Below are 71152 nucleotides of genomic sequence, written 5' to 3'. Positions count from 1 at the left end.
ATACAATGTTGAATGTCACGTCCGACTGGAAAAAATAACAGGCAAGGAAAAGAAGAACACACTTGTTGAGCTTTGTGTGCCTGTTTTGCTGTCAAACCACCGGCTGTTGCTCTGAACAGAACATAAGGAGGTTATAACTTGGGAGCTGCCAGGGTGGGAGAAGCAGTTACCTATCCAAAGACCCCATTTCCATGCAGGTTACGGCCTTCCCATATGGATTTTAGGGCCAGTCAACCCACATCGAAACCTTTGTAAAGAAACCCTGGAGAGCAAAAGCAGGAGGCTGGCACACTCCGTGAACACACCACCTTCTAGAAGCTCCTTCCATGGTGAAATACCCCCACACTAACCCCAAAGGCACTGGGTAGCCGGCTTCCTGTGATGAGTTGCTCCGCTTGTGCATGGGTTAGAATCCCCGGGGGAGCTTGTTAAACACGTCAGCCCGGGCCCCACCCCGAGTCTGTGGCATCTGAACCTCCTGGGGTGGGGCTATTTTTAACGAGCTCCCAGGTGGTGGCTGGGAGCAGGACCGATTGGAAACAGTGAGCTGCCCCAGCCGTCTGTGGGGAGCTCTGTCTGCTCAGCTTGCTCAACCCAGCTGGCCCCGACGCTCCGCAGGAAGAGTATTAACTGCGTGATGAGCCAGAACTAGAGAGAACCTGGCCACGGTACCAGGGGAACAGGTGGCACAGAACCACCCCTGACGCAGCCAAGGCCTTGGGTACAGGCTGCTTTCTTGGCAAGAGAGAAACATGCAGCCAGGATGGTCGCATCCAAAACATACCCACGGGAGTGAAACATGAGGGTTAAACAGGGCACAGCTCCCACAACCCGCCACTGGCAGGCTGTGCTGTTAGACCCAGGTTTCGCTCATGTAAACAGAGCTTGAACTTGGGAACAACCGCTCGCCCCCTGACCACGCCTTCCACCGGGCCTGAGGTCAACCAGTTGTCTGGGCAACATTCCCTCACTTGTCAATAACAGGAGAATAATAGTGTGTTTTGAGGGCTGTTGAGCCCACAAAAAACACAAGATTTTTTCACAGCAAGGAGGGCCTCTTTGAACTCTAAATTGCCTCCTAATTGTTGGGTTTTTCTCCACCCCCCACAGGGCATTCTGGCCCCTTGTCTGTCCCAGAGGTTAAGAACTGTGACAGAAGTGACTGATTTTGAATCACTGTCTGGGGAACAGTGAGTGCAGCCCCCAGAAAAGCAGGATGAAGCCCAGATCATTTGCAATGAATAAGCTACCACGGAGCCTCATCTTCTCTGCTACAAAGTGTCCAGGAAAGGCAATGTCGTCACGGCTGAGGAGCGGCTCAGAAATGCAAACAGACACATGTTGGACGCCTGCCGAAGGAATAGCTGCCGTGTCTGAGCTGCGTCCCATAACCCCGAGTGCACCCTGAACCTGCCCGCAGCCCTGAACCCACATGTGGATTCTGGTCTCTGTCTGCATCGTCCCCGGGAGAGTCTCATGACAGAGCCTGCCCCGGGGAAGACAGCAGGGGACCGGGCCCTCCCACCGACTCCCAGGCAGGCTCCCTTTCTTGGTGATGTTGCCCTGGCCTTTTCTCCTACCCCCTTTGTCTCGGTGCCCTCAGTCCTTGGTGCTTCGTGACCGGCTCCGTCTAACCCTCGGCTCTGGGTGTCCTGTTGGCCTGGTATTCTGCGCCACCCCCAACTCCACGCCTCTTCATAGGCTGCCCACGCCTTCCTGCCGGCTCCCTCTCTCCGTCTGGGTGAACTCTACACCTGTTCTGTCCTTCTTCCTCCCAGGACAAAAAAAAAAAAAAATGAAGGGAAACAGGCACTGTTTTCATTCCCCCAAGACACCCACCTCTCCCAGATGAGAGGAATTAGTCCTGCATCCCCAAAAGCCACTTGCAGTTGCGTCCGAGACCTTGTGTTCCTTGTGTTCCTTGTCCAAGTCTGCCAGCAACACGCCCCGTCAGCAGGTCACAGGACACAAAAGATCCCTATTCTCTCCAAACCCCTGTACGACGCACGATTTCCACTCTTCGTTCTAAGGAACCCGAGAGAAATAAAAACCCAAGGTCCCTACATAAACATGCCCACACATGTTCACGGAAACACTATTCCCCGTGGCCAGAAGGGGATGCAGACAAAAAAGGGTTTCAGAAAACGGAGCCTCACAGGGTGATGAGCTCACACATCCCTAACCAGGCAGCTCCTAGTGGGGCGTCCCACCCCAGGTCTGTATCTTGTGTAGTGAAAGTCTGGATTCACCTTAAAGAGGCCTTGCTCATTTGCACGCACGCAGGTCAACACCCCTTTGGAACACCAGAACCCCCCTCAAAGGCATCGCTGAGCTCACAGTCTTAATTCTCCTGCAGTCCAGTCCCCACCTGTCTTTCTCCCACCGGCGTGGAATCTTCCTCACCTTGCTGTCCCTCCTTAATCTCCGACCCAGAATGTACACTGTCCTGCCGGGAAGCATGTTTCTCCATCTGCTGACCCTCCGTTGGGCTCTCATTTTAGGGGCCCCAGCACATAGGTCTGTCTTGTTATACTGTGTGTGAGCGTGTTGGTGGCCAGGGACAAGGAATCGTTCACAGAGGTGACACCACGTGGCTTTTAAGTGGGGCTGTCTGATCTGATCTGCCTGGCCCTCTTTGCTCCTCCTCACCACACAGCAGGAGCCTGTCCCAAATACCTGCTACCCTAGGGCTGGCCCCCAGCTTCCCGACATCAAGAACAGACGTGAGTGCCCCCCGAAACTTGGAACGCAGCCCCGCAACTCAAGTGGGCCCAGCTCACACTGGAGTCGACGATTTGCTGATATTTTGTATATTGTCCTCATTTTCAGAGCAATTAGTTTATACTGGGGATAATTTTTTCCCCTCCTAAGGACACTTGGCAGTGTCTGGGGACATTTTCATTGTCCCAGCGATGGGGGCAGGCTGTCCCTGGCACCAGACACGCTGACCGTCACCCAGCAGTGCAGAGGACGCCCCACCCCGGACAGCCATCAGCCACAGAGTCCATGGCACTGAGGTTAGGAGACAGTGACTTCACAGACGGGCCCGTGAGTGTCACTTGTGCGCAAACGAGCCGTCGGCAAGGCCTTCGGCTGCTCACTTCTCTGGCCTAAGTGCTTGCATTTTAAGATCTTCGTGCCCAGAGATAAAACCTTTGTGTTGTATCTCTATCCCTTGCGGGAGAACAAAGACACATCGGAATCTTCCAATGCCTTTTGAACGGAGCTTCCAAAAATGCTCCACGTTTTCATCCCTAGGCGAGTACAATTTGGACTTCTGCTTGATTCTGTGGGAAACATTTAGTTCCACTCAAAAGCCCAATGTAATGTTAAGACACACAGTTGGTTTTGTAAGTATGTTTTTATAATAACATGGCTAAGTGTGTCTCAAGTAAATCCTGTGAGTGGATTTGTTTATGAAAAAAAATAAATGCCCATATTTAAGAAATGATTAAAAGAACACTATAGTCCCAGTAGTCTCGGGAAAATTGAGAGGGTGTAGACTCAACCCAGGGTTGAAATTATAATGTGTTTCTGTTCCATCTTTTTAAATTAAGGAAAAAGCATTCATTTTAGGTGCTAATTCTACACAGCTACGGATAGGAAGGCTTGTTCCCTCTCTCCCTGTTCACGCAAGTCAGACTCACTACAAATTGTTTTCCCATTTAAAAGTACTTTGTCCCAGTGGCGAGCTTAATATCCATTAGTCATTGCAGAGCTTGTAAACCTCATCCTGCTCCCTTTCCAAAACCACTGCTAAACAAAGTATCAAATGCATGTCACTGGCAACATTGTTCCATCCATGGCATTTGGAACTGTTTCCTTCCACGAGCTCTGGGTCCCTGGCTGGCAAGGAGCTGCAGGTCAAGACAAGGCAGATGAGGCAGGTGCGTGGCCCTCCATTCCCGTCTCTGTCCGGGAGTGTGTCCAAGCTAAGCAAAGCCATTAGGGACGCTAAGGGCTGTGGAGGTAAAGCATGCCAGGGCCTGGGACCTCGACGCACCATCCCGGGGTCTCGGCATTTAACACAGTGTACATTCCCTTCTCTCTCCCTACCGGCGACATTGCTGGGTCCCCCCCCCAACACACACACACAAATATGGATACTTCCATGCAGGCTATCAGAGGAGTCAGCTCAAACTATCTCTAACGTTACACCGTCAGACGGGAGCCTCTTCCTCAGTGAGCATTCTCTTGCGTCAACCCTAATTTTCAGCTGCGCAGGCAGGACTTATGGGAGGCAATCGCCAGGTAGCCACGAAGAGTTTTGGCTGTCTGCCTCAGATTCCTGGCTATACCATTTTCTCTACAAATATCTCAGTTTCCCTGAATGCAGTCTTTCACGGAGGGTAACCAGGCAAACCGGCGCGTCTCCCAGCGCAGGCGGGGCTGAGATCTCCAGGACACACCTTCACGACAAATGGCTTACCTGGGTGGGTCAAAGGACAGATGCCTGCGCACCTGATAGCTTTGTAGGATTTTTCTACAGATTAAATGGAGACAAATCCATAGCAGCAGTGTTTTCTTTACGTGGAAGTTAGAGACAAACTTAAGAGACAGTTTGGGGTCTCTCCATTTCTGTACCAACGAGCGTGTAGTATATACCTGTCTCTACTAGCTATGTCTGTATCTGCTCATCTATTTATTTATCTACCATCTGTTATCTGTGTGCCCGTCATTGGTCTATCTCTCTTTGTTTGCACCACCAATTAACACAATGATGTATATAAGTTTAATGTAGGTGTTGAATGTAGGGCACAGGCGGCAAACACAAGGCCCACGGGCCGAATCTGGCCCTCCACCTGGTTTTATCCGGCCCGGCACCTTGTTTCTACCCGGCGGCAGCGCCGAGCTCCTTGCCCCTAGTTAAGGAGTAGTTACATGTGTACAGTCCTGAATTACATTCAGCCCCTTGAAGGCAACTGCGAGCCTGATGTAGCCCCCGGTGAATGTGAGTTTGACACCCCTGATGTAGGTCATACACGCTGCTGAGCCAGTGCGTCTCAAACAGGGACGTTGCTTTGCACAGGTGGCCATGCCTGGGGACATTGGGGTTGTCACACCTGGGGGGGGGTGGGGGCGGGGTAATGGGTGGAGCTCCTGGCGTGTGGGGAACAGAGCCCAGGAATGTTCCTCAGCACCCTGCTGCCCACAGAACGCCCCACGGGGAAGGATTAGCTGGTTCCAGGAGCTGAGCGTGATGAGGTCGAAAAGCCCTGAGCTCAAAGTCAGTGCTGAAAGGGCCAGCAAGATGCATCCCATTCTCAGCCCAGGGAAGGGACGCTACGATGAGTTAAGCCGAACCACTCAAATGCTGGGGAGGGTCCCCTGGGTGCCCACCTGCCTCAGGCTCTGCTGGTCAGTCACCGGTCAGTGCTTTTGTGTCCAAGCCATCCTTGCTCCTGTGCACCCCATGCCACACCATCTTCCTGCCGCTGAGGAGGACCCCAGGCCCTACCGATTGTACCTGCAAAGGAGACCCCCGAACAATCTTCTAGCAAAGTTTCCGATAAATAAACGACGTATGGTTTTTTCAGTGGTTTTTTTTTTCATGCATAAACACAGCTCTCCAGAACCCCCTACATCCCCAAGTGAGCATTGCGTATACCATGCGATTTAACGAAACATGCAGATGGTTTTTCACTGGAAGCTGAAGCAGGGAGTGTGAGAGGTGGGGCTGGGTGTCCGCAACGGACAAGCCAGGAGGGTGAAATTTTGAGTTCATCACACGAAGGGTGTTGTCGGTTTGCTTGAAGGTGACAATGGACTGGGTGCCTTTCAGCGTCAGGCGACCTCAGAGGAAGTAGGTCTTGGCTTTCCCTGCCCCGAAACAAAAAGGCGCGTGGAAGGTGGCACAGGTGAGCGCAATTTTTGTGAACGTCCTCACCTGTTACAACCACGTGCTCCCGATGAACACTTCTCCAGGAAGACCTGAAGTTCAATTCCTTCCTGTGGAATGCAAGGTCGACTCACTGTGGCCCACACGGCTTCATTTGCTGGGGCCAATATAAGAAGCTACCCCAGATGGGGCAGCTTAAACCTGAGACACTTCTTCCTCCCCGTCCTGCAGGCTGGAGGCTGAGACGCAGGGGCGGGCAGGGCTGGCTCCCCCTGAGGCCTCCCTCCTGGGCGTGCGGACGGCCGTCCTCCCCCTGTGTCCTCACACGGGCGTCCCTCTGGGTGTGTCTGCATCCCCATCTCCTCTTCTTATAAGGACCCCGGTCCTGTGGGATCAGGGCCACCCTAGGGACTCCCTTTTACCTTCATCCCCTCTTTAAACACCCATCTCCAAATCCAGCCCATTTCTCTGCTTTTCCGTCTTCTTCCCAAAGCTGCAGAGCCTCCTCCTGAGTAATGTTTTACACGCAAGGACACCTTCCACGGCGCAGCAGAATCTCGGCACTCCGTAGGGTCTTTGTCTGGGGGATTGATTGTAGCCACAACGACCGGCTGTTCCGTTACCGTATCCAAACACATCCGCGCGGGGGAAACCCTCCCCACGCTGAGGACGGGGTTTCTCTGGGGTTGCCGATGGACTCCTGGACCAATTTCCTTCATCTCAGATGGCGAACCTACTTAACAACGTGGGTTGAACAAGAATTGCATTCAAAGAAGTTCTTTGCTTCCCCCCCTATTGGCCAAGCAACTTCATTCTTTGCCCACGTTGCTGGGACCTGCCCTCAAAATAGAAATCTTTGCTCTTATGTTTTATTTTCTCACCCAAACCAGAAGTCTCCCTACCTAGCAGCAAATGGCTCCAGAATTCCCTTCCTACAGGTGTGAGTAAATCTGCCGTCTCTCAGCGTCCGCTGGACAAGCACTGTTCGCTTGTAAACAAAGGCAGAAAGGCCTGGAAAAAACTCCAGGTGGCCCTGAACCCCTGGGCCCAGCCCCGGCCCCACAGCCAGGAGAACCCACCTCTTACAAACTCGGTGCTGTCTCCCGAGAGCAGAGCTGGGCATTGTCTTTCAAATCGGCCAAGTGTGTTCTGCACCAGCCCGGTTCACCTTTCTCTGAATTGCTGTTTGCTTTGCTTTCTGTATCTCCAGGCATCTTGCGATGAGGACGGTTCTTATAAATTCAAAACTAAATCAACAGTCATTAGTGGTACGAGTTCTGCACAGGCCATAATTTCCAGTTCCACGTGGGTTGGCTTAATGACACCCGAGAGGCCTTCAAACATGAGTGTGGGGAGATCTCGAACTCCATCTAATAAGACCTATGTAGTTTTCTACAGTCGTTAGGGTTTCTTTGGGGGTTTTGTTTGTTTTTTGGTTTTCTTGTGGGGGTGGGGGGGGCTTTTTTGGGGGGGCCTCGATCAGCTTCATAAATACAGACTGCCTTGTAGGAAAAGTATACATAAGTGCTCGTGGTATGTGTGTGTTCACATGTATTTTGAACTTTTCCTTTTTTATACGCTCACCTGAGGCTATGTTTATTGATTTTACAGAGAAAGGAAAGGGGGAGAGAGAGAAAGAGAGAGAGAGAGAGACAGAGAGAGAGAGAGATCATTTGCCTCTTGTCCGCACCCTGACCGAGGATGAAACCTGTAACCTTTAGGTCTACAGAACAGCCGACTGAGCTACCCACCCAACATGAACTTGTCTTCCTTCTCTTTTTTTTTTTTTTTTTTTTACTGGAATGTTCTGCAGCCTCTGTTGAGCGTACTAACAGAGTTATCTCTACACATCAGAAGGATTCCTGACCCAGCCGTCAGGAATGAATACCTTTTGAATGTGTTTCTTAATGAGAATGGCATTCCTTCGATTTTGCTGGGCCTCCAAGAGCTCCCGGCCCTCGGCAGCTCTTCACAGGTGCCCGGGTTGCTTGCACACAACATAAGACCTTCAGGATCGTGGCGGGTAACAAAATTACTTTATTAAAAAAAAAAAAACCAAAAAAAAACTTTTACAAAATGACACCTCCCGTGAAGGAACTCAAATCGAGTCGAAGAGGGTTTCATCTTCCCATTTAATTCCCCACCCGCCCGTCACTCCCTTTAGAGCCGAGTCCTGGTTTTTAGGATTCACTCAGCCTTTTCGGTGAAAATTGTGTACAGATCACGGAATCGTTCCTGTTTCTCTAGGCCACCAATACATCCTCTATTATAAGCCATTTCTTATCAAGGCTACCTTGGTAGTTTCCCGCAAATGTACACATAAGGAGAAGGCTGGTTTTTTACGGTTCTCAATGAGCACACAGTCGTCGGTGGCAAAGGCACCCATCAGCGTGTTTTATTTTCCACAATAGATTATTTCTTGCAGCATTTTTACATTTACAGAAAAATTAACTTACAGAGGTTTCCCGTGCTCGGCTTCTCCCGTCACACCCAGGGCTTCTCTCGGACCCCAGGTAGTTGTGAGCCCTGGACGCCGCTGTGGGTTCCTGAAGCTGATCCTCTCAACCTGGCAGGGAGCTCATTGTGTTACCACGGAGCAGACTGGCCATGTTTCTGCTCCCCATTTGACAACGGCCCTGCATGTTGCTCAGAGTTACAGTTGCCAAAGAAAATACTAGACACCCGTGGAACTTGAATTTCAGGCAAAGCACAAATATTTCTTTTAATACAGGCATGTCCCAGAATGTCAGGTCAACCAGGAATGACTTTTTTTTTTTTCATGTAACTATGTCACAAATACGGAGTGGGACATATTTATAGTAAAAGCACTATTCATGGTTAGCTAAAATTCCAATCTAACTGGGCATTTAATATAAGAACATCCAAAAGATTACATGGGTCATGTGTGTCTTAAATTTATCTGAAATTCAAACTCAACTGCACGTTTCGCATAAATATGTCCCAAAGATTAATGAGATATTCACGTACTAAAATTCAAACTGAGCCTACTTGAGTTTGGGGCATGGTTATAAGAATTATTATTTATTGGAAATTCAAATTCAGCTTGCTATTTAGCATAAATATATCCCAAATGTTGAATGGGGAGTATGATTTATACTAAAACAGTTATTTAGTTTTATTATTTAACTTTTAAAAATTATTAGCTTTTTGCCCTGACTGGTGTGGCTCAGTGGATTGAGCGTGGGCTGTGAAGCAAAGGGTCGCTGGTTTGATTCCCAGTCAGGGCACGTGCCTGGGTTGCGGGCCAGGTCCCCAGTACAGGGCACTCGAGAGGCGACCACACATTGATGTTTCTCTCCCTCTCTTTCTTTTCTCTTCCCCTCTGTCTAAACATAAATAAATAAAATCTTTTAAAAAATTAATAAAATAAAATCGTTAACTTTTGAATGGCCGAGGACATTCTATATTATTAGGGTGAGATGCAAAGACATTTATATAAATCTCTAAAACAGTGATGTATTCTTTATGCCAAATTCAAAGGTGACTGGCATGCTATTGTTTTTCTTTGCTCAATCTGACAGCCCTGTGTAGAATTCAAGGCCCAACCACATTCTCGATGGCCCTTCCCGAGACACGGGACACTCACCCCTTCCCTCCTTGAAGCTGTTCAAATCCCTCCTCCTCTAGAAGACAATGTATAGACGTGCATACCGCCCTATATCTGTATAATCGTAAGTGTGCACACCCATCTATTTCGAGATATAGGGTAGTCGTATATACTTGCAGATAATTATATATACGGTGACTACAGATAATTCCATTCTATACTCTCTCCCACTTGCGGTCTCCGACTTTGCCAGCTCTTGTTTTCCGCCAGGTCGTTGCCTCCCTGTAACCCACTCTCCGTGCAGGCTGCCCATCGCTGTCCGCAGGTATCCAAGTCCCAGGCCCGGGGGGTCTGCTTACCTCTGCTTCACCCACATGCCCACATTGGGGATCCCTGGCACTGGGGAGGGACTGCACCAGCATCCCCTTGGGTGGACACCTGTCCCATGTGGGCCTTGGCTGCAAGGGAGCGCTTCAGCAAACACCTGTGTGCACCTGGCCGGCTACCCTGGAAGCCATCGCTGAGGAGGCCCGACCCATTCAAACTCGGCCTTGCAGGGTGCAGCAGGCTGGCTGCCGGACAGCTAAGCACCCTGGGTGTGGTGGGCCTGCGCGTCGTGCTGGGGGAGCAGCCATCCAGGGTCGGCTAACCTGCATCTCCTCCGAGCGTGGGTCTCAAGGGGGCCGGCACGGGGTGCCCAGGCCCATCACTTCCCCTGAGGACTCGCAGGCCGTGGCGCTCAGTCCTGCAGCGATACCACCACCAGGAGCTTCTAGGCCAAGGTCAGAGTTAAAGTGAGACAAGGCAGGGGCGGTGTGGTGGCGGGGGGAGGCGCAGAGAGCAAACCAAGTCCCGCACGCGCGTGGTGTGAAGGGCGGGAGGCGCAAAGGTAATTGCCACGTGCGCCGCGGCCTTGGAAATGAGCAAAGGTCGTTTTCAGTTATGCAGAGTTCAAATGGCTACGTTGGTGTGTGCTCACATGGACGTGGACACGCGTGTCGGTAGCTCTGAGTACACGTGCCTGTGCGTTTGTACATTCTGGGTGCGAATACATACACACTCGTGTACATGTCGGTATTTCCTTGTCTCCTCTACACATGTGTGCCTATACCTGCATCGTACTGTGTCGTGATGCTGTACTGTACTGTCATACACATCTTTCCATGCGTGTGCATGGACATACATGTCCGCATAAAATTGGGTATCACCGTTCTATGCGGTGTAAGCACGAACATTCCTTTCCTTATGGACTCTTGGAAAAGCGTCTGGATCCCAAAACTATAGATATTTTGTATGTAAATTGTATAATAAAAATGGTGTATTTTATGTGTATATTATATACGTGATATATTTTATATGCAAATCATATACAGTCTATTTAAATTATGTGTTATATGGCACATATAAATTATATGTGAACTTTATAAATACATAAAATACATAATTTATATTACACGTAAATTATATGACCTCTGTATAAATTATAGGTGATATAAATTATAACCTCTATGTAAAGTATATATTATAAATGGTATATATTACAACGTATACTCTATACGTGCAGTTATTATTGTATTTTAAAAGCCTATACTTACATTTAATACCCTGTGGCTTCGTTTTCACATGTCCATGTTAACACATGGCGAACTCCTCTGGCATGAAGGGTGACAAAGGCATGCTGCTTGTTAAAAACACGGGCATCCCTGTGTGGCTGTCATGTGTGGGGCGAGCCATGTGCTCCACACCCTGTTCACAGACTCCGGGGTAACTCCACAGGTCACTGCGTTTCTCCGAAACTATATTTTAATTCCTGCCTTTACCCGAGAAAAGCTAGCTCTCGCCCCCCGCAGAGCCTCATTTCTCAGAAGTTCACCCCGCCGTCTCTCACGTTGGTTTTTCAGACCAAGGCGGCGGCCCCGTGTCAGGAAGCCGGGGACCTCAGTGCCTCACCTGTGCAGGGGGAAGGGCAGTGGCCGACGTTCCTGTGCAAGGTCAAAACCATGTTCCTACTTCCTTGTGTCCTTCAGGACTTCCGCGTGTCCTCCGTGTGGGTCTCGGGCAGATAAAGGGGCCGGTGAGTGAGGAAGACACTGCTGTGCTGATAAGGCTGCATCCCGGTAGCTGGGGACCAGCTGCAGAACCACAGTTCCTGAGTGGTAACCCCTCGCTTGACGAAATCTGTCCCCCGATCTCTGCGTGCATCTATCTCCTGTGAAATCACGTATCGTGTGCTCTAAAGGCTGTTGCCTCATTTCAAAAAAGCCTGCAAGTGCACAACATCAGAAAACAAGGATAAACAGTCTTTTAAGGCAAACACAGCCTGTCCCCCCGCAGTCCTACCTTTGGGAGGGGTCGTCTTTTGCTGTGAGGAAGACAGGAGGGTGTAGACTTAGAATGGAGTGGTGGTGTTAACCATCTGTTTAGTCTTTAGGAAGCGTCTGAAGATTGATTGCCCCACATGAACCCATCAGAATAAACACACGTATTCCCTTGTTTTGGGGTGTTCAAAATATGTCTACTGTTTCTCAGTAATAAAAACGGCCTTGAATCACGAGAATATGACCGTGCTAAGGCCACTCTCACGGAATACCACACACAGACAGGCTCAAACAACAGACACTTCTTCCTCCCCGTCCTGCAGGCTGGAGGCTGAGACCCAGGGCTGGGCAGGGCTGGCTCCCCCTGAAGCCTCTCTCCTGGGCGTGGGGACGGCCGTCTTCCCCCTGTGTCCTCACACGGGCGTCCCTCTGGGTGTGTCTGCGTCCCCATCTTCTCTTCTTATAAGGACCCCAGTGCTATGGGATCAGGGCCGCCCTAGGGACCTCATGTCACCTAAATCACTCCTATAAAGACCCGTCTGCAAATGCAGCCCCATCCTGAGGTCGTGGGGGTAGGACATCAACATAGAGACGTGGCAGAAGACGCAACTCAGCCCATAGTCGTGGGCAACTGCAATCACCAAGCTTTGCACGGACTCCCAAAATTAACTCTGAAACACCAGTGTGCAGACACAGAATGACTGGGCCACCGTGTACAAGCGTGAGCATGTCCAACGCCAGGGCGGCTTCCCCCTCAGGGACAGGACAACCTAAGGTGTGTACGAACTGTCTCGTCCGCACGGAACGTCTGGTCTTTGTCAAGTTGGGTGGGTGTTGAAGCACAGCCGCCACATTGCTTCTTGGTTCCCCGGCTTTGATTAGTGGGTACTCTCAACGTTTTTGCTCCTTATGGGAAGGACCCGTACCATGCCTTTTTCTTTTTTTTTTTTTAGTTAATTGTCCTTTAACGCCCTTTGACCAGATAGCAGTCTGGTTTCTGTGCATTCCTGGTGCATCAGATGTGGCTGCTGTAACTGTGTGTGTATTTTGTTTATGCTTCCATGTCACACGTACTTATTTTTTTAAAGACTTTATTTATTTATTTTTAGAGAGGGGAAAGGAGGGAGAGAAACATCCATGTGTGGTTGCCTCCCATGCGCCTCCTCCTGAGGACCTGCCCTGAAACTCAGGCATGTGCCCTGGACTGGGAATCGAACCAGCGACCCTTTGGTTCTCAGGCTGGTGCTCGATCCACTGAGGCTCACCAGCCAGGGCTTGTTACATGTCTCAGGTACTCAGGTGTATTTATCTTCTTACCTGGGTGGTTCTGTCAACCTCAGAACATTCTTCTATGACCTTGCAGGGGCTTGAGAACTCACTATTTTGTTTTGTTCTTATTTGATTACGTTTGGGTATTTTCCCCCTTAAAATTTAAAACTCCGGGAATTCATTTCAGTTTTTGTGTCTCACGATGTGTTTGTGGTATTCTTTAACATGTAAATATGCATTTATCCTGAAATAGATAATGGCTAATAGTACTTTATTATTTATTATGTCTGGAGACATATATGACTTCATATGATATAGTTTTTCTCTTAACTCATCTCTCCCTTATTAAAGTGCTTAGTTACAGGTCATCACTATTATTCCTCGGGTACCAGTTGATCTTGGGAATTCAAGTTCAGAAATGCCCTTAAAAGCCACCAGGACCTGGCAGGGATCTTATATACAAACCCCTCCAACACCTGAAAAGTTAAAACTCTCCACTCGGGTGAGGCAGGAACTCAGGATATCTGAATTCCAGACAGGCGTAGCCCACACGCTATTCCCACTCTCCACGCTTCTCTCTGTGGTTTTCTTCAAATAGTCACTCAAGAAACACGTCAGAGTAGACAGGCAGGTGTAGAAGCGTTATTTTCAGAAATCAGTGCTGCGTACTCGAATAAGAGCCTCTCCATGGGACACCTCAAAAGTCCTTCAGTTGCCTCATATTTTAAAGTATTTTTATTGATTATGCTATTACAGTTGTCCTATGTCCCTCCCCCTTTATTCCCCTCTGCTCTGCAGTCCCCCTCCCACCTGCATTATCCCCCTGGTTTCATGTCCATGGGTCGTACATATAAGTTCTTTGGCTTCTCCATTTCCTGTACTATTCTTACCCTCCCCCTGTCTATTTTCCACCTACCATTTATGCTACTTATTCTCTGTACCTTTCCTCCCTCTCTCCCCACCCATCTCCCCACTAATAACCCTCCATGTGATCTCCATTTCTGTGGTTCTGTTCCTGTTCTAGTTGTTTGCTTAGTTCATTTTGTTTTGGTTTTGTTTTTTTGGTTTTTTTAGGTTTGGTTGTTGATGTGAGTTTGTTGTCATTTTTACTTTTCATAGTTTTGATCTTCTTCAATATCTTAGATAAGTCCCTTTAACATTTCATATAATAAGGGCTTGGTGATGATGAACTCCTTTAACTTGACCTTATCTGGGAAGCACTTTATCTGCCCTTCCATTCTAAATGATAGCTTTGCTGGATACAGTAATCTTGGATGGAGGTCCTTGCCTTTCATGACTTGGAATACTTCTTGCCACCCCCTTCTTGCCTGCAAGGTTTCTTTGGAGAAATCAGCTGACAGTCTTATGGGAACTCTTTTGTAGGTAACTGTCTCCTTTTCTCTTACTGCTTTTAATATTCTTTCCTTATCTTTAATCTTGGGTAATGTAATTATGATGTGCCTTGGTGTGTTCCCCCTTGGGGCCAGCTTCTTTGGGACTCTCTGAGCTTCCTGGACTTCCTGGAAGTCTATTTCCTTTGCCAGATTGGGGAAGTTCTCCTTCATTATTTGTTCAAATAAGTTTTCAATTTCTTACTCTTCCTCTTCTCCTTCATGCACCCCTATGATTCGGATGTTGGAACGTTTAAAGTTGTTCCAGAGGTTCCTAAGCCTCCCCTCATTTTTTTTGAATTCTTATTTCTTCATTCTCTTCTGGTTGAAAGTTTATTTCTTCCTTCTGCTCCAAACTGTTGATGTGAGTCCAAGTTTCTGTCCCGTCACTGTTGGTTCCCTGTACATTTTCCTTTATTTTACTTTTCATAACCTTCACTTTTTCCTCCATTTTATAAGCATACTCAACCAATTCTGGGAGCATCCTGAGTACCAGTGTTTTGAACTGTGCATCTGATAGGTTGGCTATCTCTCCATCCCTTAGTTGTACTTTTTCTGGAGTTTTGATCTGTTCTTTCATTTGGGCCTTTTTTTTTTTTTTTTTTTGTATTGGCGCACCTGTCACATAGTAAGGGGGCAGAGCCTTAGGTGTTCGCCAGGGCAGGGCAACCCACTCACTGCCCCATGGTGCTATTTGTGGGGGAGGGGTCCGAGAGGGAACAGTCGCTTGCTCAGCTCTCGTTGGCTTTCAGTCACTTCCCCCCGCTACACACAAGCAAATTTGGCCCTTTTGGTGCTGATTCCCAGGTGAGTAGGTTTGTGTACGTTCTAGGACCCTGTGGGTCTCTCCAATGAACTCACCTGTGAAGCTGGGAGTTTCTCCCACCACCTCAATCCCCACAGGTTTTTACAGTGAGAGGTTTTGAGGCCGTATTTCCCTGTGCTGGAACCCTGGGTTGCATGATATGCCTTGTTCCCGGTAGTTCCTCCTGGTTTACTCATTTGCAAATGTGGGATCCCTCACTCTGCCACCGGCCTCCTTGCCCGCCCGAGTCCTCCGGCCACCCCCTTGCTGTGAGTCCTCTCCATCCCAGCTGGCCATCTCCACCCCTCCTACTGGTCTGTATGAACATTTCTTTAACTCCTTGGTTGTCGGATCTCCATACAGTTCAATTTTCTGTCCGTTCTGGTTGCTTTTTAACTTTGTTGCCCTTCTTTTGGTTGTGCAAGGAGGCACAGTGTGTCTACCTACGCCTCCCTCTTGGCCAGAAGTGAGACCTGCCTCAGATTTTTAAACTTCAATTTCTAGAGCGAGTGGTGTAGGGTTTGGGGTTATGTGCAAAGTTGGTGATGGATGAACGTTTCCCAGAACCTGAAGTTAGTTAACCATGGAGGTCTGTATATGAGTCAATTAATTGTTCTAAGCCCACTTGGAATTCATAGCCTCCTAGCCAGAGGTGTGGTGTCTCTACCAAACAGGGCACTGCTGTCCCCCAGAAGGCCTTTTCGGCTCCCCAGCAGGGCACTGGTAGACATAGGTTGGGTCTGGACACTCTTCTGTACCTGAACTTCTAATGTAACTGGAGAAGTGAGCCCGGAGCTGCTGGAACAGGGCGTTCCATTTCCAGGAAAGATCTGTACCGAGTTGGGTGCCAATCACAGACAGGGTGGTGAGGGTCCAGGGGGCGGGGCCTGGCACCGGTCAAGGATGACCGGTTCTTCTTAAGTGTCATGTAAAGGAACATGCGTCATCGGCGCTGAGCAGAGGCAACAGAAGTTGGACACCACACTAGGCTACCAGGAATTCCTGACAGATGAAACCAACGTGCGTCTGGGGTCGTGTAGTGACGGGGGAGAAACGAGAAGCAGATGCGGGCAAAGCGCCTGCCAGTGCGAGCTTCCACGCACTTGACTCTGTCCTTGCGAGAAAGATGTTCATGAGCATGAGTGACAACACCCCGGGCCCCAGAAGTGCCTTTCTCACAGCTCATCCAAGGACAGCGGGAGCAATGCCCTGGGCCCGGGAAAGGCCTTAGCAGGGACCCCGTGCACAGCAGGCTTTCTGGGAGTTGTGGGAAATCTGCCTGCTGACGTCTCGGGCCGCAGTCCTGGACCCAGACACATCACCCCGTTTCCCGCCTGCTTGCTAAGGCCGAATCCTAAGTGGGCTCATCTTTACTCAACAACGTTGGACCCCAAATCTCCTTGCCCCGCCAGGCCCACGTGCCAAGGGGCTTGTACATCGCATGGAAGGCCTCCTTCCAGACGTCCTGGGGTGGCCTCTTCCGAAGTGTCACACAAGGCAGTGTGGTACCTCCTCCTGTCTCTTCACCTGGGTGCATAGCAGGCCACACACATGTAGTTAAAGCACAGTTCATACGGGTGCATTTTAAAATTTATCATTGTAATGCCTGTGAAGGCAGCTGAGCACTCTTCAAAATACATACATTTGAATATATAATAAAATATATTAGAGTGTATGTAACATATTAGACTCTATATTAAAAACATTTAGAATATGTGACATATGCAACGTCTAATATGTGGAAATTGTCCGGTCTGTGAACCCAGCTGAACATTTCTTTTAAAACATACGTTTTAGAACATATATAGAAAAGTATATTATATTATAAAATATACTAGAATGGATTACCCTGACAACATAATATATATAACATCTATTATTATGTATATAAGTTGTAACATGTGAAGGGAGCTTAACAACTCTTTTATAATATATAAGAACATATGATGAGATAGGATACATAGTATAAAATAGACTATATATTAGAGAACATTTCAAATGTAATACAATCTGTGGAAACTTTAAACTCTGTGAAGGCAGCTGAGAACTCCTTTTATTCTAGTACCTGTGTTAGAAGTAACAGAACATACAACGAAATACATTAGCAGAGATGTCATGGGAAGTGTTAAGAGTACATACTTCGGAACAGATGAAGTCTGAACTCTCTGAAGGTAACCCTACGCCTCTTTGTGGTTTTAACTCAGTATACATGCACACCTCCATGCGTGGATTTGTACACGTGTGGCCACATGCATTCGTACATGCCCACGAATGTGTGTGTGCGTGTGTATACACAAATCATCAGCCCGAAGGAAGCGCCCTCCTGGGCTGTTTTTACTGCTCTTGATAACACCCGAGGGCCGTGAGTCGCTCTTGGGGTTCTCGAGCTCTCCACTCCCAAGGCACGAACGGCGCTGGGACACCTGGCTCGCCCCGGCTTTCTGGTCTTTCCAGGGCCACGGCTGTGGGTTCTGAGGAATGCAGGCCATGTTTGCAGATGAAAACTGCTGGGTACAGCCAGGCGTTTGCGAAACCTGCCCGGGACGTTTTGGGGGAGTGGAGGAAGGTAGGTGGACAGACTCCCGGGGTGGGAGGGGAAGGGGTCACAGCCACTCTGCACCCCAGGATTTGATCCCGCAGTTTCTGGCCGGGCGCAAGTAGGAGGGCAAGGCATGTCCTCAACTCAGCGCAGAATCCGGGCCTTGGGCACTGACGCACAGCAGTCCCCAGCCCCGCAGTCCCAAGATGGAATCCACGTGGAGAGGGCGCAGTGCTCCGCGGGGAGACGCGCCCTCGCCCCGTGTGCCCAGACCCGATGTCCCCGAGCCCCTCGGGCGGGCAGGGCCTGTTGGCCCAGGCGCGGGGTCGCCCCCTTGCAGTCACCAGGCTAGGCGCGCGGGTACGTGCGGCCCACTCTTGGCGCGCATTTTTCGAATTCCAGCTGCAGATTTGGCAACTGGGGAGGAGACAGCAGGCGTCACGCCCAAGGGAAAATGCCACCCACAGAGCGCCCATGGAGGGGCGGGGCGAGGCTGGCTGCTGCGGGCCAGAAAACCACACCCAGAGCCGGTTCCGGCTTCCTGTTGCCCCCTCCCCGCGGGCCACCGGGCTGGAGCGGGTCCCTGTGAAACCCTCCCCTCGGGCGGGACACTCCCCCCAACTGAATCGCTGGGACCCCTCAAACAGGGTGGCAGGCACGGTGCCCCAGTTCTGCTCACAGTGGCTTCCGCGGACCGGCACCTGGGACAGCCCGGGGCCTGCTTAGCCCCGTGGCTTTCAGGCCTCGCTGGGCCAGCGGAAGCCAGCGTGCGTTTGAACCAGATTCCCCGGGGGAATCGTGGCCGTTGAAAACGCAGGCCCTCCATGGACATTATAATTCCCGATGCACACTCGTCATTTCGTAGTGTATCTAAATCTCTAAATACGGCCTGCGACACACGCACGAGGGAGGAATGGCCTGCTTGTCCAAGTGTTCCTGGTGCGTCTGGGATTGTGGCCCATCCAGTCGCACGCGCCACCTCTCATTGTTCTGTCTCTGAAATCTGTTATTATTAGGCGTATTATTTTAACGGTTCTTTTGAAATGGTTATGCGTGGCAAGGAAGCTGTACAGAAACGGGATCGGGGCACCCCGCGCCCGCGACACAGTCAGCCTCCCGCCGCGCTCCAGTCCCACAGCAACGACAGGAAGCTGACCCGGCACCTCCGTGGGGGCTTGGGGGGCACCGCGCAGCCCACCAAGCCTCCCATCCGCCTTGAAGTCCTCGTTGGGTTTTATTTTTTAACTTCGCTTTGCATCACACTCTCCGCGGCCCCAACCGGTCCCACCTCCAACTTTCCCGGCTGCGGCCCAGCGATCTCTGTGGCCAACCTCGCGCATCCCCCAGGGGAGCTCGGCAGGCACCCCACCCTGGGGTGGCCCGGGGTGCAGAGGGGCGTGGGCACCTCCCCAAAACTGCGCGCCCCGGTGTGGTTCGACCAGCCCCCCCGCCACCCCGCCCCGCCTCGCCTCGCGGTTCCAGGGCGGGGACTGGGCGGGGGCGGAGCGAGTCGGGGACAGCGAGAGACCCCGCCCCGCAGGCGGGTCCCGGAGGGCGGGGAGAGCGCGCGGCCCCGCCCTGGCCGCTTCCGCCGGGCTACCTATTATACGCACTCAGCTCCTCCGGCATCAGTAGAGCCGCACTCGGGACACGAGGAATGACCAGGGATCCCGGCTCCTGCAGCCGGGACCCTGCTTCGACCCCGCGCAGCCGAGCCGAGTCCAACTCCGGGTCCAACTCCGAAGCCGCGCCGCCTGCCCGGCTGCCCGGCCCGCGGTGCCCGCCCGCTGAAGCCGCCGGCTACTCCCACCAGCTGCTGTTGCTCCTGCTGCAGTGAACGCCGCGCCGCGCCATTGTCCCCGCCGCCCCGCCAGCCAAGCCCGGCCGCGGATCGGGAGGCGAGGAGCGCGCATGGGTGGGCGCTGCTGATGCCACCGTAGTCGGTGCGCTTTACTCCGAGGCTGCGTCCCAGGAAGTCCGGCTCCCCTCTTCCCCGCGTCCGGCTACTCGTCCCAGACTGGAGCGCGACCCCATGGAGGCGCCCGGGCTGGCCAAAGCGGCTGCGGTAGACCCCGACCCTCCCAAGAGCACGGGAGAGACCCCCGATGAGGCGCCCGCTCAGGTGCCGGGCTCTGACACCCCCGCGTCCGAGTCGCCTACGTACCGCCTGCAAGACTTCGACACGCTGGCCACCGTGGGTGAGTGCGAGACGTGGGGACCTGGCCCGCAGGGGCGCTCGGCGCCGCCCGGGACGCGGGCGTCAGACAAAGCTCCCGGTGTGTCGTCCCCCGGCTGCCTCCTGTGGAGCTCTCCGCCTGGTCCCGCCTGCTCCGGCGCCCTCGCTCCCACAGACGCCCGGAGAGTTGGAGTGAGTCCCCCCGGCCCCCGAGTACCTCCCTTAGCTTCCAGCGCCCCACCTGGCGCCTCCAAAGGCACCTTATTTATACCTGCCACGGTTAAACCACTCCGGTGCCTGGGCTCCCCGACGTCACAGAAGTTCCTGGAGCTGACCTCACATTGGGGACCTCAGGTGCCCTCCCAGGCAGGGACCCCCAGGGGAAGAGGCGGCCACTGGGGAGGTGGGCAAGCGCTCCTCCGCCGCATGGCAGGAGGCAGCGTCGAAGGTGGGCCTTGGAACGAACTGCTTTGGGCACAGGTGTTCCGCGGCGCTATGGGGTGGGGACTTTGGGGATGGATTAGTCGTTTCCTGGAACCGCCGTGGCTTTTCGTCTTGTGCATCCCGAACTTGCCATCCTTTCTCCAGACGTAGATTTCCTTCTCTCCTGTCTGGCAACCTAACTTTCGCGTTTCCTGGGCGCCTGGATCCCGAAACGCGCCGGCGTGTGGGTCCGGCGGGACTGGGGGGGAAAGATGCCCGACCCTGCGAGGTACTAAGTTCGAGCCGTGCGCACGACTCGCGGGTGGCTGCTTAGCAACAGCGCCAAGGTGTTGCACCGACCTGTTGTGGCTGGATGTGGTTGGGGGGGCATGCTGAGAGTGGCCCGTGAGGCAGAGGGGTTTAAGAACTTTCTTCCCCCTCTCTCCACCCCAACTTTGGAAAAGAGGAGCGGAATAAAGTGAACTCAAGGTCATGAGGTCCAGAGCCAGAAGGACAACGAAACCACCAGTGGAGAGAGGACTTCTCTTTTCCACGTGTAGCTGCGTGTGAGGAAGGCATCCGCAGGCATCCCCATGTAGGGTGGAGGGCGTGGGAGGGGCCCCCTCTCTTTCAATATCTATTCATCTACCTGTGGGGAAGGTGTGCAGCAAAGGTGACTGTGCCTTTAGGGACATTTAGCGATGTCTGGGGACATTTTGGGTGGTTACAACTGGGGAGGCGGTGCTCCTGCCGTCTGGTGGGTGGAGACCAGGGAGGCTGCTCAACACCTTCCCCCACAGGGCCCAGGACGCCCACCTCTGAGCGTCTTCCAGCCCCAAAGTCGGGCTGTGAGGCTGAGGGAGAGAGGCTCTGAGTTCAGCGTGAGACACTCTCGTCTTTCTCTTTCCGCGCCTTTCCTTCTGCATCCATCTGAGTATCCACCTACCTGTGTACCTGGGTACCTGTCTGTGATCTGTGCATCCGCCCGCCCGCCCGTCAGTCCATCCATCCATCCATTATCCATCTAATGATACCGGTCGTTGATCTATGTACCCCTCCTCCTTTGTCCACTTTTCCTCCTTCTCTCTCTTTTCCTCTATTTCTCTCTCCTTTTCCCTTCTTCCTCCTTTTCTTCTTCTTCCCATTCTTCTTTCTCTCTCGCTCTCGTTCTGCTGCGCTGATGACAAACATGCCTGTGTTTATTAGCACATGTCCACAAAGCGTCGGGAACCCAGCCTCGGGGAGTCACACGGGAGGTAGAAAGCAGGTAGAACAATGGAAAGTTGATGGCGGACCCGCCGCCCCTTGGCACCTGCTCCCACCATTGTGTTCCTTTCGGGCGTGCTTGGGTCTGTTGGGACAGCCACCGGGGCTGCAGGCCAGGGCACCGAGTCGGTGCCGGGCAGGCGGGTGGGCTGCAGACGTGACCTCGTCTGGTGCGCCGTGGGTGCTGCCAAGTGGGCATAGGTGCCCAGTGAGTCATGTCCTTAAAAACAGAAGGTCACCACCTCTGGGGACCGACCAGCTGGCCGGGGCTGCGAAGGGGGCTGTTTCGTTCTTTCCTCTTGGCTGGTCTGAATGAAGACGATGCTGGGGACGGGGACCCCCATGTATGTGCGTGGCCCTCTTCACAACCCCTGCCAGTCTCTGCCACCTGGGACCTAAACTCCTTTCTTGGATATTGGTGAGAGATTAATCTCAGCATGATGGATTCAAGAGATTAAGAATAAGCTTTAAAAAAAAATCACAAGAGTTCCCCAAAGCATCAGAATTGGGTGTCTCTGACTCACCCTGTAGGGTGACCTCAGCTCATTGCAGATGGTGTAGTGGGCTCCCTTCCTGCCGTTAGAAGGCTGTCAGGGTGTGCGTGCTCTGCAACCAAAGTCCAGCTCGGGACACTGCTCCTGGGTCCCCTGCCTAAGCGTGTCCCTGCCCCACACAGGCGCCCACAGGGACTCAGTTTTCTGAGGGTGTTTGTGTGCAGTTTTCCTGCTGACCAAGGCGATTCTCTGTCATGTGCATCCAAGCCACAACCCCCCGCACACACACAGACACGCACCAGAACCCCAACCCTCTGTTACCCTTTCTTCAGCATCGCCATTCCCTCCCCTCGCCCCTTGGAAGCTTCTAGGACAAGCCACGGTGGAAAGGCAGGGTTCAGCTCAGGCTGCTTTCTGAAGGGTGTTTGGAGTCTGTGCCCCGCGCTGGTGTCCCCGTTTCTTTGGTCTGGTCTCTCCCCGTGGGCGTGACAGGTTCTTGTTGTCACCCACATACTCTTGTGCTTTTCACCCCTTTGTTTGGAACATCAGCTCGGCATGGTCCCCATGCACGAAACACAGCTGAGGTGACGTTGGCGTTTTAGTGCACGTGGCTTTGAGGACAGCGGGACCCTCTGGGAGCTACCACGGGCCTGGGAGCCAGCTGGGAATAGACAGCTGGGTTGGCAAGAGTGGCCCCCATGCGCGGGGACTGAATTAGAACAGCACGACGTCACGAGCCGTCCCATGTCCTCGTTCTGTGCGTCAGGTTGTGGGGAATCCTCGGCATTGCGGATGGACCAGTGGCCCGCGCATTCCCAATTGCTTGGAAGAATGTGTGGTGTGTGTTGGTGAACAGTCTCGTGGGGCGACGTTCTCTTAAAGCCCAGGGGAATCTGTGTGGTACAGCTCAGCTGAACACAGATGGGCAAATTTGGAGATGAGGCCGCCCCACTGCTCAGTGGGGAAGAAAGGGTTTGTCCCCATATTCCAGGATGCTGGTTCATGGGGCCAAGCTGGGTTCCCCCACCTCCTTGTTTATGAACATGGGTGCTGATTAAACACGTATATATTTATAGTGACATAATTATAACCTCCAAGGGGATTCCAAAAGCCGTACGTAGAGTCCAGCCCCTCCCCCCATGCTGACGTCTTTCGTAGCCGTAGCCCGATATGGAAACCAGGATGGCTGCGTGGGTGACATCCTTTCAGAGACAGGAGACCCTGCTCACTGCTCACAGCTTCTACGGAGTCTCCTCGGTGTTTGCATGTGTGGGTGCCTGTGTATTTCTAGACAGGGCAACCACTGAGACCCCCCCCAAATCAAGGCACACAACTCATTCCCTCTTCACCAACCACGCCCTAATGCCTGATGCTTTCATTTCTTTGCTTACACCATCACCAGACGACAAACCCGTATTTCATTAAAATCTCGGAGACTTTCCTTCGTGAATCAGTCGTTATACGCCGTTCTCTCCCAAGCATCGACAAGCCTTTTCCAGCATACTGACATCACTTTCTCCTCTGATCTCAGTTTCCTTGAACTGGCCCTACTGTCTCTCATTTCAACCCAAGTTGTCCTGTACCTGAGCACCCCTGAGCACCCCTGAGCACCCCTGAGCACCCCTCCAGACTGAGTGCAGTCGGCTCCAGTGAGATGTTGCTGTGCACAGGAATGGGCACTCGTGATGGTGGAGTCGCCATAGCAGTCGGAAGTGTTGTTTGTTGCTCAGCAACACGAGAGCATCCCCTTCACCCTTTAATGCTCTCCATCCTGGGAGGGCTCTGTTGAGCATCCTATCCCTCGGACATGGATGACGGTGCCAACCTCAGACCACCCCAGGAAAGTTAGCAATCAGATAAACTATGAGGGAAGGACATTGCCAAGTACAGAAGTCGGGCAGGTAGTTGTTCCTCAATTTTTTACAAAGACTTTATTTATTTTAGAGATAAGGGAAGGGAGGGAGAGAGGAGAGAAACATCCACATGTGGCTGCCTCTCGTGCGCCCCCTAGTGGGGACCTGGCCCACAACCCAGGCGTGTGCTTTGATTGGAGGGACTTGGCCATTGGCCTGGGGATGTCTGGCAGCCCCAGGAGCTGGAAGAGGCAGGAAGGCCCCTCCCTGGAGCCTGTGGAGGGACACCTGGACCTCAGACAGACACCTGGCCTCTAGGATGGGGGTGCAGTGAAAGCAGGAACTCACGTGTTTCTTCCGAGGAGGCGTCTGTGATTCCCTGCGTGAGGCAGGAGGTCAGAGCTAGGTGGAGAGAGCTGAGAACTTGGTTTTCCCTTGTCCCTTCCACCCCGCACAGAGAACTGTGCCCTGCACGTGGTGTGCCGCTCACCGCATTCCCAACCGTAAACCTAGGGGACAGCCCGCGTCCCACATGGTCGGGCCAGAGGCTGCCATGTTGAATCAGCCCCGACTGTGGCATTTGTGTCCATTTGTTCTTCTCTCACTAAATACCCGAAACCGGGTGGCTTAGAAACCACAGGGGTTTACATTTTACAGTTCTGGAGGCTGGAACTGTGACAGCTTGGTGCCGACGTGGTTAAGACCTGGCAGGTTCTCTCTTCTGGGCTGCTGATGGCTGCTTCCTGGTGTGTCCTGGCATGGCCGAGAGCAGATAGGGGAACCATGTCTTCTTGTGACTCTTGGAAAGACATTCGTCCCATCATGGGGATGCCACCTTCGTGATCTCATTGAATCCTAATTCCCTCCCGAAGATCCACCTGCGAATGCCATCCCATTGGGCGTTAAGGCTTCACCACACCGATTTCCAGAGATGCTAACATTCAAGCCGTAACATTAGATTCGTCCATCAGATGCTGCTTTGCCTTTCTTCTCTGGAAATCGTCCTTTGGGGGTGAAGGTGCCTGCTCCAGCATTAGTTTGACTTGGTCACATACTGGAAGGCCCAGGGAGGACCCCCCTCCTCCCTGTGTCTGGGGACTGCCCTCTGTGACCCAGCTCGGGTCCCCCCTCTGGTCAGGGCCATGACACCACACTCGGTGGTCTCAGACCTGCATCCTGGGTGAGTCCCTCCACAGCTGAGGGCCACCAGAGAGACCACCTCTGTCACAGGGAGAAAAGGGCAGAGGTACCACGTGATACACACAGTCCGAAGCTTCACTTCCACCTTCCCCTCCCTGAGGTCACAGGGCGCTTCTAAACGCAGGGACAGATGAGTTCAGAGTTCTCCGTTGGCTACTGTGAGTCTCGTTGGGAGCCCCTTCCTGGGGCTTTCTCTGTATTTCCCCCACAATGTTTTCCAGACAGCCAAACGCCGCCACGGCGGGGCCCTCTCAACAACGTCCCTCTTCCCCTGATTTCCTCGGAATTCTCCGCAGGCTGTTTCCTGCGGAGAAGAATAGTAGGATATAGGTCCACTTTTTTCTGAGATTGTCCACAGTGTGTGGGGCAGAGAAAACCGGCGTGCCTTGGTTTTTTGCAAGGATTCGCGAGGGGTCGGGGACTGTACACAGCCCTGCGGTCGTCCCGTCCTGTCCCTCGTCACCCTCTCCCAACGTGGCTGCAGTGAGAGGTGCAGAGCAGGCTGCAAAAGAGGCTGAGTGCTGACTGTTTGGGTAGCAAGCGTCCTGCTCTTCTCCATCGTGGCTGACGCTCACAGTGCTGAGCTGCTGCGGATGGCGAAGCTAATGCATCATCCACTGTGGTGTTGAGCGTGGCGGGGGAGTCGTGAAGGACAGCTTCCCAAAACACCATCACGCCTTCATTTATTCGCTTATGCGCAGGGGGGCTGGCATCGCCCTGTGTGTGTGGCACCTTCCCACGTCACACCAAAGACACCTGCGTCTTCTTCATTCCTTCCCTCTGGCTCAGGAACACGTCACGCATTGGACGGACCCTGGTTTGGTCTCTGTAGAGGTTCCGGTAATTTCTTTAGAGGGACAAGGTTGGAAGGCTGGGTGGCTTCAACAACAGACACTTCTTCCTCCCCGTCCTGCAGGCTGGAGGCTGAGACCCAGGGGCGGGCAGGGCTGGCTCCCCCTGAGGCCTCTCTTCTGGGCGTGCGGATGGCCGTCTTCCCCCCGTGTCCTCACACAGGCGTCCCTCTGGGTGTGTCTGCGTCCCCATCTCCTCTTATAAGGACCCCGGTCTTATGGGATCAGAGCCCCCCTGGGGACCTCAGTTTAGCTTAATCACCTGTAGAAAGACACAGCTATGTGAAACGTCCGATGCACCTAGCACTGCTTCTGTGCCTCAGAGTCCCCATAACGCCGTAGTTTTGCATCTCACCAGGTAGGTTTGGCTCATCAGCTTTGAGGGCAGGAGGCAGCATCCTTTTAAGACGACAGGTGGAAGGCTGTGCTCCTGGTTTGAAGGCGTCCGTCTGCTTGGTCTTGGCCTCAGCTCTGTATGACCATCCACCACACTTTTTTCCTGTTTTCCCGGTCATCTGTGACTGCCACATCAAGGTGTTGTGACTGCTAGGTAGATGGCGGTCGTCCACTCTAAAGGCTCTTTGTTCGTTCAGATGACAGCTTTAGCACCCTGCGCGGGAGGCGGGCACTGTTTCTTCCGCGCAAAGTGGGAGAACCTGTCGTTCACTGCTATTGCCCCTTCCCGGGGATGCTGCATGCAGGTCCTGGTTCTGAAATGACGGATGTCACCATCACCACCATCATCCTCACCATTACTTTCTCGACATAGCTCAGGCCCACCTCATTTGCAGGGATGGGTGGGGGTCTTATTTGCACGGATTTGGACCTTACTCTGTTCAGCAGACCTGCCGTGAGTGTGCCAGGACCTTTACCCGTCCCCTGCATGGGCCGCCTCCTTGTTCCAACTCCTGGGTTAGGACAGGGTAAGACCCAGAGGACGCCCGCTGCACGGTCATTTTTCCTTGGTCCCCTCCTGTCATCTGTCTCATGAGCTTTCACCCCGTTTTTGCCTCCTGCCCTAACAAATTGCCCAAAACTGAACACCTTAAAACTACATGCATGTACTGTTTCACAGTTTTGCAGATTCTGAGTGTGAAAATGAGTCTTAGGGGGTGAACATCAAGGTATCGGCAGGAGTGGTTCCTTCTGGAGTCCCTAGGAGGAGGCCTGTTTCCTCGTGTTTCCCAGCTTCTAGAAGCTTCCATATGCTCTGGCTTATGAGACCTTCTTTCACCTCCTAGGCAAGCCATGTGGAGGGACTCCCGTAAATGGCGAAACCACAGGAAGAATGAGAAGCTCTCCCCTGTGTCCCCAAGAGCAGAAAGGCTAGTGTTGATTAACAGTGGATGTGGCTGTAAATGTTCACGTGTGTGTGCGAGGGAGCGTGTGCCCGGGAAGGAATGAATGGAGCTGTTGGGGCTCTCACATCTGTGTGTTCTCCTGCCTGGCTGGAGCTGTGTCCAAGGACTAATTGGCACCTCTCTGCGTCCCTCCCTCGGGCTCAGCCAGCAGAACCAGTTCTCACATCCTGAGGGAGCCCAGGCACAGGATGATTGGAAGATGAGATGGCCCAGCCTTACCTTCTAGGAGGGCGTCCTGGCCGGGAGTCCCACAAAGAAAGCTGGCTTCCACCTGGAGCAGCAAAGCACAGCGGGGGGTGGATTGTGCTTTCCAACAGCCAGGGGTGGGTTGTGCTTTCCAACAGCCGGGGAGTGGGTTGTCTCCAACAGTGTGGAGCATGTTGATGAATTAACTGATAGCATAGGTACTTTAAAAATAATAATAATAATAATAAACGTGGCAAGCACCTTTTTCTCTGAGCTGCTTTGTGGAAAGATAATAAAACCAGCACTATGAATGCTTCTCAGAAGCTCCTAGTTCAGGGGTGCTTTTCCCCTCCATTATACGGTGGGATCTCCATTTCCACGCCGGGTTGGATGGAGAGGGTGCCACGCCTTTGCTTCACCATTAAGGCACTTAGGTGGAAGTCCAGTGGGGGTCTGGCTTATGTTTGAATAGGAGACAGCGTGATAAATAGCCATGAATTTGAACCAGTCCAGCCATTCTTCCATTAAAGCGCTGCGTGTCCTTAAGTTGGGATGGATGGGATCCATCCGCAGTGGGATGGGAGTGGTTGAGCGCGGAGGTGTGCGAGCCAGAGCACAGCTTCTGTCCTCCTCCGGCGCGCCCGGGCCCCCACGTGCCTGTGGTGTCAGCGCACAATGAGGAGACTCTCCCGTGGGAGGCCACTCCCACTTCGGTGAGTCAGCCAGGTGTTCCCCAAGCCGAGGAGTCTCCCACAGGGCGCCTCAGACGGGTTTTCCACGCTTTGATCTCCCACCAGGGGCTCCTGTGGCCTCTGCCAGACCTGCTCGGGTGTCCCCACCCCCTTACACCCAAAGGACTGCCAGGGCTAAAGTCTGGGTGCCCGGGGGGCCCACCCACGGGTTACTCCCACATTCCAGAACATGATCCCCCTTTCACACACTGTGTTTCCTGCTGGGGTTGCCGACCCTGTTTAACCCACTCGGAAATTATACCGGTTGTTCTACCAGCTGCCAGAAAAAGGAAATGAGGAAATGAGAATGGACAGTTCTTACAGGTAACTGCAGCCGGTTCTACGGTACCTCGACAAGGTCTCAGGTGCGTTCTATTGATTCTCTGGAGCTTGTTCGTCGGGACGCATTTTTGATGAACTTCTGATGAGTCACCAAAGAGATATGTAGGGCAATCTTCGGGGTTTTGTTCTGCTTTTTTTTTAACCATCCCCTGAAAACATTGTTTTATTGCTTTCAGAGAGAGAGGAAGGGACAGGAAGAAACACTGATGTGAGAAAGAAGCATCGGTTGGTTGCTTCCCACTTGTATCTGGACCAGATTATAAGCACCCGGCCTGGGCATTGAACCCCCAACCTCGGTATGTGCCCTCACTGGGAATCGAACTCACAACCCTGTGGCTAAGGGATGACCGTCCAACCACCTGAGCCATACTGGCCAGGCTTGCCGAGGATCCTTTTAAAAGACTTGACCCACTCTGGCTGTGTCTTCATTTGGTTAGAGTGTCTTCCTGATAGGCCAAGGTTGTGGGTTCAATCCCTGGCCAGAGCACATAACAAGAATTAACCAATGAATGCCTGAATAAATGGGACACCAAATCCATGTTTCATTCTCTCCCCTCCACCCCATCTCCTTTCCTCTTTCTCCATAAAATCAATGAATGAAAAAGTCAAGAAAACATGAGTCCCCTGAGTCCTTGAATGTCAACAGTCATTGTGAGATGGGATTTCACTTTTGAAAACTTTCCTTCACGTCAGCCTTAGCAGCTCAGCATTTTATTTTGATAACAGATTCTTTGGGGCCCATTGTATGGATCTCTTCAAAGATCCGGCATCTAGTTTCTTTGATTATTTTTTTTTTCCTCTATTGGTTTCCTATTTTCAATTTCATTGATTTCTGCTCATTTTTCTTATGTCTCTTCTCCTGCCTGCTGTAGATTTGTTCACCTAAAACTAAAGGGCCTTTCTAAGGGAGAGGCGATTTATTTGAGATCAATAAGACCAGCTACTGGGGAAGTGCTGACTCAGGCAGGAGCCCACGTAGGGTCCCGATGAGGGGACAAAGGGGAGGCACTAACGAGAAGGGGGAGGGGACAGGGACACCCACAGCAGGGAGGCGTGGCTGTGGGCGCAGATGACAAGATGTCGTGATGCTGATTCTCAACAGCATGTTTCATTCTCAGTCTTGTGCTCATCCGTCCACTCGTCACCCCATCTGCCATCCTGTCACCTTTGCAGACAGCTCTGTGGGCCACATGGTGGCTTTGGCTCAGTTCAAAGGTCATTTTGCTCTGCCATAAAGTGGCTCCATTTATATTATCGTGTACAGGTTTATGCCAGTCTTGTTTGTGTAGTTTTCTTAAGTATTTTTATCTTGATTAAGATCCTGGGCAGCTGCTTGGAGTGTGTCAGGGAGCCACAGAAGAGATGAAGTGATAACCCAGGAAATGGTCCAAGAAAACACCACCTTTTTCTGTATTCAGTGTGTGTTCAGGGTGGCCCAGTGGCGGACCCTGTTCTCCAAGCGTCTGCTGTGTTCTCTCGTCTGTGTCCGCTTGACGGTCTTCACGGACTCATGCTTTTTGGTGGGTTTCATTTCTCTCTCCCAAAAGTGGTGCTGTAGCTGGGACTCCCTCCCCCCACGTAATCAACATGCCAGCTTCCTCCCCACCAAACAAGCCCCAGTAATTACGAAGCCCCAAGGAATCAACGCGGCAGCCACCTGCTCCAGATGTGTGTCCCACACTGAGTTGCGTTCGGGGTGCTGGCCTTCCTTTCAAAGAAACAGATAACGCTGCAATCAAAGCCCGTTGTGTGGACTGTGCTGTAGGCCTTGGGTTCAGAATTCCCATCCCAATGTGCGGTGCGGCTGGCGAAGCCATGGTGGGGTGGTTGGGTGGGTGGCTGGTTGTGCCTCCCAGTCCCTTTACCTCCTGTGTTACGGAGCGGAGTCCCCTTATTCTGTAATAACGAAACGCACTTGGATGGGAGTGTACCTCAGTCCGGGGCACAGGGACTTTTATTTTATTTTATTTATTTTGGTTTTTTTTTTTTAATTTTTAAATCCTCATCCAAAGATGTCTTTATTTTTTTATCTTTTGAAGATTTTATTTATTTATTTTTACAGAGAGGGGAAGGGAGGGGGAAAGAGGACAGAAACATTAATGTGCGGTTGCCTCTTGTGCGCCCCCTACTGGAGACCTGGCCCGAAACCCAAGCATGTGCCCTGACTGGGAATGGAACCAGCGACCTTTTGCTTCCCAGTCTGGTGCTCAGTCCAGTGAGCCACACCAGCCAGGGCCTGAAGATGTGTTTATTGATTTGAGGCAGATAGGAAGGGAAGAGAGAGAGGAGAGAAGCGTTGATCTGTTGGTTCCCATACCCACGCCGCCCTGGGATGTAACCTGCAGCCTTCTCAGGTATGGGATGGCGCTCGAACCAGCTGAGCCACCTGGCCCAGTCTGCAGGGATCTTTACAAGGTTACTGCCTGACACCCTCAAATCCTTCCAGACCCTCCTGCCGGAAGACGCAGAAGCCCCTTAGCTGGGTAGCAAGGGATGGACGATGTGAATTGCATATCCATCCCCAAGGACAGGGGAAAAAGCAATGGAGGAAAATTGTTGAGGAAAAGCACCGTTTTTAGTCACATTCTCAAATGGCACCTTTGATCGTAGAGGAAAAGTTGTGATTTGAAAAGCAACGATTCGAAAGACGTCCGGTGGAAGGGGGTTATAACTCTGGCTGTGATGTCAGGCTATGTCACTTCTTCAAGATGCTCGGCGTGTCCGCACGTAGTGTCCCGGGCTGTTCCGTGGTAGCTAAATATATACTAAACGAGAATGAAAAGGGCAGATTGAAAAAGAAAAGAAAACCCTAAGTAAAACCAGTGTCTTCTTTACTGAGCATAAACTGAAAATACCTCTTTGTCATGTTTGCTGACTCAAAAGAGGGGAAGAAAATGCACGCGTTTGTTGCATACTGGGTGGCCGGAACCAGCCGGTCGCTGAGGCCAACGGGGTTCTCCCAGAGGCGTGCTGGGATCCCCGGGATCCCCTGAGGATGTGACCAGGGCTCCGCGGGGTCACGGCTATTTCCGTCACACTAGGAGAAAGTTGTTTCTCTTTCCCTCGCTCCTCCAGAGGCTTCCTGATGTCTGATGACATCATCTCTGACCACAGTGGAATGCCTCCTTTCCTGCTCTTGGGCTCTACCTATTTCTGTTCATACGGTGACTGTCACTAGCTACGAGCCCCACAAGCAAACCGAGGCTCCGTGGTGTCCTGGACAGGCTTCTGGGGCCAAAGACTCCTCGACCGCACGGTCTGAGAGCTCCCGTTGACACGCGTGTCTGGGTCGAACTTGATCTTCATGTAGCAAGGCCTTGGACGGGGGTTGATTAATGGTGATTCCAGAGTCTACCGATATGCCCCCTCCTGTCAGAAGCATACATGTGGAATGTTTTGTTTTCCACCTGAGAGCTGCCGACTAAAATAGACACATTCAAGTAGACACCTTCAAATTGAAAAATGCCTTTCATTTTTATCCTCACCTGACGATGTGCTTATTGATTTTACAGAGAAGGGGAGGGAGGGAGAAAGAGAGGGAGAGAAACATCGATGTGAGGGACAGACGTGGGTTAGTTGCCCCCCGTATGCACCGCCCCCACCCCCGACCGGGATCGTGGCCAGCAACCCAAGACTTGTGCCGTGACTGGGGATCGAACCTGTGACCTTTTGATGTACGGGGAGGGGACGACAGCCCAATCACCTGAGCTACCTGGCCAGGGCTCACCTACACTCTTCTAAACATCTATCGTGCCAAGTCCTACATTGACCCCTTTTATTTTTATACAAACTCTATTACCTTGAGGGTTTTATGGGGGAAGGCTTTGAAATGAGGCAAATATTTGACGAGTTTGTCAACAGGCCACGATATGGTGGAAACAGCACTTTGTATATTATTCCACATAATGCATCACCGTGTTTCCCCAAAGACTCTTTATTTTGTGTGACGAGCTGTGTGCACACGCCTGTCACCGCCCACTCTTCTCAAGTGGGGATGAAGCTGTTCCTACAGTTTGTTTTCATAAACCCAGGAATAAAACACACAGACGCACGTCAGAAAGGACACAGAAGGGCCCTGGGCAAGTCGGAAGTTGCATCCGACTTCGGGAGGTCCCAGAGCAGGTAGAAAAGTGCAGGGTGAATGAGGAGGGGGCTCTCGCAAGAGGGGCTCTTGGTCATCCTCCCCCCGGACAAGCTCTGATGTTTTTTCCCCCGAGGCCAAAGCCGGAGAACTCTGCAGTCTCCTGTGTCAACCACCGAGCTCAGAAAACCATCCGCGTTGTAAAAACACAAAGTTTTTTTTGTGTGTTAAAAAGTAAGCAAATGGGAGGTGGGTGCGATTGAGTCAAATTCTCGTTGACCTTTCCCTCTGAGGGTCCCTCGACATCACAAACACGTGGCTACAGCAGTTTCTCTCTGGTGCTTCATTGTTAATTAGAAAATGGTCTCCAACCTGGGGCTGATCAATAGCCTAGACGTTGAGACACGTCAACAAAAATCAAGACAGGGGGTCCCGGAGGGAGGACGTACTTCTGGGAACCTAACAGGAGGCTAAACCAAAAAGGGAAACATCAGAGAAATTTTTTCAAAAAACTGTCATTTTGAGTCATATATTTAGAAAAGCCTGAGAATGTTCTGTGTTCAGCGACAAAAAAGGGATGTTACAATAATAGAGAAACAGAAAGAACTTTCCATTGCTTAATTTTTTTTTTTTTTAATTAAAGAAGAGCCCCGGCTGGTGTGGCCCAGTGGATTGAGCGGCAGCCTGTGAACCAAAGGGTCGCTGGTTCCATTCCCAGTGGAGGCACATGCCAGGGTTGTGGGCCAGGTCCCCAGGAGGGGGAGCTCGAGGGGCAACCACACATTGATGTTTCTCTCCTTCTTTTCCTCCCTCCTTTCCCCTCTCTCTAAAAATAAATAAATATAATCTTCAAAATAATTCAAAGACGAAAATTTTTAAAAGATGCATTTGCCCTTAAATGCACCGCTCTAATCTCCGTGTTTGTCTTGGGTGCCATGGGGGAGGCTGCAAGGCCGAGCCTGAGTGCTCCACATCTCCCTGCACATTCAGTGTGCCCTTCATGTGAGCCTTCTGTGGCTGTAGTAGCCTGGTGGCCTCCAACAGGCATTCACCCTCCCCCATCCTGGAGGCCAGGCCTCTGAGGTCCAGGTGTCCCAGGGCCCCGCTCCCTCCACAGGCTCCAGGGAGGGGCCTACCTGCCTCTTCCAGCTCCGGGGGCTCCAGGCGTCCCTGGGCTGGTGGCTGCGTCCCTCCTGTCTCTGCCTCCGTCTCCACGTGGCTTCTCCTCCTTGTCTGTGTCTCCTCTTCTGTCCTTCTCGGGACCCTGTCATTGGACACAGGGCCGCCCTGACCCAGGACGACCTCCTCTCACGTCCTTCCCTCCTCCCACCTGCAAAGACCCTGTTTGCAGATAAGGTCCAGTTCCCAGGTAGCCCGAGTTAGGACCTGGGTGTATCTTTTGGGGAGAAATAACGCCACCTGCTGCATTCCTTGCCCTCAGCATCCCCACAGGTCCATCCAGGAACTTGGCATCTTTGTCCCCAAACAGAATAACTCAGCATGCGTTCGCACACCAACCCCAGCGACCTGTCTGTGTGGCTGCTGTCAGCCTCGGCTCGGACACCCAAACCGTGCGCTGGACTCATTCCTCCTCCCTCCCTCTCCCAGCCCAGTCCAGTCCATTCCCACAGTCAGGTTTTCACTGGGCTGCAGCCACCTCTTGGCGGTGCCTGTCCCACCAAGCACAGCTCACCCCGCTGGTCCCTGGTGTCTGTCTGGTGCGTGCCAGGGTCCCCTCTTCTTTCTCGACATCCTTTGGCTCGGCTCCCATGACCTCAGGGAAACCTCTACAACAAAAGAAAAGAAAACCATGCACACCCGAAACCCACCCAGGCACTTCCCTGCTCTCGGCCTCGTGACTTCCTGCTGCCCTTGGCAGAAAGAGTTCACTCAAAGGATTTCAGAGTCCCTTCCTTTCGTCGACATGTTTCCCCCAAGCTCACGAGTCTCAGCTCTCTCTTGGGCTGTTGCGTCTGCCAAGCCTGACCTCCTCCCAAGCACCCTACACGCGAGCCCTTGGCCTTCACTCGGCCCACCCTCCGATTTTCATTGGAATTTTGCTTCCTCCTAAGTCGGCCTGTCTCTCAACCCTGAGCACAGGGCATGCTCTTGTTGCTCAGCCCGCTGGCCTTCGGAAACGAGCTGAGAAAGTCTGAGATGAAACAAGCTCACTGAACCCTCCCAAGCCCACCAGAGGCATCCTCACCGTGATCTTGAATGTTTGGGGTCGGTCGTCAAGGGTAGTGGAATTGGGGACCGGCCTGCTGTGCATCACGACTGTTTCAGCCCCATCTGGAGCACCCAACACACAGCGAGGCATGCATGGTGGGGGGGCAAACACCGTACTTCCTTATATGGACCCCCCCCTTTTTTTAGAGAGAGAGAGAGCGCTGGATTATATCCGTGACACAGATGCATAGCATTTGGTGTCACAGACGGAGTTTGCAAACTGTTTCTCGGTTGGCAGTGGAGAGTGGACATGAGAATGGAGTGTGAGCTGAGCGGTAAAAAGTGGAAATTGGAACCCTCGAGCCGTAGGAATGACCGTTAAAATGTCGTGGCTACAGTTCACATGCTCAGGGGCCCCTGGGGGAGTGTGTGGCTCTTGGGTTGGATGGTACATTGGGCGGGGTGTGTGTCATCTCAAAGCTCTGGTGGACGGGCTTGCTCTGAGCTGGTGGCTCTCAGCTGGGGGAGATGCTGCTTCCATCAGACGCTTGGCCGTGTCTGCAGACACTTTGGCTGTTGAAGCAGGGGGTCGGGGGTGATGCTGCTGATGTGTGGTAGGTGGTGAGTAGGGAGGCTGCTCAACACCCTGCTGTGTACCGGACGCCCCAGACTATCAGTGTGTGAGGCTGAGAAACCCTGACCTAGCACAGATAATTCATTCCTTCTCTCTCTCTCTGTCTGTCGGTCTGTCTCTCACATACAGACATGTCTACCTCTATCTTCTCTGTACATCTGTTACCTGTCTTCTATCCATTCATCTATTTATATAAACTACCAACCAATAATCTGTATTATCTGTCTATCCACCCATCCATCCATTTATCCATCCATCCATCCATCCATCCATCCATCCATCCACCTATCCATCCATCCCTCCATCTCTTTATCCATCCATCCGTCCATCCACCCATCCATCCATTTATCCATCAATCTATCCATCCATCCATCCATCCATCCATCCATCCATCCATCCACCCATCCATCTATTTTTCCATCTATCTATCTATCTATCTTTCCATCCATCAATCCACGTATTTATCCATCCATCCATCCATCCACCCACCCACCCATCCATCCATCCATCCACCCACCCATCCATCCACCCATCCATCCATCCGTCCACCTATCCATCCATCATCCATCCGTCCATCCATGTGTCCACCATCCATTCATCTATCTGGCAGTGTGCTTCTCAGAAAAGAGTGATTCTGTCCCCCAGGAACCCTTGGCAACCTCTGCAAACATTTCTTGTTACCACATGGAGGATGCTACTTGCATGTTGGGGGTAGAGACAAAAGATGCTTCAGCGCCCCCTACCCCAAGGACCCCTCCAGCCCCAGATGTCCCCTGTGCTGAGCTTGAACAACCCTGGTGGAAAGGGCATTCAGTTGGGGGACACCGTGGCGTCATTCCGTCCCATCCTGGATGGCGCTGAAGGCTGTGGGGTTAACCGGGCTGGCATGCGCTCTGCACACGTGAAGACCAGCCCTCGCTCCTCTGGGTAGAAAGTCCCAGACGTGCCCTCCCGAGCCACAGGCGCCCCGCCGATGGCAGCACCAGGCGTACACCAGGAATGCCAGGCATTTCCCTTCCACAACATCGCTCCGTGTTGGGTGTCAGGGGGCGGCTTCCGGTGCAGCTCCGTCCTGTGGCGAGTGTTTATGTTCCATCTCTCCCGGCAGAGAGGATAGCTTTGTAAATAACGTGCCAAGAGAGAAACGGAGCTTCTAAAATACCTGCTGTGTTTTTATCTTGCCGAGTCGGGCCCTGCAAAATTGAATGTTGCTTGATTCAACAAAATTTCCAGGGAGTTGCTAGTGTGTGCGTGTTTTCCTAAGCTGTCTAGACAAGAGAACTCAAAAGAACTGCCCCTCCTGCCCCCCTGTGCTGAGCTGAGTGGATTCAGTTTATTCAGCTGATCTTTGCCTACACAGTCCAAGTTTTTAAAAGAATCGTCATAACATTACGCGAAGCACAGCTCCTCGTTTTGGCTCTCTTTGATGATTGACACATCACATTCGCAGCGTGAGAGTCAGTCTTTTCATGCCTGCAGCTCCTGCTTTTCAGTTTAATCACAGAACGGGCACCCATTTAAAAATAATTTTTAAAGGCTTGTCCCCCCATAAAACAGAGGCTTGACTATCCCTCGTATGTGTAGCAACCGTTTCAAAAATCAGCCTGTTAAAGGAGACCTGAGGGCTTTGGGAAGCTGTACATGGTGGTTTTGTAACCTTCTGCGGTATTCCTGGGAGGGAGGGAACTCCAAAGGAAAGGAGGAGTCTTACAACGATAAATTCGTACATTATGACACACTCATTATTCTGCAGTAACTAGGTAATCTATTCATTTCATTTACTGTATCAATTCTACTCTTATGTAGAGTAAACACTTGCACAGTTTATGAATAAAAAAAAATTAAGACTATTGTATCACGGAACGTATGTCTTGTTGCCTTCCACCTCATGTCCACCGCAGAATACGTCCAGCTAACATTCATCACCTGGCACCGTAACACCTTTACTCCTGGGGTGAGAGCTTTTTTTTTTCTTTTCTTTTCTTTTATTGCTGTCCAAGTACAGTTGTCTCCATTTCCCCCTCACCGCTCCCCCGCCAGGATGAGAACTTTTAGCATCTGCCCTGTCCGCAACTTCCAAACACATGGTACAATGAGTGACTATAGCTTTGTACATTCGATCCTCCAAACTTCAGTCACCTTACGGGTGGAAGTTGGTTTTTCTGACCTTCTTTACCCCTTCCCCACCCCCACAGCCACCTCTGGCCACCACTGCTCTCTGCTGTGTATCCGTGAGTTCATTATTTTTAGGTCACTCGTATAAGGGACATCATATAACATTTGTCTTCCTCTGTCTGACTTATTCCATTCACCGTAATACCCTCTCGGTCCATCCGTGTCGTGGCCAGAGCCGGGATTTCCTCCTTTTTTGTGGCCGAGTTGTACCCCACCGTGTGCATCTTGGGTGACATAACCATATGGTCGTTGTTACCTGGTGCAAAGCTACAGAAAACTGGCCTTTTCCGCTTTCTCGTGGGAGATGCTGAGAGGCGGGGGTGCATGTGAGGCAGACTCTGGGCACCAACAGGAAATGATCTCTTCACTTTCCTTGTTTCTACGGGGATCACCGCTCGATCCCAATACCATTGGCTCTCTTTGGCTTCGCCACTTTTAAACACGTCACCTTCAAGATGAAAGCATGCTGGGTTTGTCCACCTGGATGCGGGTGGTGTCCCTGGGTGGTCCGATCGCCTGCTTGTGGCTCAGGGGTCTCCCCACACACCCCTGGGGTGACTTAGGCCTGAGGTTCGGGGCTGAGGGATTTGAGTCCTGGGTGATTATAATTCACAGCTCAGAGAAAGCTTGAGAAAGACGTGGCCAACAAAAATCCTAAAAAATCTCTTGCGTCATAGTGTGTTATGGTTCTCGTGGGCATTGGCACCTCTTAGCAGGGAGCCAATCAAATACGAGTGCTCAGAATGCAGAATAGAGTCTAGTCAACACCAGCAAAAGGAATGAATCCCTTCACATGGGCAACAAACGAGATGATAAAGGAAAAAAGGGGCCAGGGACACAAACGGAAGACCAAGCCGCACGACCTTCGTTCTGTTACTAGAATCTTAGAGTGTGGCCAGACTATTACATCGTGCGTAGTGATACTCCTGTGCTTTTGAGACATGAAGTGTGTGAGTGCAGAAAGAGTTCATTTCTTCGCCTAAGGTCATAGATTAAGCCGAAGGGCAATCGTGGACTGCCCAGCGTGTTTGCAGCTGAACGCATTTTGCTTAATGGAAACATCCTCTTCTGCAGAAAAACACCTCAACTATATCAGGCCACTCTTTGCAGAGCCCTTTGCCTGCTGCCTCTCCGTCTTGATCATATCCCACATTATTTTATCAGCACGATGCCCCCTTCCTCCCGTACAGTTCTGGGTTTGCTTCCAAGCGGCCTTTTCACGAGAATATACTTTTAAAATGAATTACTCATCATTTGCCGTTCCCTTTCTTGCCTTTTGTGGATCACTTTCTGCTTCTGCTGGAATAAAATATTCATGATGGAAATTTTGTTTGAAAGCCAAGGTTCCATAAGCTCCCCCCACCCCCTGCCCCGCCCAACCCTCACCCCATTACCCAGTAGATTTATCTGGTCTCTTGGGGACTTCAATTTATAGAAAATGCTGAAAAATCACGTTGCTTGAGGATAACTGGGTTCTTCCTTGGTTGTTACCGTGAGCACCTCCGAACTGTGTACCAGAAAGAAAGGAGCCGCGCTGTTTAATAGTTGTGCGGTTGCATTGGGGGGCTTGTGTCTTTTCAAGCCGCCCTTGGATTTCTCCTTCCTTCTTTCTCTTCCCCTTGATGGCAGTTTTCCCAGCCAGGGAGCTCTGTTGGACGAGGATTTTCTACATCTCCGTGCACTTCTTTGCGTGCACTTCTTTGCGTTTTCCTTTTGGTGGATTTGGACGTTAGAAGACCGCCGCCGTTTATAAGCACACAGACCGATTTCTGTTTTTCTTCCCCAACTTTGTGTCCCGCCTGGCCTTCGATGGCATCCCTTCCCTACTGTTAATGACATCATCGCACAAGGGATTGCCAGGCCGTGTGAGGATAGAGGCTGAGGCTCACAGGACAAGCAGGGTCGGGGAGCAGACGGAGCAGGGCAGGAATACGGGGAAGAGAAAGAACTGGGGTTAAGCATGTGGCGTATGAGTGTCCAAGACGGTTTGGGGACCTTCCATATTCGCAGTGGTTGCAAGTTTTAATTTTGCTGTCTTCCATGTGTGTCCGTTTCTTGCGATGCCTGGCAAGCTGGACGATAACCACCCAAGCGTGCTTATCAGCAAGCTGGCGTGCGTTAGAGGCTTCACGCAGATGACCGAGCGCCCTGTACGCAACCAGAAAGCCTGAAACGAGAAACGCACCGGGAAGGAGACTGGACTTGGGGAGGCGCACACACAATACACGGCGCAGATGCTGTAGTTCGGAAATGTGTGCCTGAAACCGCTGTAGTGTTGCGAACCTACGTCTCCCCCATAAATTCCATCCCAGCGACATTTTAAAAGCGACACATTGAAGGCATGCATGTACCACACTTTGCCATGGTACCTCTTGAGGTACATGTCTGTACATGCATGGGGTATATTCCCTGAGATGAGTCATTTGCAGAAATGATGTCCAGCGTCCCTCCAAATAAAGGACCTTGCAGAGGCAGGTGACCCTCTGTGTTGATGCGTGCGGGCCATGTGCGTGGCCCCCCATGGAAAATTCTAGATGAGAGTGCCTCAGCACACACCGTGTCACCGGCGCCTTAGACACTACAGAGTGGCTCCCCCCACTGTCCCACACAGGTGCCAATACAGCCTCGTCTCTTGTCCCCCTGCAGGCACAGGGACGTTCGGCCGGGTGCAGCTGGTCCAGCTGAAGACGGCCAAGCGTTTCTTCGCCCTGAAGGTCATGAGCATCCCCGAGGTCATCCGCCTGAAGCAGGAGCAGCATGTGCACAACGAGAAGTCGGTGCTGAAGGAAGTCAACCACCCCTTCCTGGTCAAGCTGTGAGTCCCCACGCGGGGCCCGTGCCCAGCTCCTTCTCTCCGGCCCCGCCCTCCCCGTGAGGGTCCTTCTGGGGTCTTGTCCTTCCTTTTCTCCCTTCCTGGGATCCCAGGCACGGAGTGGAGTGAGGTCGTGGTTGGTGCACATGTGAGTGTGCCAAGCCGCCCATCCACACCATCCCATTTCTGAGCTTACGTTGGCTTCGGATCTTGCAGGCATGGTCCTGCCAAGGATGCTGACCCCAGGGTGGCCAGGGCCGCAGACAAAGGCGCCAGTTCCTGAAATGCAGTGTCCCATCAGGGCCTGCTGCCCCAGCTCCCTGGACTGGGGGTGTTCCAGGGGCCTTGGCCACCTTCTCCCATTCATTCATTTCCTCACCTCTTTCCTCGGGTCCGTTACGAGGTCCCCCAGAGCCTGCTCCCCAATGGAAGGAGCCCAGAGCGGAACGGAGACAGAAATCTTTCCCTGCGCCACTTGCTGCTCCAAACGAAGACCCCTCCGCACCCACAGAGCTGGCTGTCTGACTCCCTCCCTGGGCAACTTCTGTCCACTTCCCACCTCCTCCCTCTCACGCCTTCCTCGCGCTCCTTCTCAGGCCCAACGGCGTGGCTCGGGTGCCCCTTGTCTGCCCTGATTTTCTGTCTTGGCATCGCCCTTCTCTTACCCCCACCCCAAACCCTGCTTTCTGCCAAAGCATCCTTCACTTTGTAGCCATGGTGGTACTTCCCACCTGCCTCTCCAGCGACCTGCGTCTCTACAGAGAAATCTGTGGCGGGTCTGTGAGGTGCCCAGAACCAGGCCCCAGGGGCTTAGGGTTCTGCAAAGAGTTTATGGGGGCTGTTCCTTCACCTCTGTTTCTCTTCCTCCACCATTGCGTCCATTGAGCTACAAGAGGATGTGGGAACATGTCCAATGCACCTGTGTGCATGGAGACAGGTGTGGTGCACCCTGATGTCCACGCAGGTTGCCCGCACCCCAGCACAGGGAGGTACACCTCTGAACCCAAACACTCCCAAGCAACCTCCTCCAAGCCTGAAACAGGGTCTTTCACAGAGCTGTCTCAGGGGGCCCATTGAATGACGGGAGAAGAGACGCGGAGGACTTTTTGTTTTATTTTTCTCTCCTGCATGCAAAAGCAGCTGGTGAGTGGACACTCCACCCCTGTCTGTTAAGTCTGGGTCTGCGCTCAGCCGGGGGCTGGGGCAGCTAGAAGAAACCGATGTTGTGGGTCTTCCTACAGAAGGAAGAAGAGCTCCTAGTGATGGGTGTTCTTGGAACGGAAATAGGGATTCTGGGGAAGACTTCAGCTGACCGGTGTTTTCAGTAAATCTTGTCTACGGAGACATGGTCTGGGTTACAGTATCGCCTAACTGTTGTCGTCTGAGTTAGGGCAACCGTCTCGGGCTGTTACCCAGCACGGGACGTCTCAAACTATAAGCAGGGCGAGGGTTCCACAAGGTGATTTCTAGCGGTCTCTCCAAGGAACACCGCGCGCCGGGCGCCAGGGCTCCTCTTGGTCTCTGGAAACCACGAGGCGAGAGTTGTAGCGTGTTGTTGGTGACGCTGGGTGACGTTAGGAGAAGTGGAAAGAGGAGCGAGGGGGATTCATGTGAAAGCAAGAACACTTAGACATTGCTGTTGAGAAGCAACCCGTGTTGAGAAGATGGAGAAGCCAGTGGCAGGAGTGTCCCTGCAGGGTCGGTCAGGAGTGGGCGGAGGGGACCCACTGAATATATGTAGTTCTGGTCGCTGCACCTGTTCTGGAGGGCAGGCCCATCTCCCAGGTATGGTTAGAGGGTACCCATGGAATGTTGGGGGCGAGGCCTCCAGCTGTGGGAGTTCTACCTTGTGGCGAGTTAAATGCTGTCCTCCCCCAGAAGGTGTGCCCAGGGTCCCACACATTGAGTCCTCCCCATCCTGGAGGCTGGGCTGGCTCCTGAGGCCTCTCTCCTGCGCGTGTGGGTGGCCGTCCTCCCCTTGTGTCCTCTGGGTGTGTCTGCATCCCCATCTCCTCTTCTTATAAGGACCCCTGTGCTGTGGGATCAGGGCCACCCTGGGGACCTCATTTTACCTTCATGCCCTCTTTAAAGACCCATCTCCGAATGCCACCCCTTCCTGAGGACCTGGGGGTCAGGGCTCCAGCCTGTGAGACTGTGGGACCCAGTTCCAGCTGCAACACTGACTCACAGACTTTGCTAAGGGCACATTTCTCCGCGCCCGGGGTCTTGTTATAACGCACTTCAGCATATGGTTGTTTCTGTGCTTTGTCTGTGCCGTGCACCGGACAGGCAGGTATGTTTAGCACTGGCACGACCCGGCGTGGCCAGGGCTCCCCGAGCGTGCCTAGCGCGCCACAGCATGTGGTATCTGGCCAGCCCGGCCCGGAGCCGGGACCTGGAAGGGGGCCAGGGCCTAAGAACAAGGGACGTGTGTTGGTGGAAAAGCACCACGAGTGAAGAATGCCTTTCAATCCCTGCAGCTGTGCATTTTCTCTTGTCAATGTTGGGGTCGCCTCCCCCAACATCTGCTCTCCATACTGTTTCCGGAAACCCCGAGCATGGTTTTTGCATTTCGTCCAACCGCACGGCCCGGCCGAGGGTGCCAGCCGGCGCTCCGGGGCGAGCGAGCAATTGCTGTTCGGAGCGTGGAGTTCGCCTGGGACGGTCGGGGAAGTCACCAGAGGTCTGCGTGCGAGCTGCTACTGGTTGTGTTTTTGAAAAGGTGCCCGGGCACTCATTCAAGGCGCATGAAGGAACACGCTCTGCTCTGGGAGGAAGCCGCTCCCCAAGGCCAGCTCAGCCACTTGCCGAGATAATTTTAGAAGAGCCGAGGCACTCACTGTCCAGGGTGCAGAGGGGGTGTGACAAAGCCAAAATGTCCAGGGACCAAGGCTTGCAGTCTTCGGGCAAACCTCGATCCCTCCTCGCCCTTGCTGCCTTGAGAGAGGGTGGGTGTTTGCACCCAGATCAAGGCTGTCCGACTGGGCCCTGTTGACAGCTGGGGACAGATCATTCTATGTGTGTTGGCGGGCGGGGGAGGGAGGGGGCTGTTCTATTTAGTGTAGGGTGTGGAGCAGCATCCCCAGTCTCTCCCCACGTGATGCCAGCAATGTGCCCTCTGCAACAGCGACAAGGAAAAGTGTCTCTGCTGTTGTCAGAAATAGTCCCAACAGGGAGATTCTCCTTCATTAGAGACCTCTGCCACAGGTGGACGGATGGATGGGTGGACAGATGGGTGGATGGATGGATGGAAGGGTGGGTGGGTGGATGGATGGATGGAAGGATGGATGGGTGGATGGATGGATGAGTGGGTGGGTGGATGGGTGGATGGATAGATGGGTGGATGGATGGGTGGACGGATGGACGGATGGATGGATGGATGGATGGATACATTGATTCATGGATGGATGGACGGATGGATACATTGATTCATGGATGAATGGATGGACGGACGGATGGATGGATGGATGGATGGACGGATGGATACATTGATTCATGGATGGTTGCATGGATGGATGGATGGACGGATGGATGGATGGATGATGGACGGATGGACGGACGGATACATTGATTCACGCATGGATGGATGGATGGACGGACGGATGGATAGATAATTATTGCACCATAGCCAATAGACGATAAATAGATGGATGACACATTAATGGACACAGAGAGACGGGCCCAGAGAGGCACAGAGACACAGAGAGAGTGTCTCGTGCTAGTAAAACAGGTTTCTCAAACTCCGCACCGTGGACACTGGACGCTAGCTGATGGTGTGCTGTGGGGCATCCTGTGCCCTGCTGAGCAGCATCCCTGGCCTCGACTCATGCCAACAGCCGTGCTTCCTGTGCCGGGTGTCATAGCCGGCAGCGTTCCAGCCCCTGTACGGTGGCTGTTAGATCCAAAACACGCCTTTCTTTTCTATTACACGTGTGGTCAACTTTCTCATTCTCTTTGCCTTTGCAGTTTATTTTTTATTGAGTTTATTGGCGTGTCGTTGGTTAACACAATCATATACATTTCGGGTGTACAGTTGCATGAAACATCATCTGTATATTGTATGGTGTGCTCAGCACCCCAAGTCAAGTCTCCTTCCATCACCATTTATCCCCCTTTACCCTCCTCTACCTCCCCCACCCCCTTCCCTCTGCTCATCCCCACACTGTCCTCTGAGTCTATGAGTATTTTTTTTTTTTTGCTTAATCCTTCACCTTTCCCTGCAGCCCCCCAGCTCCTCCTCCCTGTGACAGCTTTCAGTCTGTTCTCTGTATCTATGAGTCTGTTTCTACTTTGCTTTTCCCTTTATTGTGCTCATTCGATTCCACAGAGGAGTGACATCATATGCTAGCTGCCTTTCTCTGTCCGGCTGATTTTTAAGATTTGGAAGCAACCCAAGCGTCCATCAGCAGATGAGTGCATAAAAAAGCATAAGCAATGCTACGCAGCCGTAAAGAAGAAGGAAATCTGACCCTCTGCTCGCACGGACCTGGAGAGCATTATGCTGAGTAGAATGCACTTTTATTTATTTGGTGATAGACTTAGGGCAAGGGCCCGCGCCCTGCAAATAATGAGGGCTATTGGACCCACGGGTCGCCCGCTCGCCTTCAATCCTGTAATGTTCTGACCTCGGGTTTTAATTCACTCGTGGCGACACAGGCTCTGTTTCATCAGTACACAAACCCCAGGTGACGCCTTAATCTTTGTAAGTGTTGTGGGGATGGTGATATTAGCCTCGCTTTGAATATTTTGGTTCTTAGCGTTAGTGACATCTGACTCTTTGTAAATGCTGTGCATAAAAGAAAAGTCGTATTTTTGGAGATTTGCAGGAAGGATGTGCCTGAGGAGTTTTCTTCCCCCCTCAGGATATTTCTTCCACATCCCTAATTGGAAGAAAGACGAAGGAATCGGAACCGAGGCTCTCGGGAAGTTTTTCTTTTCGTAGCCAGAGTCTCTCTACTCATTATGGAGAATCTTTCTGTGGAATCTATTAGTGCTCAAGGCTGCTGGTAGTTCATTTCGTCATTCCAATTTCGTGTGATGTGTGGGGGTAAAGATGACTTCAGCCACATAATTGTGAGTGCCTCTCGTGGGCATTACGGCTTTGTCAGTGTTGGGAACGATTTTGCTCAGAGGTCTGTGGAGCGCACTGAGCTTCCCACAGCCCGAGATCGTGGGGTTCCTCTTCCCCCATGCGAGGCAGCCGTCCTGGGATCTCTGGTAAGAACTACATCTTTGGTGCTTCCTCTCAGTTTCCGACAGAGCTTCTGGAACCTGCTGGGATTTCCTGTGACAAGCGCAATAAAGGCGTGTTTTGTTAACGAGGGGACTTTTGGACCTCACCTAAGGATGGGGGCTGGTTACCCGGGGTGGGGGGCAGCCAGGAGATTAGGGATTTAAACTGTCAGCCCACCCCTCTGACCTGCAGGCAGAGGAGAGGGGCTGGAGTTTCAACCACAAACCCCATAAAGCTGCCATCATCCTCCAAGGATGCACTTGGCGAGTCTGTGGGTTGATGAACAGGTGGAGATGTTGGTTGGAGAAGGTATGGAATCCCCCCTACTCCTTCATCTCCCCCATCTTCCTGTTTCTGAGTTACCTCTTTTTACAAAAAAAAAAAGAAACCCCCCAAACTGGGGACCTAGTGAAGGACATGTTTGTCTGAGCTCCGCGAGCCACTGTAGCAAATTCACTGGACGTCGAGGGGGTTTTGGGAATGTGTGCTGTAAACTCCTGTCTCTTTTTGCCTCGTCTCCTTGACATGCAAACATTCTTCCTCCACCAACGCCTGCCTTCCTTACCTCCAAGATTTCTGAAATACACCCAACACTCAGTTTGTCCCCCCTCGGCCCCATCCACCCTTTTTTCCACTTCCTGATTCCTGGCGGTAGCCTTCCCTTTCGTGACCAATGCCCACCGATGCTGTGTAAGGGGGCTGCTGCTCCCGGGCTCTCATCTCCTGCCCATAATTGCTTAGAAACCTCTCGCTTTGGAGCCTGTAATAATGCCTCCGTCTGCTGGGGGCAGCGGTCCATTCATTCGCTGGAAGTCTCCAGGCGCTGACGATGTTGGCTCGCTGAACTGGGCGTGATCCCTGCCAGTCGGTGGACCCACGGGGTGCGTGTGAGCTACAGATGCCAAAGCAAATGGTTTCAACAGGGCAGCTTAAAAACAGATTTATTTCTCCCGGTCCAATAAATGGCTTTCAGTGTTGTCCACCTGTAAAAGCTGTGTCCAGGGCCTGAGACACTTCTTCCTCCCCGTCCTGGAGGCTGGAGGCTGAGACCCAGGGGTGAGCAGGGCTGGCTCCCCCTAAGGCCTCCCTCCTGGGTGTGTGGACGGACGTCTCCCCCCTGTGTCCTCACACGGGCGTCCCTCTGAGTGTGTCTGCGTCCCCATCTCCTCTTCTTATAAGGGACCCCAGTCCTACAGGATCAGGGCCCCACCCTAGTGACCTCATGTCACCTAAGTCCCGTCTTTAAAGAGCCATCTGCAAATGCAGTGCCTCTTTGAGGTCCTGGAGGTGAAGATTTAACTATAGGAATTGTGCAGGACAGAATTCAGCCTGTCAAAAGCCGTTAGCCACTTTATAACCAACATATGCTATTTACTCACGCCCATTCTCCAACTTTTTTTTTTTTAAGATTTTATTTATTTATGTTTAGAGACAAGGGAAGGGTGGGAGAAAGAGGGAGAGAGAAAGATCCATGTGTGGTTGCCTTTCACACGCCCCCTACTGGGGACCTGGCCCGCAACCCAGGCATGTGCCGGGACTGGGATTCAAACCAGGGAGCCTTTGGTTCACAGTCCGGGGCTCAATCCACTGAGCCACACCAGCCAGGGCCATTGGCCAGCTTGTGTACATTTAATAAGGACACATGCCTCTTTACGAATATCTAGACGCATGATGTCACTTCTGTGTGTGCGGTATTTTCAATTTATCTAAACGCATGACCCGTAGCCAACCAGCGCCAACCTTTGCAAATAGCTGCTGCTAGTATCTGACCTTCTGAATGAATGGCCTCACAGTGATGCGCCCTGGAGTGCGCCTCTGCGCGCCCCCTCCCACCCGCGCTCCCCCTCCCGCCCGCGCACCCCTGCCCGGTGTCCCCGGGGGCCCAGTGCTCATTCCCGGCCTCCCACGCAGGTTCTGGACGTGCCACGACGAGCGCTTCCTCTACATGCTGATGGAGTTCGTGCCCGGCGGCGAGCTGTTCAGCTACCTGCGCAACCGCGGCCGCTTCTCCAACAACGCGGGGCTCTTCTACTCGGCCGAGATCGTCTGTGCCCTGGAGTACCTGCACTCCAAGGAGATCGTGTACCGCGACTTGAAGCCGGAGAACATTCTGCTGGACAGGGACGGGCATGTGAAGCTGACCGACTTCGGGTTCGCGAAGAAGCTGGTGGACAAGTAAGTGACCGTGCTCCCCTGCCTGCGCCCTCTTCCCGCACCCCATCCGTGCACCCAGCCGCCCACCTGCTCTGTCTTCTGCGAGCTCTTCCTTTTCTTCACGATTCCACATAGAATGGAGATCGCACAGCATTCGGCTTTCTCTGTCTGGCTTACCTCACCTTCTAAGTCCATCCAGGCTGGGTACTAACCATTGCACTAACCATCGTTTTGTTTCCACATCCATCCATTGGTCAGTGGACACTGAGGTCGTTGGGATGTATCCTGGGCAGCTGTCCATACTGCTGCAATGCGCGTGGGGCGCAGGGATCTCTTGGAGACCCCGTCTTTATTGCCCGCTGTTTTACAGCTGCCCCGTACTGCACCGTGCAAGCGTGCCATAGTTGTTCTACCACTCCCCCATGCGCGGGCACCTGGGCTGCTTCCAAATCTCGCCCCCTGTGACTCACACGGAAACAAGCATAGGAATGCACGGCGTCTTTTAAATCACTCTTCCGAGTTTTTTTTTTCAGGTGTATCCCCAGCAGTGCCACTGCTGGGTGAGAAGGCAGTTCCATTTTTAATTTTTTGAGGATATTTCATACTGGTGTTTTCTGGGGGTTTTTTTGGTTTTTTTTTTTTCCTCACAGGGGCTGCCCCAGTCTGCATGGCCAACCACAGGGCACTGGGGTTCCCTTTTCTCCGCAACCTCGCCAGCCCTTGTTATTTGTGGATTTATTGGTGGTAGCCATTCTCAACGGTGTGGTAAGGGATGATGTCTCTCAAGTTAGCTTTTTTTTATTTAATCAGAATCTCTGAGCCAAGGAGCTTTGTCTCCACACTCACCTGTCCCCACCAGTTTTTCATTTCAGCTTCAGATCTCAGGTCTGGTCGGCCAGCACTCCTGGTCCGTCTGCTGGGCAACTCCCAAAACTACTGTATTTTCTCCTTGTCCCTTAATTGTTGTGAGTTACCCTTAAAATTATTTTATTTGCACAAACAGATCACTTTTATTGCATATTGGAAACGGGCAGAGCTGAACTTGTTTAATTTCACCGTGTTTGACAAAAACAGAATATGCATATAAAAATAGCAAGGGCATCTTTATGTATTTTTTAAAAATCTATGTTTTGCATTTTATTTCTTAGAATAACAAAACACAAAAAAGGTCCTCTCGTGAATACATAGTTTATTACATTCAGTGTTTTCTTATATAAATAAAGTATGGTACATACACTGCATAAATATTTACTTGTATTTCAGATTAATTCTAAAACTGTAATGTAGCTTGAACTGTATACTTCAGTTCAAGCTACACTTTATACTTTATGTATACTTTAATGTAGACTTCCAAAAATGAAATTATTGGGGCCAATATTTTTTACCACTGTTAGTACCAGAGAACTGATATCATTCAGAATAACAACTTCAATCAAATTTTACACAGTTCAGTACGAAATATCTTTCGGCTTCACGTACCGCTTTATCCGACTGGGGAAAGAAAACGGTTATAACTCGTGTGTCTAAATCCATCACACGTAACGTCAACTACGGTTGACACTGGGTGTTATGTTAGGTGCAGGCGTAGAACAGGAGTTCTCCGTGGCGTTTGAGCAAGTGGAATTTAGCGGGACATATACAAGACTCTCTACCCTGATAAGTGGCCTCTAATTCCTGCCACGCAGTCTTGGTTCAATTACTGAATCAACGTGATGGATGGACCACATACACTAACTGAAGGATGCAAAACTCTCTGCATCTTTTAAATCCCATACACGTCACAGTTGCCCCCGTTTCATGTCACATGTTAGTTTTCCATTAGTAAGTCTGTCGTTCAGGGGTTCTTGTGCCTTGGTTTATATTGTCGCTTTTCTTGTTGGTTTTATCCCGTAGTAAAGCGGGAGCTTGCTTTCTCCTGTCCCGAAGGGCTCACCAAGTCGCTGAGCACCGTTAAGCATGAACACAGCCACGCCCAGGCAGAAACGTCTGGGACAATATCATTTCTAATATCAATCACCCACAGCTGGTGACGATAACATGCCTTCATAAAACGTTCGCGCTGCACAATTTTAGTCATCTATGTTTTAAAATTCCTGTTTATCTAGAGCACCACTGTCTAATACAAATAACCTCCCGGGTTATTTAAAATTTTCCAGTAATCTTTTTTGATTAAGTAACACAGGTCATTTGACTAACATGCCTCTTTCATTCAACATAATACAAGGTCATTCATTTCGACACCCAATCCTAACAAAAGTGGGGAGTCCCCACGAATGTTTGCTGCCAAGTTTTTGGAATCCCAGGTGCATTTTTCTCTGAACCGGGGCCCTAAATTTGTATGAGAAACGCTCGGTCCCTAATACTTACAGCTGCAGAGGGTTGTTTTTTCAAGTTTTAAATTAATATCGTTAGATTAACATGGGAGTTTCTCAGGGCATTTGAAGGGCTCAGTAGGTACCTATCAGATAAGGAGGCCCTGAGAAGGAAAGAACTGTATTCATCCCATTGTAGACACATCTGTATTTAAGGGAAACCTAATTTGGGGCAGACAAATAACTCTCTGATGGTTTGTTAGGGGCCATTCCGTGAGCTTCTTATGAAGTTCAATGCGATTTCATTTTCCCTTATGGAATTCCATTGGCTACATTTCTAAGAATGAAGCAGCTAAAAACGAGGCGTTTTTACACCGTAGAAAGAAAAACTCATTTTTTAATGATTGATGTCGGTTTCAGTACATCAGTGCTGCCCCCTATTGGCAGCACGTGGTATAGGGTGGACCTTTTATTCATTTCTAATTCATTTTATTGGGAAGTCGGATTCCTACCAACCAGGAAGAAAATGTTTCTCAGATGCACTGGGTTACAAGTTTGGCAAAGCATGTTCCTATCAGCTAATCTATTTACGATTCAGCAAATGAAATCAGTTCGGTATAGAACAACACATGATTCGTGAACTTAATGAATAGGTTGGTGCTTTGCAAACACGGCCTTATTATCAACTTGATAGATGCATTTTAGAAAGAACTTTTATCTTCCCAGACACGGGCAGTGTGGCTTGCAAAGATTTTTTTTTTAGTCTTTTTTTTTTTTTTCTTTCCATGTGTTCCTCTTGGTTTGCTTAAGCAGCCCTGTCTGAGTCAGCTCTCCCCCAAGCAGTCCCGACATACGGCCAAACCAAGCCATTCCCCAAAGTCTCCAGGAATCACGACAAAATAAAAGGAACAAAACAGAGAGACTTCATCCTGAAAAATATTTTTGAAAATACAACTGAGAGAAGCATGTTTCTCTCTCTTTTTTTTTAATGCCTTGAGGGACAAACATATTTTGGCACGTTGCAATTCAATACCCTCCTTATTGTACGAATTTATTTTTATTTGCTTGCGGTGGCTTTACTTAGGATGCTTTTCCGCGATGTTTTTCTGTTGCCGCTTGATTTTGCAAAGCTCTCATGTTCTCCCGGTGACATTTCTTCTTGTTGTTTGAAACGGTTTTGCAGACCGATGTTTTCCGCATTTTTAAATCATATTAATTGTTCGATGACAGTTCGATGACTGTGTTCCTTTCCCGCGTACACCCAGTGACGAGACATTCAATAATTTATGGGATGATCATCCCAATCTATCTCTCACCTCTCTGGCCCTATGCATCCATAGTTATTAGCATATTACTGACTCTCTTCCCTGGGATGGGCTTTACATCCCTGGGTCGATTCTGTACCTGCCCATCTGTGCTTCTCAATCCCTCCCCCTTTTTCTTCCAGCCACTCACCGCGCTCCCATCTGGCACCTGTCAAAATGTTGTTTGTATCCATGAGTCTGTTTTTAGTCTGCTTGTTTAGATTCAATTTTTGATGCATATGTGTTTATTGCCATTTTAATATTCATCGTTTTGATCTCCTTCTTTTTCTTAGATAAGTCCCTTCAAGAGTTTATGTAATAAGGGCTTGGCGATGGTGAAGTCCTTTAGCTTGAGCTAGTCTGGGAAGCACTTTATCTGCCCTCCCATTCTAAATGGTAGCTTTGCTGGATAGAGTCATCTTGGATGTAGGTTCTTCCTTTTCATCACTTTGAATATTTCTTTCCATCCTCTCATGGCCTGCAAAGTTTCTGTTCACAAATCAGCTGACACTCTTAAACACACAGCCCTCCTCCTGAAAGACTGACAAACTAGAATTATTCTGGATGTTCCCAAATGGTCAAAAGAAGCTACCGAGAATATTTAATTTGATTCTACAAGTAAAATACATAGGATGTCTTCTCAGTGATGGTTTTCTTCCTCTGCGACAGATTTTTAGTAGTCATTCTATTACCGTTTCGTTAATTCAGGTGTTATAAATTAAGTAACTGTCCTTTGAATTTTTATCTCTGGCATCCTGCTAGGGATGCCAGGCAACATGATATTTCCAACATCCCCCTAATATTTTCAGACACACACAGAAGTGCAGAGAAGAGCCTGCATTCACTCCCCGGCTCCCCATCAGCCAGCTTCCGTAGAGAGCACACTATTGCCACCTTGTTGGGTTTCTCCACCCGTCTGCTATTTTGGTTTCTGGAATTGTTCTCAAGCAAGCGCCCACCATCCTGTCTCTAACAGATGACTCACTTCCAAAAACCGACTTTGATACTATTACCACATCTTAGAAAACGTAAGAGAAAAACCCTTGACAGCCTCTAACACTTCCCCCAAATCTCTCGGAAACATCTCTTTCCCCCTGCCAGTGGGAATCCGAAGCTAAGCCAGGTTTCTACATGGCATTGGCTTGATCTCTCTCTCCACTGCCTCTAATCCATAAAGGTCACCTTCTGACTTTGTTGCTCTCATCTTGCCATTTATTTGCAAAACACACCAGGTCATTTGCCCATCAGGAAACCCTACAACCTGGGGGCGGTGGACTGCTAGCTCACATCCTCATTTTTCTGGGTTCCTGTAAGTCTTGTAAACTGGAGGTTAGATCTCTGGGCTGGGTGAGATTCAGGGTCTCTTCCTTCCTCCCTTTCCCTGTGTGTGTGTGTTTTTTTTTAAACAAACAAGTGGTGCAGTGGGTTCTGAGTTTTTTTTGGTTTTTTTTTTGCTTCGTAGTGAGGAGTAGGCACACCTCCCAGTTCTGCCATAAACCAGGGGAAATGACTACTCTGTGGGTGCCAGTGTTACCAGACTAACCGACCCCCATCAGGCACACTTCCACTCCCCTCATCCACCGTGGAGTAGGCATTAGGCACTCTGAGGTTATCATTATCAACTCCATCACCACCATCATCACCATGGTTACCATTGTAACGCACCGAATTGTGCCCCTCCAGCATCCCTGTGCGAAATCATTAAGCCAGGATGCCACTGTGTCTGCAGACAATGCCTTGAGGAGGTGGTAAAGGTTAAACAAAGTCAAGAGTGGGGTCGTCATCTCCTAGGATCAATCACCCCCTAAAAATTGGTTTCTCAGACTCCCGGAGGCTTCAACTCCAAGGTCAGGGTGCGGGCCACTTCCTGGCGGAGTTGTCTTCCTGGATTTCATGGGACCCCCTTCTCAGCATGCCCTCACATGGCACGGAGAGAAGCCTGTGTGTCTGTCTCTCTGTCTCTCTCTTTCGGTTTCTCTTTGTCCTTTTTATAAGGCTGCCGGTCGTTGAATGAGCCCCATCTTAATTCCGTATGAGCTCATGGTAGCGTGATTCCATCTCCAAGACCCTGCTCCCAAATGAGGTCCCATGCACAGGAACTGGGGTGGATGCCTTTTGGAGGAGAAACACAAGTCACCCCAGTCCAGATGGCACATTAAGCAAGTGGGGGAGTACGGCCGTGAGAGCTTCGGCCATCCTACTTGACCGAGAAGCCCGTCTTTCCGTGGCTACCACGGTGTGCCATCCCTGCAGGGGTGGGAGGGATGACAGCGAGCATGCTGACCACAGCAATGTCACCTTCCCTTCTGTGTAAGAGCCACCTGAGCAGAAGGAGATAAGCCCAGGGTCATGTATTATTCAGTGCCCACCAGCCGCAGCCTCCCGAGTACACAGGTACGGCTCTTGTGCACACCTACCTCAGGCCTGACGCCCTTTAACGCCATGGCTACCTCTCTGTCCATCCCAGAGACTGGGGGGCTTTTGCAGGAATCTTCTCCCCTAACCAAGTGCCAGTGAGGCCCCCTAGAAACTGGAAATTTATCAGGCTGTGCCCCGGACCCCAGGAGGGAGCCGAAGCACAGACTCACCTCCCCAAGTGTAAGCGGAGACGCTGGTGTGGGAGGCAGGTCCCCTTACCTGCGGCCGCCTCCACGTGGTCTCTGATATCAGCAGGAACCAGGCGTCCGGCCACAAGAAGAGAGACAAAGAGAAGCTTCGGTCTGAGAAACAGCAGTCGGTCGCCTCCTGCATGCGCCCTGACCCGGAACTGAACTCGCCACCTAGGTATCTGCCCCGGCTGGGAATCCAATCAAACCCCCAAGCTCTGGGTGTAGAGACAATGCTCCAACCAACTGAGCTAATGGCCAAGGCTCTTGTTTTTCTTCGTGTGTGTTTTAACTGAGATATAACGAACACAATATTCTATTACTTCGCAGTCTAAACCACAATGATTTGATAGATGTATGTATTGCAAAAATCTAGGTAACGTGCACCTCCTCATTAGTTACAATGTTGCTCTTGTGCTGACAAATTGTTACATCTATTCTCTTAGCAACTTTCAAGGAAACGACGCAGTATTATGATTAAATAACTCTAGTCCCAGTGCTGTGCTTTTTAAGTGGAAGTTGGTACCTTCGCCTTTCTTTTTTCTTAAAGATTTTTATTTATTTATTTTTAGAGGGGGAGGGAAGGAAAACGAGAGGAAGAGAAACATCCAGGTGTGGTTGCCGCTCGGGCGCCCCCTACTGGGGACTTGGCCTGCAACCCACGCATGTGCCCTGCCTGGGAATCAAACTGGCGACCCTTTGGTTCACAGGCTGGTGCTCAATCCACTGAGCCACACCATCCAGGGTGTACCTTCACCTTTTTACAGGTGAGATTGTTAGCAAAATTGCCCATGTCTTCTTATGCAGACTAGCAGCAAATCAAGACAGTCAGTCTTGCATTTTGCATAGAGCATAAAACTGAGATAACGGCTTCAGAAACGTCCCAAATCTATCGATTGGAATTGAACGTCACGGTTCGTTTTAAGTGTAAAGAAAATTCTTTTATAAGGAAAAGAAAGGAACTGTTTGTCCGTTTGTTGTGAAAAACAGGCAAAAAAGGGCGGGTAGTAGCCAGCCAACTAAGCAGAGAGCTGCTGGGCTGTTGAGAATCTCTTGCGTCCATCCAGCTGTCCTCTAGGTGGGGCTAGAAGCTAATTTTTTTTTTTTTTTTTTTTTTTTGCAAATTATGCCTCAACTGCAGAGAAAATGCTCTCACAAACCCTCTGCCTTGTGTAATCCCCTAACACCCCCACCTCCCTTAATGTGAGAAGCCTCCCAGGCCATTGAAATGATGGCAAGCACTCTGAAGCCTTGCTGACCCTTTGCACCTTTGCTGGAGCCTGTGGAAAACAGAGGCAGCTGGGGCCTCCAGCCTCCCTGGGAGGACAGATCTACCTTATTCACACCTGCAGCTCCGTAAGGGGTCCCTGAGATGGAGTCAGGGATGGAACGCTTCCATCACTCTTTCTAAGATCCTTTTTTTCTTTTCTTTTTATTTTTAAAGATTTTATTTTTTTTTTAGAGAGAGGAGAATGGAAGGAGAAAGAGAGGGAGAGAAACATCAATGTGTGGATGTATCTTGTGTGCCCCCTGCTGGGGACCTGGCCCGCAACCCAGGCATGAGCCCTGACTGGGAATCGAACCGGCGATCCTTTGGTTCGCAGACCCGCACTCAATCCACAGAGCTACACCACCCTTGGCCCACGTTCCTATTTTTTCCTGCCCCAAGGAATTTAATTTTGTTTTACCCGGTGTTATTTGGGCGACACAGTTATTTATTAACTTTATTTTCAAACCACCACCATGACAAAAAAAATCAGCTTTGGAAACCATTTCGCCCAATTAGCAAAACTGTTCAAATACATTTCCGTTTCGTTTGTTCTGAGGGGAGTCTCTTGGAGGCAGCATAGACCTGGGTTTTGTTTTCTTATGGATTCAGCTACCTTCTGTTGGTTGAAGCATTTCATCCATTTATATTGAAACTGATTATTGGTATAGGTACATAACTAAACATATAGGGGGACTTCTCCAAACTACCTGATTTTGGAAGCACCTTACTATTGCTCTGAAAGTAATGCTGAAAAATATTGAATATAAACTAGTACAAAAATACTATGTACATGCGTATCTATATAGAGATAATTTAAGTGTCTGTGTATAAATCCAGATTTTTTCTCCCCTACACTCCCTTTTACTGGTCAGTGGCAGTGGGCATTCACTGTTGTTTTACAGTCGTTTTGGGTGTGGCTGGACAGTTGTGTTGTGAACCCTTTGGACAGGGGTCCAGTCCGTTGTCTATCCCCGCTGAGCTCACTGAACCCCTTTGTCTCCACAGGACTTGGACTCTCTGTGGGACCCCCGAGTACCTGGCCCCTGAAGTCATCCAGAGCAAGGGCCATGGCCGAGCCGTGGACTGGTGGGCCCTGGGCATCCTCATATTCGAGATGCTTTCGGGGTGAGTACTGGCTTCCAGGGAGGGTCCGCACACGCTCCCCAACACGTCCGCCGCCTGCTCACGTCCTCGGCTCTGTCAGCCCCTGGCGGGTGTGTGCGGGTTGCAGATTCTTGGGGTACGGTTCCCACCTGGATTTCCCAGCGCTATCATTGACCGAGCACCCTGAGAGCGCAGCTGGCTTCCTAGTAAGACCAGAAAAGCAGAGCGGTTTGTCACGCCTGGGGACACTCTTTATCCTGTGTCTCAATGTCTCTCTTCTGTCAGTATGATTTTCTTCTCTGCACGGTCTCTTTGGAGCCGAGTACGCTCCCTGGTGGAGCGTATCAGCACATCAGAAGCAATTTAGGACTTGGTGAGAGCGACCGGGAGGAGAGAGTGTCTGCTTTCCTGAAACCCCGGACTGGCGTTGAAGGACATTTGGCAGGTCATGTCTTCCGCTCGTCCACTTTCGTGAGAGGTTGACCATTTGCCAAGGTGTCCTAGGATGAAATCGGGAAGTCTGGCTTTCGGCTAAGGGTGGTCTGGTACCCTCGGCCAGCTGCGTAAAGCAAGCATCCCTCTCCTAGGAATCTTGGATGTCTGGACTCTGACATCCTAGGAGCTGAAGGCTGTGTCTCCCCTTTCCTGGTTCTGTTGCCAGGCAGCCAGCCCGGGCAGTGCCGGGACCCTTTCTGTGGACCGTGGGGCGGGGCCGCCTCTCTGCCCCTCACACCTGCTCCCCTGACCTTAGCTTTCCTCCCTTCCGCATCCTGGCTTCCTGTCCGTGAGTCTCACGGTCACACTCAGTGTAACTCCTGCTTGTAGCAGAAGCCAGACCCTGCTGCGCACCTGAGTGAGGCAGGAAAAGTCCGCAGACTGTACCTGGGAACCTTCCCTCTCAGGGGGAAAGGAAGGTGGAGGGAGGAGGGATTTTTTTCTGCATGGAGAGGGGGATCGGCCAGAGTGGAGTCTATGCAACCCAAATTTATTTTTCTACCTGTCTAACCACCGTGCATCTATTTATAATTAATTCATGTATCTATCTATCACGTATTCCTATCATCTATAGCCTAGGTATCGCCTATCTGCCTATCTGCGTATCTATATCCACCCTCCTGTACTATCTATTGATCTATTTATCATGTATCTATCCATTCACCTGTGCCACCTGTCCCTCTCTATGTATCTATTATCTCAATCATCTCTCTATAATCTATTCATTGATCATTCATGTGTATATCTATTTACCCACCTATCGACCTATATATCCGTCCATCCGCCTGTCCACATGTCTGCATCTGTCTCCGTACCTGTCCACCAGTCATCTCTTGGCATCTACCTCTTTATCCACCTAAGATTCTGTAGAGTGTTCCGTGACTGTTTACTCCGAGGTCTGTAGCGAATCACAAAGACCCCACTGCTTTACGTGCACCCTCGCCCAGGAAGTCCCCAGGCAGAGACAAAGGCCACCCTAGCCTGCGTGACAGGGGACTCTGTGAGGAACATGCAGAGGTTGCTACCGTGCAGCCCCGATACTCCGCTTCCCCTCCGGCGTCCTCCCCCGGCTTTCCTCCTGCAATGCTGTCGACCCCTAGAGGGCAGCATTGCCCGCCGGTCATCGTGTCCTGGGGTCCAGTGACCTTCACGCTCAATGTGAGGGTCCCGTGTCTCGGCTTTACTACTAGGAGGGTAGGAATAACATTACCGAACATCATCGTATGCGATGTTATTCGCAAGCACAATATTAAAACCCAGGACACTGTCGAACATAATATCGACAGAATACAGTACGAAATTGTGAAACATTAAAAGGGCGCATCGGAATGACATAAAGCATTGTTACAATTGCTACGATGTAATATACTTCCACATGAGAATGTGTTACAGTGTTAGAAAAGGCAACATTTCTATTATTCTAAGCATGTGTCTATTCCAATAGGATATTTCTATAAATCAAATAGAATACTAGTAATAGACTGTTTCTAATATTTTACTAGCGTAAGAATAGGAAAGGAAATAATAGGCCTGCAATCTGATTTATCATGAAGCTCTATTATTACAATAATTAGTGAGTAATTAAGACTCTCTGCAACCCTAAGCGCCGCATGCTGACCTTTGTAGTCCCTAACAGGCGGCCAGGGTTTGCTCACGGTGAGTATGTTTTCATTTTCCCCTGGAAAGAGCCACATGTTCTGGGCGGGATCTACCTGCCCCGAGGTGGGCCGCAAGCCTGCCCGACCCACCCTGGGCGTTTCCCGGCTCTGCTCGCTGCCCCCTAGAGATGAAGGGGGGGACTGAGGAATGATGAACTGGAAGATGTTCATGGGGGCAGGGATCGGAAGCATTAATATGCCCCCTTTACTACCAAGCCTGGCCAGGGCAGTTTCTCACTGTGGGTAGCACGTAACTAGAAGCCGAATCGTTCTCATTGGGAGACCTTAACAGCCGCGCAACCTTAGTAGGGCCGCTGCCTTCACAACACAGTGTCTCTGTTTATACCAAGTGTAGAAGGAACTGATTGTGTTAAAGACTGTTTCATACCGTGTCCAGCAAAGCGGTGTTTTTGTATTGACTCAGGGTCCTTCATTTTCCCAGCGCACCGACTCTGCTTCCCATTGATTTCCCTTTCTGTAGGTTATACGTCACTTTGATTTTTCCCGTTTTTCTACTTCTCTGATGGATATGGGCAGTTACAGTGTACCGTCTGTGTGTGTGTGGGGGGGGGGCCTGGCTCTGTCCCAACCAATGACCACTCACTGGGGGGCTTTCAACCACAGGCACTCACCCTCCCCCATCCTGGAGACCAGACGTCTGAGGTCCAGGGGTCCCAGGGCCATGCTCCCTCCACAGGCTCCAGGGAGGGTCCTTCCCGCCTCTTCCAGCTCCGGGGGCTGCAGGCATCCCTGGGCTGGTGGCTGTGTCCCTCCCGTCTCTGCCTCCATCTCCATGTGACTTCTTCTCTGGTCTGCGTCTCCTCTTCTGTCCTTCTAAGGACACTGTCATTGGACCCAGGGCCACCCTGACCCAGGGTGACCTCCTCTCAGATCCTCCCCTCATCCCTCCTGCAAAGACCCTGTTTCCGGATAAGGTCCGATTCACACGTCAGGGTGAGAACTTACAGGTCTCTGTTTGCAGGCCACCTGTCCACCCACTACACTCAGCTTTTCTTTCCAAAGTTAAAGAATTCGTTGGAAAACAAGAGAATTATTTTCGCTCACTGAAAGTTGCTGTCATTGATGCGGATATCACTGGAAAAAACCCATTTTATCCAATGTTTCCATTGCTGGTTTCGCTGACTTATGAGACCTCATTCCACAGCAGCGAATTAGGGGGTATGCTTTTGAGTTGAGGGTGTTCGCATCTGGCGAATTTGAGAAAACGTCAGAACGAGATGCGTGTAGCTATGTTGTATGTATTCATGAAGTCCTCGATGTGCTTAGATTTTTCTTGTTGTTTACACGTGTAAGTGTAGTTCTTCTTTAGACGATTTCTGACTTTTTTTACTTCCAGATATTAGAAAAGACAGGTCTGTTGATTGCTACGGCACGTCTACTACAGACAATAGCTAAGTCCCATATCAATAATCTTTATTCATAAGATGAGGCTGTGGGACGTGATTTGCCAACCAACCCCCCGGCCAGATCTTTGGGCCCCAGGTTGCAAGCTGAAAAGCAGCCTAGGGGATTCATCAACTCTGGAGGTTCAGATATCAGGTTCTGTAAAGTCGTGGAGTGTCCCTCCCGGCCAGGTGGCTGGGTTGGTTGGACTGTTGTCCTGTACTCCAAAACGTTGCCGGTTCGATCCCCGGTCATGGTGCAAATGGGAGGCAACTAATCGATGTTTCTCTCTTTCTCTCTCTCTTTCTCTCTCTCTCTCTCACTCTCAAGTCACTAAACATATCTTAAGTGAGTATTAATAGTAAAAATTAAGTTATGGACTGCGGTAGCCAAAAAATAAGACATAGTGTTTCCATCCTCTTTGATTTCTCTTGTACATATTTATTGAAGTCCTACTGTGTGCCACCTGTGGCCGGATGAGTGAAGACCACGAAGAGGGCCCCTCACAGTCTACTGTAGTGAAGTTTGTCATTTGCACAAGCCGCCACATCAGAGCTGGTCACATGGTATCTGTGTAGTCACCTCGTCTCTGCCAGCCTGTGTGGCTTAGACTAATCCCTTCCCCGGGGTCCCCTGACAGGGCTCCCACATGCAGGCAAAGGAAACATGTTCAAGGACTTACGTCCTGTCCCTGCGGACCAGCCACAGCCCCGTCACCCAGATTTTTCCATCCCCGCCGCCTGCCCACTGAACATAAATCTTGATGCTTCCAACAGGTTCCCTCCGTTTTTCGATGACAGCCCATTTGGTATTTACCAGAAAATTCTTGCCGGCAAGATAGATTTCCCCAGACATTTGGATTTCAACGTCAAGTAAGTGAAAAGTTTCCTTCGTCTTCGGGCATGTTTATTTTTACAGCGTCCAAAAGAAGAAGAAAAAGAAAAAAAAAATCGTGGGCCAGGCATCTGCTGAGCAGGAGACGGTATTGCGTTATTCTCTGTGTGTTGTGTTTAAACTATTTTGGGCATCTTTTTTCCAGGGAGAGAGAAAGGTTTTCACGTCTTTGTTTTAATGGTGTTTAACCTGTTCGTGAGTCTTGCCTATAGTTGGCACCTTCTGATATACATGCCATTTGCCAAGAGCACGTAAATACACTTGTTATACTTAACGAGAGAGACACAGGGGTGTTCCCCCCTTCTCCAGCTCACGTTGCAGTTGGCCTCCGTGGTAATGAGTTTAGCAGAGTTTTATCTTTTCCCTGCTGCCCAAATTATTCTCATTCTTCAAGTCCTTTTGCATGCAGAGGCTGCATTTAAAGCTAATGCCCTAGAAGAAACCCTGCCCCGCAAATGGTGAGATAGTGAGCTGCAAAGACAGCGAGAGCAATCAAAATCTACTTCGTCTAGAAACAAGGGAACACTACCATATAGGGTTTTTCTTCCAGGGTATATCGGAGTCGAGTCACGGTATTTCACATGGGTAGCAAAACAATCTTAAAGTTGAGTTCTATATTTACAGTAATTGGCCAATGATAAGATTAAAAGCTACTCCCAACCATGGGTAAGTCTGGCCGTAGGTGGCCAGCTTCGGCCGCCTAGAATTCTCCTGGGTGAACCCAGGGGTTTTGAAAATACGCCTGGCTCAGGTGCACCCTGGGGTGGGGGTGGGGGTCGGGGGGTCCTGCCCTCAGAGGGCGTGACCCTGCAAAGTCTTCGGCAGCTCAGGAGATCACCAGATGTACTTCCCTTTGTCTGATACAGAATGACTTCAACTCTTCCGAGGGAAGCTCCCCAAGGAAGGACATTGCAAAAATCTTAGGCCATTCATTAGGGCATTCCCAGGAAGGGCTTAGATCATTGCGATGGAGACGTTGCCTAGGCTTCCAACGCTTTGTGGAGAAAGAAGGCTTTGTAGAAATAACCACCCTCCTCCCTTTTCCCGTTTGCATTCTCGTACTTTATTTTAGTTTACATTCCTTGGCATTTATCTCCTTCTCTCTCCCCTCTCTGTTGTTTCATTTCTCTCTTTCCTCTCTCTACTCCCCCTCCTATCCCCCCAAAAAAGAAGGAGAAAAAGAAAAAAGAACTAAAATCCTCATCATTTATGCAGACCCAGGTCCTCCCCTCCAACCCTGGGCTTCCTCATCTCCCATCCGAACGGGACCGGCTTGCTGTGTTTTGACCCGGTCTGCCGTGTAGGGGGAAGATCTAATGAGTGTGACATCAGACCTTAACAGGCCCCCATGCTCTGTGTGCTCATGGAGAGAGAGGCAGGCGCTGCTAACCCAGGATCCCGTAAATTCGGAAACGCGCAGGGCAGGGCACGACTATCCTGTTTTGGCCAGAAGAGGGGTCTTTTCGGGAGGGACCGCCTGACAGGCGCATTTTCCGTTCAGCCCCACAATTCTCAGAGCCAGGTATAGATGTGACTCATCGTCTAGGTCCCTTTTTCTGTGCAAAGGTTTCATCAGCCTCCGTCCCCGTGAGCTCACGCCCTGTGTGCAGGCAACGCAGCGTCCCCTCAATTGTTTGGGGATGGATAATGCTGAAACGGAAGTGGTAGGAAATGTTAAAAAGTGTGAGCAATCGAACTGTCGTGCAAAGTCTGCTCTGTGGGTAGGTTTCATGGCTGTTGATGTGCTTGTTTCTCTCGGGTCTCTGTCACGACATGTATGGCTTTCATTTCTTTGTCTCCTTTTTCCAAACAGAGACCTCATCAGGAGACTTCTTGTGGTTGACCGGACCAAGCGCCTCGGAAACATGAAGGTCAGTATGTGCCCTTGTCCGTGGGGCGGTTTCCAGGAGGACTCGCTGTCATTGATGCCGCACTTGGGGTTTTTGGAGAAAAACAAAGGCAGGGTGCTTGTAGCATCAGATCTGGCTTTCTGGGCGCGCAGCATCGAGCAGGGTCCGCGCCCCATCTCGCGTGCACACGAGGAAGTGACTCCACGGTGATCTATGAGCTATTAGTCATGCATCAGTGTATCAGTGCATCCATTTATCTTTCTACCGTCTATGTTACCTATTCATCTATCCACGCATGTATCAACCATCGATTTTCCTTTCTCTCTCTCCATCGTTATCTGTGTTTTATCTGTCTACCCACCAATCATCTGTTTTTCTACATGGGTCACGTAGTGTTGACCTATCCATCTTCCACCATCTCTGTGATCTATCTTTTTATCGTTTATGTTGCCTATCGTATATGTACGTGTGTGTATCTATCATCTGTCCATCCTCCTTTCTCTCCATATCTCCCTCCCTGCCATCCACCTGTCACCTGTTTTATCCATCACCTGTATGTGTACGTGTGATCTGTCTCTCTCTCTGCATATCTACGTGACCTATCGACCTATTATGACTTTCTGTGCACCGTCTATCTTTCCATCTTTCTGTCTGTCTGTCTGTCCATCTCTCTATCTTTCTGTCATCTCTCTGGACATTGTAATACCTTAGTATCTGCACTAGAGTTTGAACTACTTGAAAGCAAACTCCAAGCCTTTCTTGCCTTCTCTCCACACCACTAAAGGTGAGCCCCCCACAGCTATCTGTTGTTGGACTCTGATGTGATGGTGAAATATTTTCTCATTCTCCCAGAGAAGAATTGTCAGAAGGGTAGCATTAGAAAAAACCAGCAACGATTCACATCACCGTTTCTGTCCTTTCGTAGTGGTGGTAATGCCGAGTTTTCTCTTCTGTGGGTGAAAAACATTAAAACTTTAAAGATGAGGAACCGGATCCACGGTTTGAAAACTTCGTGTTGAGTTGAGGTCCCTTTTCCTGTGTAACAACACTGACACATTTCTATCTCACCACTTCCAACCTTAAATGGATTTAAAAAGTTGGCAAAAGTATCATTTTAAAAAAAAGGGCGTTGTCGTAGGGTCGAAGGAGGAAGACTTGGGAGGGATTTTCGGAGGTCACGGTGAACTTGGTGTCAGCCAGCTGGCCGTCAGCAGCCCCCTGGGGAGGGACGCGGACAGACCCTAGCTCTGTGGTTCATTGCTGGGCAGCACTGGGCAAGTTTGGTCCTTCAGCGAACCTCCGTCTCCATGTCTGCGGAGGACAATGAGCAGCAGAGAGCTGTAAGGATGAGCAGAGGTGACAAAGTCACAAATGACTGGCTGTGTCACTTTGCGCTGAGAGGCTGGCCCGAGGTTACGTCTTCGTCTTCATTCCAGACTAGCACCCAAGGGGTGTAGTGACCATTTAGTTTTCCTAAGAGGGGACGTTATAAAACAAAACCAAGTCCACTGAGAGTGTTTCCTAATAGCTCCCACGCCAGGAACACTTACCGAAAACCTACCGATCGATGGGGTCTGTTTCTATCCTAAAAGAACGCAGGTTCTTTAGAATATCTTACCTCCCGTGCCATCACAATCCGTGCCCTGACCACGCATGTTTCTCCCCAGAACGGAGCTGACGATGTGAAGCGCCACCGCTGGTTCCGCAGCCTGGACTGGGAGGCCGTCCTGCAAAGGAAACTGAAGGTATAACGTTCGCCCAAGGGCGACTCGGAACCTGGAGTCCTGAGGAAAGGGTACAAAATCCTGAGTCCGCCGCGTACTTGTTTGTGGCTGATCCCTGATTGATGGGCACAGTCTGACCCGTCATTTGAAACCGGTCATACGCCAGGTTACCTGTTCAGCGGGTGTCTTATTGCTGAAGAGGCACCTTGATGGGGGGTGAAGACCCCAGGTTTGGCAGTCGGGCTGTCGGACACCCGGCTCCACGTCTCCCTGGCTCGGTGGCCACGATGAGCAAGCTTGTGCGTGGGAGGGACTTGGAGTATGTTGCCGTGATGGTTGTAGACGAGATAGAAAGCGCACCCGGTGTGGAGCATCTTCCCTTGAACAGAGCGTGTGATTGACGGCTTTCCTTGTAGAGGGACCTCAACATGGTGCTTCAGAGTGCAAGGGGCGGCTGCGACATGCTGGTGCCCGGGCTCCGGCCCGCACTTGGGGGTCAGCCCACACCACCAATGGGGATAGCCTGCAGAGGGAGGCGGGCGGACAAAGACGCAAGTGCTCACCGTGCCTTTTTAACCGTGCCGTTGTGTCTTGGCCACTTCCATAGCCCCCCATCGTGCCCAAAGTGTGTGGGGAAGGCGATACCTCCAACTTCGAAGCTTATCCTGACAACGACTGGACCACAGCTCCCGCGGTGTCTGCCAAAGAGCTGGAAATGTTCAAGAATTTCTGAGGCCGCGAGCCCACCCTTGGAAGGTATGTCTGTCTATTTAGTAATTTAAAAACAAAACTCAAAACACAGCGAGGTTAACACAAAATACAGAAGATGTCTAACCGAATTGTACACCTGAGATCTATATAAGTTTATTAACCCAGGTCGCCCCAATACATTCAGTACTATTTTTAAGAAAGAAAAGAAAAATAAAAAGGAGTGAGGTGGACAGGATCCCACGGCAAGGGGGTGTTGTGTTGATGGAGTAGGGCTTCCTTCTACCACGCAATGCAGCAGAGACAGTCCTTCCAAGTTCGTCCTACAAAGACCCCGGTCGGCATTACTCGGTGTGTGTGGTGTGGCCCCGGTGTAGCAGCCTCTCCTGCAAGATCTCCCTCCCCAACCAGGTCAGCCCGGGCAGAACCTGTGTGTCAGAATCAGACCCCTTGGAGAGTTGGGTGCGTCTAAATATTTGACAGGCACAGCTCTTTCGGGGGGTCTCAAACCCTTACTTCTTGTGTTACGCAAAGTATGAGTTCCAAAGCAGCTTCCTCACAATCCTGACCGGTTATGTTCCAAACAATTTTGGGCTTCCTTTTGGTTAAAAATGGACTCAATTTGAGCGAGACTTAATTTGAGGTTTCCAAGAAATGATTTTGGTATTTCATTGAACTTTTCAAGGACTTATGTTTCGATGACCGTGACCTTGAAGGTCAAATGTTTATCCTATACTTCAGAGAAGCAAAAATACTCCAAAGGCTTCCCAATTCTTAATCACTTGTCTACCCCAGTTAAATAGGTCTCGCTTCCTTTAAGATTCGGGCAAGAATCTTAAACTTTCCCACGCAGACAAACGCAACATCACCAATGATGTCTTTAATCATAGACCTGCCTTGTTTTTCCCCTTTATGATTTTCCCAGTAGCAGTTTGAGGACCAGAAAAATAATCTAATCATGTGGCCAACACCATTCATAAAATACACCGTTGCTACAGCTTGGGAGGAAGGGACTCGCCTGGTACGTGGGAGCCTTCCCTTCCTACCGGCATTTGCACGGCAGCGCCAGTGCCAGGAGGAGAGCTGGATGGAAGTTACAATGCGAGGGTAGAGGATAAGACAGTAGAGTCATAGGTGGCCGCGTCTAAGAGAAAGTCATGTGTCTCTTATTAGGCATATTTTCATCTTTCAAACACATACTGATCGGTTTTACGATGTCAACTGGTTTTTGTAACATCACTGCGCCTTTATCTGTCTGAGATACTTCACAGCTAGGAAGGTCCGGTGAGGGCTTTTAAAAGTCACAGAATCTTCTTGAATCTTTAAAAAAAGATTTTTCAAAAAGATTTTTTTTTTCTTTCTGCTCCTATTTTGTCTGCTGTGCTCGTAATGTTTTAGGATTCCTTTTTTCAATACTCTTGAAATGATTAAAAGACTTGCTTTGTTTTATGGTGAAGAGTACTTCATTGATAAGCCAAATGCAGAAAGTTTTTTTTTTCTAGTATAGATATTGTGAAATTTACTTAATGACATAAAAGGCTGCCATCTGATAGATTTCTGTCTCCTCCTCGGTGAAATGATTAAAAGACTTTCTTTGTTTTATGGTGAAGAGTACTTCATTGATAAGCAAATACAGAGAGTTTTTTTTTTTCTATTATAGATATTGTGAAATTTACTTAAAGACATAAAAGGCTGCCATCTGATATTCTGTCTCCTACTCAGTGAATAGTTTTTTATCTCATGTCCCTAGCTGCCGTATAAAAGAGTGTGCCTATAGAAAGGACCTTTTTCAGTGTGATCTACCTTCTTGGGAAAGTGTGTAAGCAGTATTTTTCCTGGGGACTCGTTTTTAACGTACTTTGTCCAAAGAGGGGCAAAGGGCTTGAAGACCTGCTTGAAGAATAGTTGGGAACCCCAACACCAATTCGTGATCACATGGTTTTCTAGTTATTCAGCAAATCTGGATTTTGCTCTTTTCTTTGAAAACCCCAACACGTTCATATTTTAACCTTTCTCGGTCCTTTTCCTGAATAATTTGTACATGGGGCAAAACCAAGACCTGCCGTTTTTAGGAAGAGCGATTAGGTGTGGAAATACCACGCAAGAACGTCATTCTTCCTGAAGCAAAACCCTGCCCCGTTCATAAGACAGCTTCCACGTCAGCACTGCCTCCACAGATGATTAAGAAAGGTTGACTTCACTGTTTGTGTCCAAATTACCCTGCGGGATTTTCAGCATGTCGGGGAGGCAGCTAGGGCAGCTGGCCAGGAAGGAGACTCCTCATTTTCTCTTTTAGTATCGTTCATCGTAAGCACCTTGAAACAAAGACCCAGTTTTGCACGAGCAATGAATCTGTTGTTAGCATAGCATATAAATGTGGAAAGCCCACCTTTAAAATACTGCTCAAAAAAAAAAAAGAGAGAGAGAGAGAGAGAGAAAAGAAAACAAGGTTCAGTTTCTCTTGTGAGGCCCCACCCTCCCCACCATAGAACTCAAGGTTTGTGGATCTTTGTGGTAAGAAGGTGAAAGACAGTTGGGTTTCTCTGGTGCGGTACTATTATCACACCACTTACTCACAGGTCAGACACGAACCAAACCCTTTGTCCTGTTTCATGCTAGACACGAGATGACATCAGCCTGCCTGGGATGAAGGCGTCCAGCTACCTTGGGGACACCCTGCGGATGGGACTAGGATCGGACCACATTGTACCCACACCCGTATCTCTACAAAGGGACTGCAAGCCACACTGGACACTCACGGACCTCACGTTATTCAAGCAACTGGAAGTCGACGGCACAGGACGATGCTGTGAATAATTGTTTGGTTGTAGATTTTATGTTGCCTTTTGTGCTGCGGGTTCTTACTGTGATGATACCTGGTTTCCTCGGAGACTCAGCTTTATAAGCTTGAACTGAGCGGTGCTTGGCTGTAACCACAGGCTGTGTTTGTGTGCGTGTGTGCGTGGGTCTGCAACACCGTATGACAAACACAGGGAGACGATGTTCACACTTTGCACAGCCGGCGGTTTCCAGTTTTCCCTGTTCTCTCTCTAGAAACTGCTCTCTGGGGAACGGCGCCTGAAAAGTAGGATGTGTTGTGCATTTGCTTCACCACCTTCTATGCATTTGTGAAGAAAGTATCGTGGGGCATTCCATAGCTAGCATCTGAAATGCTTCAGACCTGGTAACGGCGGGCCTTGGAAGCAAAGGCAAGGGACAGAGACTTGGGTTTGGATGTTAATCCAGAAATCGTCAGGGAGCATGGTAGTTGCTCCAGGAATGCAACCCAATTAAGAAATTCTTCTCTATCTTCCCATATTTCACATGGCTACATATAAAAATTCTAAAACGTACCCCCACCAAAGCTAACTGCTGACTTGATATTGTCTCCATGGCATGCATCACCTTCAGCCAGAAATTTTCTCTTCATTTTCGTGTAGTCCCACGAGCTTCACCTGTTTCTGCTCAGTTTCTTTTCTTCTCGAACGTGGTCCAGCTGACTGCGTCCTACACGCCGTGGTCTCGTAGACCGGGCAGGCTCGAGGGAGGTCAAGCGGGTGAGATTTCTTCTCTGTGCAGCTGGTGCTGAGCGTACTTTGAGAACAACCCTGCCAACTCTTCCCCGTAAGGGTGACTTCCTGAAAGCCAGACGTGGGTTGGCCACCAAGTCCGTGTGGTTCGATGCTAGTCTTCCCCCAAAACGGGGCTCTCGTGGGAATCCTTGGTGGCTGCGATGTCCATAATTTCTTGTCTCGTCCACTTGCCTGCTTCGTGATTCTGGACTTTGCCGCACAAAGCTAAGCAAGGTGCCCTCGCTGCGTCGACTGAGGCAGCTGGGAAAACAGTGTTGCCCGAATCACTGTGTATTGGTCCGATGGCCCAGCCATGGCCTCCCCCGTGGAGAGGTGACATCTGTGCATTTAAGGAGTAGCTTCTGGAGCCTTTGGTGGCAGCAAGGCCATACCTCTAAGACCTCTGTTGTCCCCTCCCCGCTTTTCTCTCATGCCTTGTGCAGACGGGTCCAGCGCCTTAGGCAGCTGCGATAGGGAGAGTGGGCCCTGGGGTTAGATGGGCGGACACGGGGCCAGAGACATGGAGGGCCGTGTGCCTTCTTAGGTTTGTGGAGCTCAGGGGTGTTCTCCAGTCACCTGGCAGTTCTTTGCTGTCGATGCCGCCGTCTTCTGTCCTGTGCCCCGAAAGGCGTGTCTTCCCATACCTCTCGCTACCTCTGTCTTCCACACATAAGTCGAGCAACGTGAAGAACCACCTTTTCACCAAGCCGTGCATCTTCTTTCAGTCACCGCATGTCCAAGGCAATGCATCACCTGAGACGGGGGCAGGTTGCACCAAGGTAATGCATCACCTGAGACAGGGGCAGGTTCCACTGACACATCACAAGGCCCCGGGTGTATTTGCAGGTGAAATGAGGACAACTTGCATGTCTAGAAGTGTAACATTAGACAGCACAGGTGAACATGCTAAAGGTTCCCCCTTCTCAGACAACACCTACGAGACAGGACGTGTTCTTCAAACAGGAATAACGCTGCGGGCGCACCTGAGTACAGAATGTAGTGAAACCCACACGGGACGTGGTGAGAAATTGTTGCCAAATGGGTTCTGTGCACATGTTCTCACAGAACTGGGTGTCCACTCTGCGCTTCCAGCCACCATCCTGTGTGGGTTTCGCGGAGGGCCAGCCTTGCCTCTAAAACTTCGGCCATTTCTAAACCCTCTCATCAGCAATGCTAGATTAGGTTGGCGCGGTGAGCTTCTGCCCTCACTTGTCCACCTAGAAAGACAAGCGTATCTCATATCTTCTGACTATAACATAAATTATTATCATTATTATTATTGTTATTATTGTTATTATTATTGTTATTATTATTATTATTATTATAAAATCACTTTGGAGTCTTCTGCTTGAAATTTTTAAAAAAGTAAATGAAAAATCATCCTTGATTACAATCAACGCATTTACCATTATGCATAGGTTTAGGCTTAGTTCTTAACGGTCCGGGATTGACTCAGTGGCGTGGAGATAGCATCACACAGCGTGGTGTGGATGGCCTTAACTTTAAACAAACTTTGAACACATTGTGCGCGAACCACTGATGTTTGGATGCACTGGTGACTTTGCTCTTCGAAAGCATGGTCGTCGGCCCTCCGCCACACGACACAAATGAACAAAGAAAAAAAAAATCCTAACAAGACCCGATGCTGTTCATACTGACCCTGGACAGTCACACCCATTTTAGACGTCACACGCGTGGTGTGTGAAGCGTCCACGGGGAGGTGTGACTTAAACTGTGTGTCAATGAAAAAGAATGATTTAATCAAAATGAGCTCCCAGCATAAAAATATCTGTTGCCCGAAATGGGCACACGTTGGTGGCTGCTATCCATATGACTGATGATTATGCAAAAACCCCCCCAAAATCCAGCAACAAGATCCCGTGTGTTCATTCGCCTCACACCATCCACAGCCAGGAATCCGCTGCATGAAGTGTCTAGAACGTTCCATCTCATTCCCCACGTCTAAACTTACACACCAACGCGGTGCCAGTGGCAGAATCCTCCTCACACCTCTACATGTTGGACCGTTTTAATTGTTACTATGTGGCCAATGCTCTTAGTCAAAAAACCACAGCCCAGCTCCCTGCCCTCCCGCTCCTGACAAATGAGTCCAGCGCAAGGGGACGGTGCCCGCTGACCAAAAACAATGAGCAAAGCACAGGAGCAGTTGGGTGAATAATGGATTGGGATGGTGTGTTTGGCGTGTGTGTGTTTGTGTGTGTGTGGGGAGGTGGAGGTGGAGTGTGCACAACTGTTTTCACCAACCACACCCTTGTCAGTCATACCAAGTTGGCTTTGCACCCCCCGCGGGCTTGCATCCGAAGGAGCAAGTCCTTCGCAGACAGGAACATGCTCTGTGATGATTTTCGATAAATTATTGC

General features: G+C 50.7%; 1 protein-coding gene across 1 annotated transcript; it reads left to right on the top strand.

Annotated features, from left to right (window-relative positions):
* The first annotated feature begins 19575 nt into the window (after nucleotides 1-19575).
* LOC139440586 (cAMP-dependent protein kinase catalytic subunit PRKX-like) lies at nucleotides 19576-67986 on the top strand. Its single transcript, XM_071220386.1, has 9 exons — nucleotides 19576-19927; nucleotides 40318-40486; nucleotides 47628-47891; nucleotides 56368-56487; nucleotides 60800-60895; nucleotides 62731-62788; nucleotides 64435-64512; nucleotides 65099-65247; nucleotides 67819-67986. Exons 1-8 carry the CDS (start codon nucleotides 19762-19764, stop codon nucleotides 65222-65224), a joined length of 1077 nt encoding a protein of 358 aa, XP_071076487.1. The 5' UTR covers nucleotides 19576-19761; the 3' UTR covers nucleotides 65225-65247; nucleotides 67819-67986.
* The last annotated feature ends 3166 nt before the right edge of the window (nucleotides 67987-71152 follow it).

This window comes from Desmodus rotundus, chromosome Y, assembly GCF_022682495.2.
Source record: "Desmodus rotundus isolate HL8 chromosome Y, HLdesRot8A.1, whole genome shotgun sequence".
NCBI classification, from domain to species: Eukaryota; Metazoa; Chordata; class Mammalia; order Chiroptera; family Phyllostomidae; genus Desmodus; species Desmodus rotundus.
This window is presented reverse-complemented; position numbering and strand designations above follow the sequence as displayed.

Excerpts from the sequence above, each read along its gene's own strand:
- LOC139440586 (XM_071220386.1), top strand. The coding sequence starts at position 19,762 with ATGGAGGCGCCCGGGCTGGCCAAAGCGGCTGCGGTAGACCCCGACCCT. Across the intron at positions 56,488-60,799 it reads ATATTCGAGATGCTTTCGGG|GTTCCCTCCGTTTTTCGATG; the intron begins GTGAGTACTGGC and ends TGCTTCCAACAG. Across the intron at positions 62,789-64,434 it reads AGCGCCTCGGAAACATGAAG|AACGGAGCTGACGATGTGAA; the intron begins GTCAGTATGTGC and ends GTTTCTCCCCAG.